General features: G+C 38.7%; 1 protein-coding gene and 1 long non-coding RNA gene across 5 annotated transcripts; both read left to right on the forward strand.

The window, feature by feature from the left end:
* Positions 1–13,829: 13,829 nt before the first annotated feature.
* Positions 13,830–19,929, forward strand: LOC130462714 (uncharacterized). 4 transcript variants are annotated; one of them, XR_008923415.1, is made up of 7 exons: positions 13,830–13,945; positions 15,945–16,024; positions 16,525–16,681; positions 17,349–17,412; positions 17,833–18,416; positions 18,854–18,919; positions 19,005–19,929. It is a non-coding gene; the product is annotated as an uncharacterized lncRNA (long non-coding RNA). The 4 variants fall into 4 exon arrangements; XR_008923413.1 differs by lacking the exon at positions 18,854–18,919 and having other exon boundaries at positions 17,833–18,113; positions 18,205–18,416; positions 19,005–19,926; XR_008923414.1 differs by having other exon boundaries at positions 18,854–19,929.
* A 48,292-nt stretch (positions 19,930–68,221) lies between these two features.
* Positions 68,222–71,432, forward strand: LOC130463185 (uncharacterized). Its single transcript, XM_056832240.1, has 10 exons — positions 68,222–68,233; positions 68,412–68,491; positions 69,670–69,727; positions 69,930–70,038; positions 70,128–70,260; positions 70,351–70,402; positions 70,494–70,640; positions 70,731–70,842; positions 70,922–71,048; positions 71,354–71,432. Exons 1-10 carry the CDS (start codon positions 68,222–68,224, stop codon positions 71,430–71,432), a joined length of 909 nt encoding a protein of 302 aa, XP_056688218.1.
* The last annotated feature ends 657 nt before the right edge of the window (positions 71,433–72,089 follow it).

Below are 72,089 nucleotides of genomic sequence, written 5' to 3' on the forward strand. Positions count from 1 at the left end.
TTTACAAATTTGGATTGAATTTGAAACTCGAATTTCGGACTAGAAAATCCGGCATTATGACGCCGTTGGATTTGAACTTTGACTTGAAAACTTGAGGTTTGGACTTGAAAATCCGGCATTGTGACGCCGTTGGATTGAATTTTGAATTTGGAACTTGGAATGTGGACTTGAAAACCCGGCATTATGACGCCGTTGGATTGAATTTTGAATTTGACATTTGGAATTTGGACTTGAAAATCCGGCATTATGACGCCGTTGGATTGAATTTTTGGATTTGGCATTTGTGCTTGAGGCGTGTTTAAGGGTTTTGAATCAAATGGAGTGACACTCCTAAAGACCCTAAAATCGGCGATTTAGATGCATGAGGTTTGAATGATGCTCCCAGGGGTTTGGCTTCCTAGTTGGAGGCTAATTGGTTTTGGCAAGCTAGAACTCGAGGTTAGCCATTCACGCGTGCAAAGACGCCCACACAATGCACAAGTAGCACGTTGTCACACTAGTCATGAATATGAATGCGACATGCAAAGTTCTCAACCTAAGGTCGGTCTAACTTTTGTATGATGCAAGTGGTCGGCTTTGGGTGTCAAAAGGTACTCGGCTAAGAGACGGATCCGGCAACAAGCTTTCACATCCGCCAAAGGGAAGAGTGTGTCGGTAGACGGCCTCCATACTTGACATTGGGAATGTCAAGTAAATGCCAAGCTTCGGTAGGCGCGGAAATGGTCACACACTTTGGTCGGGAACCGTATGGAGAGTCACCGGGGCTAGCCTGAATGTAGAACACATCCGTTTGGGCAAAGGTAGAAATTCATTTTGCACAATATGGTTTTCGAAAAATGCATGAAATGCCTAGAAATTGAAATTGAAATCGTACTTGAATTTGTATTTGTAAAACTCGTTTTTCGGCACTTGTTCACGAGGTTTGGGAGCGTCCTTCCAGATTCAAAAAATAGACTAACTCCCAACACGAAAATTTGAGCAAAAGTGGGCACCAAGCCACTGTGAGCCACTGTCCTGGATGCAGGCAGTGGCGTTGGGCGCAGGGGCTGCTCGTGGCTCCAGTGCTGGCATCCAGTACTTAAGCAAATCAGTGTCTTGTTGCTCGAAATCTGCCCGCATTTTCGAATTGAAATTAGTAGAGTCCCCAGCGGAGTCGCCAGAATTGTAGGGGGTTTTTTTTTTGTCAAAAAACTTGTTTCCCGTTCTACAAGAGGGGCGGTTCTTTAGAAAACCGTAGAATTTTTGTACCTCGAAGGAGTCGCCACCAAACATTGTTTAAAGTCTCGTTTGAAAAGACCGCAAGTGACTCTATTTTGGATAAAGCCTTGAATCCTTGAAAAGGATGGGTGAGATCCGGGCACGGGAACAAAAATGCTTATTCCGCGAGCTTTAGAAATATTCAAGTACGTTGGCACAACATTTTTTTGAAAATATACCCTAGATTAGACTGTGTGGGTTTGAATTTAGAGCAAATTGAATCTCTATTTGTATGGTGGTCACTTTGCTTTAAAGATTGATTTAAGGAACCTAAGGCCGGTTTGTCCAAAAATATCTTTGTTAAGGGTGATGTAACCTTTGCATTTTGTTGTATTTAGCATGTTGGTGATGAAAGCAATAAAGCAAATAAAGCAACATCACAATACTAAATAAAGTGCGGAATTAGTAAATACAAGACCCCCTAGAAAAGGACTATGGAGTAGGTCCACATTTCCTAGAAATGGACTAGGCAAGTAAAGATGCGGAATTGAAAGTGCGGTATTGAAATTGCGGTATTGAAATGCGGTATTGAAAGTGCGATATTGAAATTGCGGTATTGAAAGGTGCGATATTGAAATTGCAATATTGAAAGGTGCATAATTGAAATTTGTACTTGGGCACATGAGAATAGAACGCCAAGCGGCTCCTTAAAAATAAGTGAGCCCGACACGAATTCAAAGCCAAAAATCTCAACTTGGGAGAGGTTGATCAACCCAAATATCCTAGATTTTGCATGTTAAACTTGAACTTGAAAGCTTGAATATTGAAGTTTTGAACTTGAAATAATTGAAATTATTCAAGTTCAAATTTCAATCATTTCAAGTTCAGACATTTCAATATTCAAGCTTTCAATTTCAAGTTTAATATGCAAAATCTAGGATATTTGGGTTGAGCAACCTCTCCCAAGTTGAGATTTTTGGCTTTAAATTCGTGTCGGGCGCACTTTTTTTTAAGGAGCCGCTTGGCGTTCGAATCTCATGTGCCCAAGTATAAATTTCAATGATTCACCTTTCTATATTGCAATTTCAATATCGCACCTTTCAATATCGCACTTCAATATCGCACTTTCAATACCGCAATTTCAATTCCGCATCTTTACTTGCCTAGTCCATTTCTAGGCAATGTGGACCTACTCCCTAGTCCTTTTCTAGGGGGTCTTGTATTTACTAATTCCGCACTTTATTTAGTATTGTGATGTTGCTTTATGTGCTTTATCGCTTTCTTCACCAACATGCTAAATACAACAAAATACAAAGGTTACATCACGCTTAACGAAGATATTTTTGGACAAACCGGCCTTAGGTTCCTTAAATCAATTTTTAAAGCAAAGTGACCACCGTACAATTAGAAATTCTATTTTGCTCTAAAATTCAAACCCACATAGTCTAATCTAGGGTTTATTTTCGAACTAATGTTGTGCCAACGTACTTGAATATTTCTAAAGCTCGTCGAATAATCATTTTCGTTCCCGAGCCCGGATCTCACCCATCCGTTTCAAGGATTCAAGGCCTTATCCAAAAATAGAGTCATTTGTGGTCTTTCCAAACAAGACCTTAAATAAAGTTTGGTGGCGACTCCTTCGAGGTGCAAAAATTCAAACGGTTCTCTAAACGACCCGGCCGGCTTCCTAAAACCCCCCTTGTAGGAAACGGAAAAACAAAAAAAAAACCCTTGTAGGAAACGGAAAAACAAAAAAAAAACCCCCCTACAGACGCCTTACCATCTAAGTCAACTAATATAGCACATCGCTTTGGCATAAACCTACTACGTTAGAACCTTATATTTTTGTAAGTGCTTGATTTGGAAGGCAATTTTTAAACTCAATAATTCTTTGGACCTAGTTGTTTCTATATTGGTTCGATAATTTAGTGAACTAAATCTAATCGAGTCATACAAACAACCTATTCATGAATAATATACATTCATTCAAGACTAGTATATATGAAGTGCATAAATAATAGGTGAACTAGTATGGCCCAAAACATCTTGTCTTGAAGCATCCAATCTTCTTCATCATCTTGTTAGCTTGGCATCGTCTTGAATCTTCATTCAATGCTAACTTAAAGTTCTAAACTAGAGATACTTGAAAATAATAAAATTACATCAAAATTTCCATGGTTCGCATACCATATTTAAAACTTTACATTTAAAGATAGAACGGTTCTCAGACCGCATTTAACTATCCTAAAATGGCCATACTAGTCACTTGGAGTACCTGCATTACATAAAATATACATTCTATGCATTCACCCATTCGTACGCTAAAACGAATGGCCCATATAATTATGCAAGTATTTACGTGAATTAATTAAAATTCACGTTCACATAAACGCGTCCTAAAAGATTAATCAATTTCCAAATTATTAATCCTTAGACTTTATTCTAATTAAAATTGAATTTAATTAAAATAATGCGACCTACGAAAATAATTAAAATTATTATTTCATTTTTAATTTCATTTAGCGGCTCCCACTCAAACCAATAATTATTCCGGATAATTAATTATTTGAATATTAAATTAAACTCACTGCCCGGCCTAAGTAAAATCAAATAATTATTAATTATCCCGTTAGCCAATTTTAATGCAAACATAAATGTCAAGCCCAACGAAACAAATAAAAAATAAAAAAATGTTCAAGTGCAATGCGCGCTAGGCTTGCGCCCAGCCCAACAATGCACGTTGTGGCCTAGGAGGCACACGAGCAATAGCCCATGCCCCCGAAGCCAGTGCCCACGTACCCACAGCTCACACTGCCCCTATGTGACTGTTGTGCTCGACACTGCGCAAGGCAAGGTTGCCTTGCTTACTCGCAGCTCTCGCAAGCCAAGGCGGCCTGCCTTGCTTGCCCCTTCCTCGCCCAGTGCGCGCGCGGCACGCAACACGCTTGCTGCGGCTAGGCACAGGCGTGGCAGCCCGCATGGCTCGACGAGCCACACGTCCACCCCACCTTGAGTTCGTGCCTTTGGTTTGTGCCTACTGACCAACTAATTAAAAAAACAAAAAAATCACGAACATTTGCATTAAGTTATTTTTCATAAAAAAATACAATTTTTATTTTCGAACTATTTCAACTGAAAATTTGAACTTTTAAATAATCAAATCTAAAATTTAAATCGTTCTAAACATTTAAATTTCAGATTTTTAACGAATTTGGTTTAAGTGTCGATTAAAATTAACGAAACTATTCAAAATTTTAATCCAATTTTTTTTTAAAAAAAAATCGCCACTGACCATGAAATTATCTTCCCTTTCCCAATTAAACAAATTACTAGATCCCAATTATTTAAAAGATCAATTAGCGATCTAAAATTTACGAATTTGGGGAAAGCAGAATTAAGGTTTATACTTATCAAAAACGGCTGAAATTTTACCATAATTAAATAATATACCCAACAACATTGTGTCAAAATTTCAATCAATTCCGAGTTGTTTAGGTCGACCAATGAATTGAAAAACTTTCCAAATTTATTAATTTTAATTCGAAAATTAACAAAAATGCCCAAACACACATACTCTGTGGCCTATTTTTGCAATTCCGTTCACATGAATTGATCTTAGAAAATCATTTTCAATCAGATTAGGGTCAGGAAAGTCTAAAATACGAATATTTGTGAATTCAGAACCTATTACACAATTAATCCAATAATTCATAATAATTCCGAAAAATCAACAAAAATTCCAAAAATTTCGACAACAGCAAAAACAATTAAATCATGCTAAAAAATGCTTTGAATATATAAGGCTCATGATACCACTGTAGGGGAATACAGTTAAAAATACATAACATGTGCGGAACATCCCCAAAGCCAGAAAACATGTATAAAGCACAGTTTAAGCAAACATACATTCGAAGCGTGTTTTCCCGAGTATTGTATCAACGAATAGGAACAATGAACTCCACTTGTCGTTCCTCTATTTGGTTCACCGACACGTTTAGATCCGTCTTGATTATTGTAGCTTAGACAACGCACAAGATTTTTGCTATTTCGGGATGAACAGTTTTTCAGAGAGAAAAACTGAAGAACGTAATTTAGGAATTAGGTTTGGGTTTGATGGAAAACTGCATGTTGGAGTGTATGAAAAAATATAATAACCTAATTATTATATTAGTGTAACCGGCCAAGACTAAGGGCCTTGACCGGCCACACTTGCAAGCGGCCACACACCCGCGCCCAGCCACACGCTGCAGGCTGAAGCCCACAGTGCGCGCAGCCGAGCAGCTGGGTCGTGGGCCTTGCGTGCTCGCTGCTGCAATGTTGTGCGGTGTTGCCACGCCCCGGGCTGTCTTGCTTTCTTGCTCGCGATCTCGCAGGCTCGTTGGGCCTTGCGCGCTTGGCTGGACGGGCCGGCAGCTCCGATGTGGCTCGTATTCGCGACTAACGCCTTACGGCTATTATTTATCGTATCGTATACGACGAATCACCGTCGTACGATACGATTATTCGTTTTGCCCAGCTTACGAATATTCTCGATACGATACACGATTCCGACGCAAGGTCGTATCGTATAATACGTTTTCCAAACTAATTCCCGAAAAGCTATTAAATGAATTTCCGATTCATTTAATCCGGTGATCTATTACATGCCATTGGTGTGACCTTATAGGTCCAGTCAAGAGTAAGTTGTGAGCTTATTATCCATTAGAACTCACTGATCGGAAGCATTGCTCTAGCTAGCTGTTCCGATCACTTGATCATACTGAAATAGTTGTATGCAATTAATCTAAACCTTGGTATTAGACTTAATGCACCTTGGGTGAAGGACATATTTCCTTCAAGTACCGACTTTCATCAACCTGACAATCGGCATCAGTTTCATATCTCCAAACATATTGTCATTGTTAAAGAATAAATAACAGTTCAACAAATAGAAGCAAAAAGCCCTAACGCTACACTTTTGTTTTGTTATACTGACAGTAGAGATCATAAAATGTTTAATGAGCATATACAGATCGAAAGTATCTCCAATTTATATCTCATTTACCGCATTATCATCCAAGCCTAGGAATTTTCCTATAATCTTCCTTCCCTCATCAACAATATACTAGGGGTGTTGGAATGTGCATTAACAGGGTAACCTAAAATTGCAGCAAATTCTTCAGGTAATAGAACAATCTCGCTATTACGAAAAAACAAACACGTGATGGTCGGATCCCAAAAATTCAGGGCAGCATGAATAAAACTTAAGTAAATTTTTATTTGATGTACTCCTAAAAAGCATCTAAAGAATATTCTTTCAGCAATATCTTTTCAGTCGGGGCAAGCGAGCGAAGCCACTTCCTAACAACTGACTTCAGGGAAACAGGGAGAATAGGTGCTCTGTCCCAATTCGAATACTTTGACTTTCGCTTTCCTCACCGAACGCTCAGTCATAGTGGGGGCTTTTGTAGACACCAAATCTATGTCTCCCCTTTAGGGCCGATGAGGAAATCATTAGATTAGCGCCAAGATTGGTACAACTCCGAGTGGAAGTCCCAATTGCTAAATACTCTAAGTCCAAAAACCAAAAATCCACTACCCAAGTCTATTCCCATTCCGGAACTTGGTACCAAATTCAATTCCTAAATACAAATTCAAAATTCCAAGTACAAAATCTCAAAACGGACCTATCCATTGGTCTCCGAGCCATATTGCCAGTCAAAATGGCACTAAGCAATCCAAATTCGGACGTCGACCTATAAAACCGAGCATCCCGGGCACCGACCCATAAAACAGGATTCCAACTGTACAAATCAGCAAGAGGTTTGCGTCTAAAAACAAGAAATTTAACCTCATTAAGAAACCTCCCCATGAAAACCTCCCCCACTACAATAGAAAAGGTACAACGTACCCACCAAGACGCCCCTCAAAAGGACGACGTCATCGTCCTTTTTTTTGGCAGCGTCTGTAACACCCTGATAATTCCTTGCTTTTATAAAACCATTTTTCAACTTAAAATAAAGGAATTACCAAGATATTACCACCACCGTGATAACGATTAAGACTATTTCCCAGAATTATGCAGCGGAATATAACTAACTTTCAAACATATAAATAGTTAATGGCCTCCATACAATTCGGAACCATTACGGCCCAAACCAAAACATTTAAAAATCCATTAACTAATAATTAAATAGTTTATGTAGTCGTGAATATAAAAATAATAGAGTTTAATAATGCGGAAGAGAAAACATCTCTCAACTCAATCCCATGTTCGATAACTTCTCCCGCAAGTTATCTCTACAAACTTGTTATTAAAAATATACTCTCCAATAATGCAAATGCAATGATGGATTATCACAGGGTCATTAAGGCAAAGCCATGACCAAAGGAAGCATGAAGCAAGAAGTCAACGAAAGCTGAGTACGAACAAGCTAGAATGAAATCATAGTCTAACATGCTTTACTCAACAATATAATAATCCACATGCAAAAGCCATTTATTAAACAAGGAAACATGGAGACAAGACTTGACACTTGACACGACTCTTGACTCACAGATGAATTGAGAATTAGCTTCGCACGGGTAAAACAAAGTATCCATATATAAAAGGAAAGGTGTTGGGAGCCCACCAACCACCAAAATAATAAATAAATGTCGGGCCATACCGACTATCACGCCATACCAACAGAATTCCCGCTCTTAAACGAAAGAATGAAACAACGTCTTGTATCATTCAAAGCTTACATGTTTTCCGCCAAGACTCCCCCCATTGTGCATACTCAAGGTATATACGTTTCAAGAGTTTTGAAGCTCGTTCTGGTTACACTTTACGTTAATTAATATTTTATGTACAAGGTGAACTCAAGACACAACAACAAGACATAAATTAAATACAAGCAACCAAACAATGACACTTCATTTTAATCCTTTAAGACTTGTGATCAAACACAGGACTCAAGTGATATTACTCCTATTGTTCCTTCTCAATATACTATTGAGATAACCCGACATTTTCAGTTAACAAGCGGGGTGTGCATAAGGCACGAATAGTCCTTATTTCAATTCACATAAACTTCCCAAACATACCCTACAGATGGGGCAATATAAAATAGTGCACATCGCATGAATACTTGGCTCAAAGTATGCTAGACATTAAGTACGATAACATAAACATAATCCTTCCATGTGAAACACCCACACATGCATATAAACTTGAACAACATGTTTGACATAATCCAACGATTATTCATACTTATAACATGATTTTTCACATAGGATTCATAATTCAACAATATCCAATAACATTCTTATTTACCACCTTAAACATGAATCCAATAATAATCAAACATGAATCCGATTAAAATTCAAGTCACACGATTCACAATAATAAAGTATCCCATAGTCCTCATGTAAACGGTGGTCACCCTAGGCATGTACGTATCTCGAATATCTAAGTACAGGGGCCACTTTGCGAATCACGGCTCAAGGCTAGAAATCACCTCCTATAATTAAAATAATAAAACTTAGTCATTATCCATGCTTACTAAATTTCAAGAAACTTTTATAAATTCTAAAACCTTTGATTTAATTAGAAAAATAGGTTGCCTATAATTATAATAATAGTCTCACTTGAAAAATCAAAGTTCTAGTACGAAAATACTAATATTTAGCCTTTAAAATCATTAAAAATTACACTTTTAAACTTTGAATTAAATCTAAAAATTATATTTGATTTCCATAATTAAAATTAACATTCAATTATGTAAATCAATTAACCATGAAATTGAAATTAAAACCCTAACCCTAATTAATCATAAAAATCACTTTAAAACATTAAAAATCAACACTTTATTACTTTATTCAGTCTGAAAATTGTTGTTCTTTGATTTAAAACATTCCTTATGAATCCAGACACATAAAGCATTACAATACGGTGTTCACAACCATTCCGAACAGTTTAATAATCCAAAATCAATAATAATAATATAGTTTCAAAATACGGAATTGAAATAGAATAGGCAAGGAAGAATATTATACCAAACCGGCCTATAGCACGGTACAATCACGAATTGAATATGATTCGGAGCAAAAAGAATTAACAAAACAAGAACAATACACACAACACACACTTGATATGTGTGTGTTGCGTGTGGGGTACAGCGTCGAGCAAGGGCAGCATCAGTGCTCATGTGGGCACGAGCGACAAAGAGAGGAAGTGCGAGTGAGTGAGTGCGGCTGGGTGAGCAACAACACGAGCAACGGCGACAACACGCAACAGCACGCGGTGTGTTGCTGTGCTGAGGGCCAGCGAGAGGCGAAGCGAGAGAGTGTGGTGTGTGGGCTGTGCACGAGAGGCAGCAGCAACGTGTACAAAAAGGAGAAGGGTGAGCGATGTGCTGCGCGAGAGGCACGAGCATCACGCAAGGGGCGAGGCGAGGGCGAGTGTGATCGGGCACGAGGCATAGGGCAGCAGCAAGCGATGTGCTCGGTTGCGTGCGTGTGCGGGTCTAGTGGGACGGGTACAATAGAGGCACGAGAGAAAGAGAGCAAGAGGAGGAGAGAGAAATTTCTGAAAATATGTGGGGATCATTATTGCGAGGGGTTGAATTTATAGGTTCCTAATCTCTAATGTGCTTAGCTTTAAGGGTTTGACAATGGGCTTGCACAATTGGGTTTGGTTTAGAATTTTATGATTAAAATCTCTGTTGGGTTCACCAACTGATTGAATCAGGCTTGAAATTAATTTTATACTATTTAAACACGGCCCAATTAATAAAATTCCGGCTTAAATTAATAAATTCATTTAAAATATTCCGGGTTTAATAAAAATAATAATTATTTTATGTAAACAAAAATACATTTAAATCAATATTAAATGCAATTTTAATTTGTAAGTTTCATAAAAGTACTTTATAAATACACTAAATATATTTATAAATTCCGAAAAATACGAGGTATTACATTGTCTGCTGGCGTCAGATGCCAGCTTAGCACCAGCCTTTTGTTGGTTTTTAAACCGCATTTCTTTATCAACCCATATATATTTTTCAAAGCATTGCGGGGGGTGGGCTGAAAACCAAAAACTAAATATAAGGCCGTAACGCCGAAATCACTATACAATTAACAAATCCTCTCAAAATCCTCAAAATTTTAAAAACACAAACTTTCTTACTATTTTGCAATTGGGAAATCACCTTGGAGAAATCAATCATGCCTACTTAGGTAATTCGAGTCCCTTCTAATCTACTATTTTGCTAATCTCTAAAACCAAGGATGTTCATATGATGTTCATATTCATTTGAACTAGGTTATGTACTAAAGGGGTAATCTTTGAGGGGATTTCATACTTGAAACCCCCCTCAAATGATATTCCAACCCCTATTTCAAGTTCAAAATTCAATCTTTATGCTTCATTTCTATAAAACTTGGTTAATAAAGTGAGGTTTTCATGAATGAAAATACTCCTTCTAACAACCATGACTCAAGTTTTCAAAAAGCTTCAACCTTTATACAAGTTCCCTGATAGTTAAAGAAGGTCAACCCATTCTTTAAGTTAGAACACATGAATCATTCAATTTCATGTACAAATACAATTTTCAAAGTTCAAATATTCAATGATGTTTTAGTGGGAATCATTTCCCTTAAAACTAGAATCAAATACAAGTATGGAGCTTTCCAAAGGTGGAGCCTTTACCTAAAGTCTTGGCCTTTGAGATTAAAAACCTCATAATTTCTACATTCAAGTTCTATATTCAAGTTCAAGTTCAATATTCAAGTTCTATTTCAATATTCAATATACAATCGTTGATACTCTTTAACAAGCAACTCATTTTAAAGTGAGATTAATTATATCATTGGATTCGTGAGGAGCCAAATCACTAGCTTTTGAGCAAGTGTTCCTCAATCGAATTTTCAATACTCAAGTTATGCAATTTCTATTATTCAAGTTCTATGCTTTATTGCTTATTCAATTCTTATTTCAATTCCGCGCCTTTAAATATTGCACCTTTCAATTCCGCACTTACTATTTATGCAACTTTATTTCCCTAGTCGTTCTAGGCAATGTAGTTTACACCTAGTCCTTTTTCTAGGTGGTGATGTATAATCTTTACTAATTCTGCAATTTATTTTCTATTGTGATGACGCTTTACTTGTTTATGGCTTTCATCACCTAACATGCTAAATCAATAAAATACGGCACAAATATGTTTTTGAATGAGCTTTCAGTGAATGAGCACTAACAAATCTGGCACTCCAAAGTTATGCCCTAAAATATTTTAGCTCTCACATGGTCAGATCAATGCCACTTTTTTTTTCTGGCGCTGCCATTTGATTTTCATAAAAATTTGACCTCTTCAAATGTTTATCTTATTTTGACTTGTCACACTATAAACACGACCCTCTAAAATCCTAAAACGATCACCAATTACCACCAAATACCCTAAAGCTTGAGTGTTGACCAAAGCTTCACTCTGCCCCATATTCTCAACTGTCTGCCGTATTAGCACACTGATAAGCATACTCTGTCCTCATAATCGCTCAGCCAAGCCTATAATATACTACCGAAGTTATGACCGAATCCCAAGCCAAAACTAAGGAATTCAAAGAAAACTCTGGAAGAATCTCACAAAAAAGCCAGGCACTTACCAGAAAGTTCGAAGTAGAAAAGGAAGGCTAGTAGAGACAAGTGATTAGTGTTCCTGAGAACTGCAGTATAGCACCACTATAAATCTGTTCACATAACTTGTTGTATTAATCACCCCTAATAAGATAATTCTTGGACAAACCGGTAGTGTTAAGCACCTTTAATTCACTTAAATCACTATTTTGACGATTGTTAGTTAATTATTTGTGTATTAAAAGAAACTCATATTAGTAATATAGTCTAACGTGTGTCCCTTTCGTCGTTACATTGAACTAGTAAGGATCGCCGCATGGGCTAATGCTAGATTTGCTAGGCACTCGCCGTATTAGCAAACGTCCCCTGAACTCTCATTATGTACTCCACTGGATGTACATTGAGGGATATCCACTACAAGGATCACAAGGGAACCTATGACCGTTGTGATCAAATATGTTCGCCTTTCGGGCATATCACGATAACCGGGTTTTGTTAGTTTTCTTCATTGTAGTTGTGAAACTGAATGGCGATTCCTAAAGACTAGTAAAAGAGCCTAACGCCTACAGTTAGTTCTGTTTACTTAATATGATTGCCACATCCCGAGGGGAATGTCGTTCGAGCCATTTTCTTAGGAAAAGTTCCCTAAAAGTACGCTCGTCGGATTTTTCGACCCTTTCATAGAGGCGACTCCACTGGGGTTAATTCTGGAATAATTTGTGCATGTAGTGTTCGGTGAGGAAGCATTATAGCAGAAATCGAAAACTATGCCGCAATTATTTCCGTATTAAGTTGGGACGACCTGAAGTATTGAATGTGACGAACTATTTGCGACAGAACCTATACCAATCTTGGCTTCCTTGGCATGTTACATCTCAGAAGTTGGGAATAAGGACACCTATCATCCCCCCGGGGGGGGGGGGGGGTGCACGCGCTCCGGATGTTGTTAACTCGGCACGTTCGCGATGTAGCACATCCATCCAAATAAAATCACTTATCTCCTAGGTCCACTCTCGGTATATCCACTCCAGTGTGTACTTGATAGGCCTTAATAAAATTCGTTCCTGAACCCGACTACTTTGATCAATGCATGTTGAGGAATTGACGATAGATTTTTACACTTTTGACACCCTGTCTATCGCACTTTAGAGACTCGGCATAAAACTAAATGCGCATCCGTATCGGAATCCATGTTTATTGTTAGTTTCGTGTAGAAATTTTATTAGCTATATGAAACTAACTACCTAAACACATAGTTTAGAGTCAACAACATTACTAAAGTCAATAAAAAAAACGCTTAAAAACGTCGAAAAACGAATAAAAGCTACGAATCGTAAAAACGGAATTAAATATTCAACATCCCTGGAATATGTGCCAGAAAATAGAAGCGCACACCATGGCAGTGCTACAATTTTCCAGCGCGTCTGTACTGAGCACGAGAAAATTACAGCTCGCACTGCATGGGAATAACAAGCAAAATCTGACTGGCTAGTATACACGAGTTAGTACAAAAAAATTCAAAAAGAAAATTTTGATTTTTTTTTTAAAATGACGTCGCCAAGATTCCGCGCGCACACCAGTAAAGTTGCCATCAAAACTATCTTTTTTAACATTTCGATAAGGCAGTCCTATACAAAAATTGCCCTCTATTATATTACACACAATTTAATTCATTCATGAAACTGTAAAAGTCAAACTACTATAATCTCATTGTTATGTTATAATTCTATCGACATTCTAGATCATTTAATATAAATAAGAAAGTATGTACTTAGTATACCAAAACAATATTATTAACTTAAGTCAAACGGATCGGAACAAATTAAAACATATAAAATAGCTTTAATCTCAAGGTCACCGAATAATAACGGTTTTAGACATGATGAACAATGTAAACATTATGTCGATATGGTATTATAAAAACACAATTAGAATAAAAATATGTCGAAAATAAAAGAAATTACAATAATATTAGTTAGGTTCATAAAACTACTATAAATGGGGATCAACAACTAAGAGAATTCTTAAGCAAAAAACATTGTATACATCACGTTTACAAATTAAGTGGAAATAGAAATTTGAGAAGTTTTCCTAACCAAAAAAACTATCAGAAAATCAAGTTAGCATGTTCGTTCCTTCTTGTAGCAGGTATAAAATATTGTCTCACAACTTTTTATTGTTTAAACATACCTTTGTTTCTTAAAATTATTACACGAGCCTATGTCAAAAAAAAAAGTTAAATTTACACGGGTTCTAAACTTCTAATGTAATATTTAACCACTTATTATATCTAACCCGGTATGTGACATTAAAAATATTATAAAATGTTGATATTCTGATTACATATCAAAACCAATCTAACAAGATATTCTATGATAATGTTTTGATATATATAATAGTGAGAATTTACAGTTAAGTTTTCATACTCTAAACACATATTACAAGGCAGGCTAAAATTATTACTGTATTGTCTTTACTTTGCATTTCTCTTTGTAGTTGGTTTATGCTCTGAATTCCTTTTTTTTTTTTGTACTACAGTATTTAAACATAAATAAATGTAGGCTAAAATTACTATTTTTTCGTCAAAATATAACAAATAGTCTATTCAATTTATGCACATCTGAAATGTCTAATCTATATTATTAAAGCAGAATGGTGAGAAAGGTGAGGGCTCCAAAACCCTAATCTTCAACTCTCATGCTTCTTATTCAAGAAAGTTTAGGAAATTAAAAAATCAATAAAATTAATTGAATTCGGAAAAGTCTCATGCATCAATTATTTAAGGAAATAATTCTCACTCTATAATTTACTAGGTGCACTATTTAAGTCACTATTGCTAAATAAAAAAAATATTTTCAAAAAGGAAATTTAAATAACAAAAATATAATGATTGACTATCGTCAAACTATTATTCAAACTGCTAAAATAAACGGGAAAAATTTAAAGGTTAAGAAATTCATAATTTATTATTGTACAGTTAACTAACAGTATAATGTTTTTATTTTTACAATAAAAAGCATCAGACAAATGATTAAACCACAACATATACAGAGTAATAAGAAATTAAACTAGGATAAAAAAAAAACATCCAAAACCCCCCTCCCCACCCAAACAAATAAAGAAGATAATGGTGTACGTTACAATGTTTTTTTTTGATGAAAAGGGTACGTTACATTAATTATTACAACCACAACAAATAATATCAATTACATAATAAAATAAAAAACACTTTGTCGACCATTTATTTATTCCATATGAAAAAAAATATATTATATTATACTATATGTGAAAATCTGAAAAATGTTGGAAATATAATTTTATTTTTACTGCTTGATAAATATCAATCATAATTATATTCGATACGTTTCTAATATTAAATTAGAATTTAGGGTTGTATCATTCGCAAGGTACAATTATATACTATACATGGACATCTTAGCATAACAAGGTAGTTAATTTTTGAAGTTAATATGGAGGTATTAAATATTATGGAGTACATCATTTCTCTATAATCATCATTTTTAAATAAATTATTAAATTCTAGAGTCAATAAACTAAAAACAGGTGCCTAAATGGAATACGAAAAAAATAGACGGGACGGGGTAGTAACATCAAAATATAGCTACGGAAATTTAATCTTAAACAATAAATTGATACATAAATAAATGATCAAGTATTACCAAGAAAATATTACTTTTGTAAAAATCAACTAACACCCATGTAGTCATACAAAAACCAATTAATACAATCATTTCGATAAGTGTATTTACAGCTAGCTAAATATCTTCTCTATTATATAAGCCAGCTCCTGAGGGCGTTTTAGTAACTTAACTTTTCGTGTCCACTTGCTAAAAGACGAAAATACCCTTGGTTTTGATGTTTACGGGTGCTTCACTGTTTGCTGAGTCCCTCACTTTCGTTTCTAGGGTTAGAGTTCCTAGCTTCTTCACTCTCACCTCCCTTCACTCTCGCCTCCCTTCACTCAATCCCTCATCTTCCATCTCTCATACAATCAATTCCTTTTCTTTTTTTAATCAAATGTGTTTCGTTACTTCTCGGCAAATGCGATTCTACTTAGAGATTATTTTGTACAAAAATTACGACAAATGTAGGAGTTGATGAATTTGGGGTTGCATTTGAATTCCAGGTTTTCAAAATGCATTTGAATCGACAAATTGATTTCGCTGGTAATCGGTCCACAATGACGCGATCCTCATTGAAAATCAGGTTGTTTTCCTCTTTCCTCTTGATTTTCCTTTGCTTAATTTCTCATAATATCTGATGAAATGTATGTTATATATTCATTGAAATTCTGGAATTTTTCGAAATGATTTTATTTCTCATCAATGGTAAGCAAATTTTCGAAATGATTTTACTTCTAGGGTTTGTCGGCTATCATCTATTGTTAACTGATTTGCTTTAGAAAGATTCGATTGGTATGAATTCGATTAAACCAAAGTCGAAGTCGATTGGTATGAATCAGCAACTGTACCAGGGCAATCCACATTTGGGGATTTATCAGCGTTTTAGAGATAACTTTTATTCAATCAAAAACCCAAATTCAATTTTTTGGTAATCCGCGGCTCGGTTGTACACTTACTTACTTTACTCTATTCCCTATGTATTTATCTTTCATTTATGATTACTGCGTCTCCCATTCTATCTCCTTCATTTTTGAATTGAATTTTAACTGAAATTTTGTTTCTTTTCTTTTGAAAATTTGACAGTCCGAAGCCATTAGAAGTCACATAATCGGTTTGTCGTTGATGAAGTCGTCGTGGCCCGTCAGTGATGACAAATTGACAATGTAATTGCAATTGTTGTTATGTATTTGATACAATGGAAAAACTTAAGCTCTTTCGCAGCAATAATTTTATAATCAAGGTATAATTTTTAGCATTGATCTGTGTTTATTTGGTTATATTGTTATAATTTCTGTTGTTTCTATTGTTGGGTTCCAAGTTTGTTATGATTCTGAGAATTTTATGTCTATTAAAGGTATGCTGGTAATATGGGTTGTTTATAACTTTATTATATGGTTATTGAGATTTTGTTAGGACTGTTTGTGATTTTGGTTGTTGGGACTCAGAAGTTTCCCCTTTATTGAAGGATTTGGAGGAATTTTACTAAAAACGTTATTTAATTTACATTTCAATTACTGAGAAGAACACAATTGTTTTGGGTCTCCAATGGTGCATCATTATGTGTCACTGTTTGGCGTTAAGCTGTGAAACAAATGGAAAATGAAAAGGAGTCTATAGGCAGGACCCCTGGCTTCTCTTGCGGTTATCGAAAAATATATTGCGGTTCATTAATTTAATCTTAGGCTCCTAACTGGTAAGATCTAAAGTGAAAAAGATGGGTAAGGTAAAGACATGAAAATTGCAGAGGAGGGTTTATTGAGATTCTTTTTTCATTTTGATCCACTATCTGCTGTTTTCTGATGGTTTCGTTGTTGAGGCATGTTTGTTTTTATTTTCCCCTTAATTTTTAGTTTTAGTTTTAAATTTGAGGAATTAATTTGATTTTAATTGATCATTTTATTATGCAGTAATACTTCAGAGATTAAAGATTTGAAAGCTGGGGCGGAGCTGCTTGATATTATTCTTTCAAAGGTTAATTCTTTTATGATAATCTTTATTTATTTCATTTATTTTCCGTGTGATTATTTTTAAAATATTGATAATTATTAAAATATCAGGCTTTACTATGATTATTATTGAAATTGTATGATCTGATTCAATGCAATCTTGCGTAAGTTGTTTTTCCTTCACTATTTACTTCATTTTGATGACTGATTACGGTTTTTGATGCCATAGTATCACGTTAATTATGTTTGTGGAAAGTCCTCGATTTTGGGTTTGTGATATGGAGTTTAATTGAATTGGTTTGTGAACGAAATTTCTAGAAACAGATTGATTTGGGTTTCTCTTGAAATGGCTGCTTTAATTGACCTGAAAATTCAAAAGGGTTTTAGTCTTCTGATGTTGAATTTGGTAACAAATCACTAATGCAAGTGTTTTCCTCTATGATAGTCCCAGAGAATGGGCATGGAGCCTCAAAGAGCTGCAGTGGGGAAGTAGAACCACTGTCAGGTTCAATATACCCAGCAGGCTCACCTCGAGCAGCAGACACAGTGAGGAGAATAATCGGCACAATGAAGAAACCAGCAGGCTTACCTGCTTAGATTTTTCGATTTCAAAATTTTAAATCTTTCGACGAAATCGAGTTCAGATTTGACGATGCATTCAAGCGAGATCCAAATGCTGCTGAGGTAGAAACAATATTTGATACTCCCTTGGAAATGTTCATCAAGGTTTGCTCTTTGGTTTAAGATCTTCCTTCAAGATACATGTTTTTGCGTGCTTTCTTTCTTTTGACATATTCTGTTGGAATCTTATCTCAAGATGAAAATCACAGAGCAGAGGAAAGAGAATGGATGTGATTCAAGTACTTGATTCATTAGTTTGATTATGAAACAGTTAACAAAGAGTATGGGATATGGGGTCTAACTGCTGGGATCTTGATTCAAGTTGCATCAGTTGTTTATCAAAGACCACCACCAATTGTGGAGCAGAATCCCAAATTTAAGGTTCCTGCAAACCAGTTTGATGATTAGGTATTTATTACGCTATGAATTTTGATCTGGGTGTCGTTCTTTGAGTTTGGTGTTTTGCATCTGGAATTCTAAGTTAATCGAATTTTGGAGAAATTTGATGCTTGATTTCGCCAATTTTTTTTTAAAATTAGCAGCTTCCACCGTTTAATCGGATTTCATTTTCTATTGATTTTTTAAATTTGTGGTCTTTGGATGCTGGTGATTATGTCTCAAATTTATGTACTAATATCATCAAACTTTGCCGAGTTTAACATTACTGATTTGATTCTGATGTTATTAGGTTCAAGTGGTAATTTGGATTGTAATTTTGATTTGAATTTGGATTTTAGAAGTTTTCATCTGGGTTTGTTTGATTGGTTCTGATTTTGATGAACAAATTTTCTTTTTGGAAGAAAAGCAGACTAATATATGTATGATGAACAAATTTGCTTTTGAAGATTATTCCACAACATGCTATTATTCCACAATCTAATAAAGTTGGACCAAGATTAAAACGAACCTGGGTAATTTCCCCACTCATTAAGTCAATGGAGGTGTTATTTTTATGTTGAGATGTTCCTTGGTCCTGACATTTTAGTCTTCTTCCAGACAACGTTCCCGGTTATACTATGGGCTCTGCAAGGATTTTTGGCGTACATCAAGAATGTTTACAACAATCCTCCTCAAGAATGAAAATGGTTCTGAACTTGACTAATGTCATCAATCTTAAATGAAGAACAACTATTACTACCACTTCTGATTTTGTTGCTGATTGTCAACTATTGCTTCCCTATTTTGCTTCATTTTGTCTATGGTGGTTCTCTTAAGGATATGTATCATGGCTTTAACAATCGGTCTAATATCTCTATAATATAGCTTGGATATGGTGGATAGTGACTATGGCTTGATGGAATGGGTTGAAGCCTTTGCAAAGAGCGGTCCTGGGAAACATTTATGATGTTCACTTGGCAAAACTGGAATGAACGTAACACATGGGTGTTTGAGAAGAAGAGGACTGATTTGCACATTCTCTGCACGAGAACAATGGCCTACCTGGGCGAATTCGATGCTGCAATAAAACGTGATGCTGACCCGCAATAGCCTCCCCCCCAAGTAACTCATACCCGGTTACCGCCTCAAACAGTGATTGATAAACTCAATACGGACGCAGCTGTGAGGAATGACGGTAGAGTTGGTTTGGGCATGATCCTAAGGAATAGTGTGGGGGATATGTCTCATGGCAGCAGGCAGGAACCTTGAGAGTGAAATGGATGCACAACAGGCTGAAGCTGGCATACGAAGCAGCCTCACTTTGGTCAACCTCTTCCAAGCAAAATGAAGTGAAAGCTCCACTACTCAAGTAATAGTGAATGATATTAACAATTTTGTTACTTGCTTTGATTTATGTAGCTTTAATTTCGCAAACAGGAATTGTAGCAAGGAAAAATTACCTAATGTTGTATATCATGCATTCTAAAAATTCACTTGCTTTGATACTATGTTACGATAATAAATGTTAATTTCTTAATGTTGTATTTCATGCATTCTAAAAATTCACGCGCGCATCGCGTGCATAAAATACTAGTATAACATATTAGGCGTACTCGGGTGCACCGTGCACCCTCTCACATTTTCCACTTCATGTGAGGAAAAAACGTGAGAGAGACCAGAAATGGACATTAAAATACCCTTGGGTACACGGTGCACGTGGGTATACCTAATAATTTTCAAGCTAAATAGGCTAAAAATTAAATTAAAATGAAATACCAAGCTAAGTCAATATGAACATTTTATCTTAATTTAAGCCTCAACAAGCGTTTTAATTATCTAACATTATTTAAAATATTAATTATCAGTAGCATAAATGTATATAAATTGATTTATAAATTTCATAACATAACTAGTCCAAATTATATTATTATTATTATTATTATTGTCAACGAGCATAATGTTTATTATTATTGGAGGAAAGTTGAATCAATATTTTTTTTCTTTATGGTATGCTTTTATTTATGTATTATTATAACTTTTTAATCTGATAATAAATTTAAATAATATTGATGAATAGACTTCTAATGTTAGTCCATTTCTAATGTTAATATATTAAATGGTAAGTACGAATGTTAATTAAAATAATAATACATGGTAAATAGACTAATTAATATTAGAAGTCCATTTAAAAAAATTATACTCAATTCAAACTATGATGCATTTGACTCTCATTTATGTTCTGCTATTTTCGAAAATCAGTCTTGGGTCAATCATTTCGGGTTTTGTTAACTTTAATAGACCGGTATACAAGTACACAACTATAGTCCTTAACTTCATACTGTAATATGCAAATTTAGTTCATTTGAATATGTTTTTATACACAACTTTGAATTTATATTTTTTTCTTATATCCTTTTTAATTCCAAATTTTCCTAATATCATAAGTCTTTTACTTGGTTACTATTGAAATAACTTATTTTAGTAGTAACCTTGCATTAAACCAGACCTGATCTAGTATGATAATAATAATAGAAACTTTGGTCTTTCATTTTTAATATTTTCTTCTTAGTGTTGCTGCAAATCCTTGCGATGAAAGTGGAAGCGGGGTGTTCAGGTGCAGTGTGTCCACCTGCGTGTCCTTCACCATGTGTTTGTGGATTTACCGATGGCTCACTAAAAAGGTGTTGCAACGTCTATGACGCTCCATGTAATCCTGGCCTTTACGAATGTTGTGAAGATTCTGGTCTTTCATGTGTTTCGATGGGTGGTGATACATACAACTGCGTTTAAGTGTGAAGTCAACACAATTGCCATTTTTCATACACCTCATCAACCCATGAAAATGGATATGGCCTACGTAACTTTTAATTCGATGTTCTTTTATGTGTTTTTTTTTGTTAATGACGTGTGCTTTGTGTGATTTCCTTCACTTTTTATTTTCACAGTTTGTGGTTGGATTGGAAAACTTTGTAACTTCTAATTGTGTTATCAATACTTAACATTTACTAGATCTGCGGACTGCGGACTAGAAATAGTTGAGTTGTATTTTAAAACGTGTGCATAATAAAAACTTTCATTTTAATTTGTTGCAAGTCACAATTAAACAATTCCGATTTTTTAATATAGCTAATTTTTTTTGACATACGGAATGTTGATATTTGTAGGTAAAAAAATTTCGCAAGAGAGTTATAATTTGTAAATAGTTATGATATTATATGAAATCTATTGTCGACTGACGACTCCACGTGGAGATAAATAAACATATACTTGTATTTCAAATCAATTACTCAATAAATGAACAAGCAGAATGTATTTAAGTTTGTGCCGGAAATTTCAGAAACTTTACGTAGAAATAAATACGACATAAAGCTTATAATTTTTTGATACCTTTTTATCCACGGAAATGAATGACACTTAATAATTTTAACATCGTTTTGTTTCAAGATTTCTTTTAGATTTCCTCATGCATATTATTAGACGTTTCGGCTCCCTGATATACTAGACTGGATAATATTTGCATGCAAACCATATGAAGAGAACATTTCGATATTTGGATTCTGGATAATACTTTCTGTTTTTTTTTTAAATGCTTCACTTGCATGGACACCTAGATTTATAGTTGTCCAAGTGATGATTTGTAAGTGCTAATTTGATGGCACAGACGCTCAAACAAAGGGCTTAGATTAGTAAAATTAAAGCTACAAGAAAGTTTGACTGACGAAAAAGCCAAATGCACGAACAAGCCACAAAAGGACTTGCAAGCGCTTGAAATTACCAGCGCACAACAAGCATGCGCTAGAAAATTCTGGCGCTACTCATCCCACCGCTAGAAATTTGTTGGCGCCTCCTGGTTCAGTTCCTGTAAATAACTTCTAAATATTCGTGACTTAAAAAAATGGATTCGTAAAGTAGTTATTGTTCCTCTAATAACACTTATGTTTGGCATAGCACCATTCAGGCTGAAATAATTTCGACGTTCACCTAAGCTAAGTTTTCGAAAATCGCTTTTACAAGAATCATTTCGAGTCTAGACCAAAATTTTGTCCAGAGTAAAATCCGTTATCCTGAAATAGATGTCTTATACATAGGGTCAGTTCCGCTGCTTGGCTTCGGGTTAAAGGTCCAAGATTAACGCGTCTTGAGTCTTCCACCCTAATTGCTAGTCCGATTGCAGAAATAGTAACTCCTGTCTCCACCCGTCATTCTACTTTTCTAGGGTATCTAATATTTCAGCCTAAGTTCTCTCCTGCACCAACCAACAACATGTCGCTCGAAGATCTCCACGCAGAGCTCAAATAAATGGCTATCGTTATGGAGCAACTCCGCATAGGAAACCAAAATCTAGAAGCTACTCAGGTCCAAAATGAGCTCGATAATGAAATGAAGATCGAGAAAATGGTCCTTTAGCAGGCTTTGGGAAACAAATACTTCTCGCTCGATCCTAAACCTCTTTATTGAAAACTACAAGAAAAGTTCAATTCGTCTGATCTTCCCATGTTAAGGAGACTGATAACCCCAGGAACCACATGTTAGGGGCACCGGAAATAAGCTCATCATCTGCCGAAGTACCCGCTCCCCTAGGAACCATGCTTGACCCCTAAGATCGCGATACAGGATCTGACATCAACTCTGACGACGAGTCTCCTCCAGCTCCTCGATGTCGCCTAACTGTACCTAGGGGTACCAAGTCACATGTTCTCAAAAGAAACAATAAGCACGAACAGATCAAAAAACTTGCATAAAACGAGATAGTATATGTAGGGGGTTTTTTTTTGTGTCAAAAAACTTGTTTCCCGTTCAACAAGATGGGCGGTTCTTTAGAAAACCGTAGAATTTTTGTGCCTCGAAGGAGTCGCCACCAAACATTGTTTAAAGTCTCGTTTGGAAAGACCGCAAGTGACTCTATTTTGGATAAGGCCTTGAATCCTTGAAACGGATGGGTGAGATCCGGGCACGGGAACAAAAATGCTTATTCCGCGAGCTTCAGAAATATTCAAGTACGTTGGCACAACATTTTTTCGAAAATATACCCTAGATTAGACTATGTGGGTTTGAATTTAGAGCAAATTGAATCTCTAATTGTATGGTGGTCACTTTTCTTTAAAGATTGATTTAAGGAACCTAAGGCCGGTTTGTCCAAAAATATCTTTGTTAAGCGTGATATAACCTTTGCATTTTGTTGTATTTAGCATGTTGGTGATGAAAGCAATAAAGCAAATAAAGCAACATCACAATACTAAATAAAGTGCGGAATTAGTAAATACAAGACCCCCTAGAAAAGGACTAGGGAGTAGGTCCACATTGCCTAGAAATGGACTAGGCAAGTAAAGAAGCAGAATTGAAAGTGCGGTATTGAAATTGCGGTATTGAAAATGCGGTATTGAAAGTGCAGTATTGAAATTGCGGTATTGAAAGGTGCGATATTGAAATTGCAATATTAAAAGGTGCATAATTGAAATTTGTACTTGGGCACATGAGATTCGAACGCCAAGCGGCTCCTTAAAAATAAGTGCGCCCGACACGAATTCAAAGCCAAAAATCTCAACTTGGGAGTTGTTCCTCAACCCAAATATCCTAGATTTTGCATGTTAAACTTGAACTTGAAAGCTTGAATGTTGAAGTTTTGAACTTGAAATAATTGAAATTTGAACTTGAAATAATTGAATTTTGAACTTGAAGTAATCCTAGTTTAGGGAAATAACCATGAACAACCCTAAACATGGTGGGATTTTGAAAATTGAAAACTTGAACTTGCATATTGAAAATGGAGTTTTGAATCTCAAAAGACTAAACCTTTAAATGTTAAAAGGTGTCATATTTGATTACCCCATGTTTGAAGGTGATTCTAGTCCAAGAGGTAATTGTAATCAACTTGGACATCCTCGAATCTTGAAAATTTGTATTTTGTATTTTGAAAAAGTTTGTATTTTTGGAAAACATGTATGATTGTTGCAAGTGGTGTTTTTTTATGATTAAAAACACCAACTTGCTAATCATTTATAAATCAAAGCAACATAGTTGATTAGAATGGGATTCGGATTTACCTAGTTAGGTTTAGGCAAGAGCTCCCAATTGCTTTTGAATTTAGGAATTTTGTATGTGTTTTTGAGGAGTTTTTGAGTTATATTTTGAGGCGTAATGTCGAAATTACGATGTGGTTTTGTTGTTCTCCTCCTCATTATGCTGAAAATTAGGGGTATTTATAGAAGAAATGGGTGCAAGGCGCCAGCACACGTCAGCGCAGGGCGCTGGATCATCGCTGGGCGCTGGTGACGTGGCTTGAATGCCGCCAAACCAAGGACGGGGAATCCGTCCTTGTTTCGTCTTGTAGTGTTGTACCTGTTGTACGAATAGTACTAGGTTTGGCGTTTTTTATTTGCTTGGAGGTTAAGGCATCATTTAGCGTCTAAAAACAAGCCTTTCTCGGGTTTTGAATTCCGTTTTTACGGGACGGGGCCTGGCATGCTCGGTTTTGTGGGTCGGCGCCCAAATTTGACTTGCCTTATATGATTTTGAGTGGAAAAGGCCTAGTAAAACCAATGGGATGGTCTACTAGATGAGATTGTACTTGAATTTTGAAATTGGATTTGGAAAGTTGTATTTTGTACCGAGAATCCGAAAGGGGAACGGTCTCGGGGGTTGGATTTTGGATCTTGAATTTTGGAAGCATTCTTAGCAATTGGGATTTTTGCCTGGCGTTATTCCAATCACCTAATAAGGATAATGGTATCGTCATCATCCCAAAGGGGAGATACAAATTAGGTTTCTACAGAAGCCCCCACTTTGACTGAGCGTTCGATTAGGAAAGCGCAAGTCAAAGTATTTCGAAAGGGACGGAGAATGATCAAGATGTTCTACAATCGAGACCACTCTTTGTACGCTGGTACCTGCATAAAACAGGCGTTAGAAAAAAGGATAGAGTCTACCTCGATGCGGTTGGTGATGACTCCGGTTTGTACTTGTATTTTTCCGCATTCAGTTCAGGACGGAGCTTGGCATCGAAAATTTTGAATCTTGAATTTTTGAATACCCGGAGTTAATCCGTTGGGGATGTGCTTTGCTGGGGATAAGAGCTTTTCGCTGGCCCTTAAAATTTGGAATTTCGACTGACTTTCCCGGAGCTTGGGTCCGTTGGGAGTTGAACGCCTGAGTCGTTGTATTTTTTGGACTTTGTATTCTTGAAATATGTATCTGTTTGTACTTGGAGATACAGGTGTATACCCGTATTTTCGATGGATGGCTTGATGCGATGTTTGATGCTTGGTGCGGAAGACCGTAGCAACAAAGGACGTGCAATCAGCACGGGAGACCGCACGCTGAAGATTCGCGCATGCAGGGGGGGCAGCGCTGGGCGTTGGGGCTGCGTGTGGCACGGGGCTGCACTATATATGTGCCCCTTTCCGTGCCATTTTGAGGAACAACATCTTGCTTCCTTGCTCTCTTTCTCTCTCAAAGGTGGAATTGTCTTCCCTGGGTCTTGTTCTTGCCTTATCCATGTAAGTATTTCATACTTTTGCTTATGAAATAACTCTAGGATTGCATGTAGTTTTGATTTTCTCGTACTTTGATATGATGCTTGTATGCTTAAGCTTTTTGAATTTTGTAGAAGACTGTTTGGTAGCCACTTGAACTTGAACTGTTGAAACTTGTAGTTTTGAATTTTTGAAAGTTTTCTTGAATGTAAATTTTTGTATCGGCTTCGGCATGGATAGCCTAGGCGTTGTTGTGGAATTTCCATACGTGCTTTGGCATGGATAGCCTAGGCGTTGGTGTTTGAACTTGTATACCTGCTTTGGCATGGGTAGCCTAGGCGTTGGTGTTGAACTTGTATACCTACTTTGGCATGGGTAGCCTAGGCGCTGGTGTTGAACTTGTACCTTGAACTAGAGGTCCATTGGGATTCGTCTTGAATTTTTTGACTTCGTTTAGGCTAGTATAGGATAGCCCCCAGTTTAGAATTTTGATACCTTGTACTCCACTTGATTTAGTATGCCTCGTCACACTCGGAGGAAGCTCGCCGAATCGTCAGTAGTTCGAGCCGCTGAGGAGGACGCTTCGGATGATGAAGCGGCTGCAATAAACGCGCCCAACGGGTGTATGGTTCCCCGGGATGCGCCTACCTTTAGTGGTATTGGTTGGAGTCCTTCCGACCTGGTGTTTCGGCCGGAGTGGCACTTGTCTCAGCGGCCTCGCGCTGGCATGGTGAGTCTTGTATTTTGCTTTGAATTTGTATCTTGTATTTGTGTGGTTATGATACATATGACAATTCATAAATCATGCGGAAAAACCATTTAGCCAGGAATACATATTATTTACACATATTCATTTAGCATAGTTTAGATGCATACTCTTTGTTGCGTGCCTTCCCTAGCTGCGCCCGAACCGAACAAGAACAAGTCTTTAGGACTCCAAGTGTCGTCCCTCCGTAGATAGTCCACAGCACGTCCGGATCCGCCTTAAGATTGACCAACTAGAATCGCCCCTAAGGTACTATAAATTTTCGGCACTTTTGAGCAAGATGTGTGACTGAATTTTTCTCTCAAAAACTCACTTTGAATACTTGAATAACTCGTTATAAATTGTGAACCCAGGCCACATATTTATAGGGGTATGGAAAGAGAATTGGAATCCTATTAGGATACGAATTAATTAAATTAGAATTATAATAAAACTCTTATTTAATTAATTTATCAAATAGAATTAGGAATTTAATCATTAAACGAATCCTGTACGTTTTAGGTTTCGTATGTGAACACAAACACCCACGCACGCACAGCAGCCCACGAGGGGCGCCATGCGCGCGCGCGTACAGCCCGAGCATCGCAGCCCACGACTGCCGCAGCCTTGGGCGCGCGCTGGGCCTGCCTTGCGGTGGGCCTGGCGCAGCCTTGGGCTGGCGTGTTGTGGCACGCGTTTCCCTTGCTGGACGTGGGCCTGGCTTCGTGCTGGGCCTTCGTCTAGCAAGCTCGTCCGATGCTAATTCGTACGACGCGCTTCCGATTAATTTTCCGATTCCGGAATTCATTTCCGATACGAACAATATTTAACATTTCCGATTCCGGAATTAATTTCCGTTTCGAACAAATGTTTAATATTTCCGTTTCCGGAATTATTTTCCGATTCCGATAATATTTCCGATTCAGACAATATTTCCGTTTCCGGCAATATTTCCGATTCCGGCAATATTTCTATTTCCGATAATATTTTCCGATACGTACCATGTTTCCGTTTCCGGCAACATCTACGACTTGGATAATATTTATATTTCCGATACGATCCATATTTCCGTTTCCGGCAATATCATCGTTTCCGGAGTATTCTTTTCTTGCCTGTGACGATCTCAGCTCCCACTGAAACCAATATCCGTCGATTCCGAATATCCATAGATGGAGTATTTAATGCCATTAAATACTTGATCCGTTTACGTACTATTTGTGTGACCCTACGGGTTCAGTCAAGAGTAAGCTGTGGATTAATATCATTAATTCCACCTGAACTGAAGCGGCCTCTAGCTAGGCATTCAGCTCACTTGATCTCACTGAATTATTAACTTGTTAATTAATACTGAACCGCATTTATTAGACTCACCATTGAATGCATACTTGGACCAAGGGCATTATTTCCTTCAGTCTCCCACTTGTCCTTAGGGACAAGTGTGCATTTCCTAATTCCTTTGTCGCTCGATGCTTGCTCTTGAACATAAGGTAAGAGTTGTCATCCTTATTATGTCCAGAGGTGTTCCTCGGTTTCAGAGTTCAACTGATCAAATAAACAGATAATCATAGCCTATGATTCATCCGAGCACGACCATGCATTTCACAGTTTCTAGCTCTCCGAGTGGCCTTGTACAACTTTTAAGCATCTCATCCCGATTTATGGGAGGACAATCCCAATCTTGCGATCTTGAGATTAGACTTCGTTTGATAGGTGATTACCTGAGCGTTGCCTTTATAGCCTCCTTTTACGGTGCGACGGTTGGTTAACGTCAAAGCAACCAGTTCTCAAACAAGTAATCTCAAATCACTCAGGTATTGAGGATTTAGTGTCTAATAATTTTAATGAAATTTACTTATGACAGATTTTCATCTCTTACAGTAAAGTTTCATAGGTCTTGTCCGATACTAGTCTTCCCAAAGTAAGTATCTATGCAAATGATTATGACATTGCCATGTCCACATAGTTCAAGAAACAGAACTACTAGTCATCTTGCATTCTAATCGTCTAACGTTTTCTATGCGTCCAATTTTATAGAAAACTCCGACTAGGGACCATTTTTAACCTTTGACATTCAAGTTCACTTGATAGACATTTCTTAGTCACAGGACTGGTCCTGACAGTCTATCTTGAATATATCGTCAAATTGGAGGGACTCATCATTTAATACTAAACCAAGATTAAATGGAATATGAAAATTCATTTCATATATGATAAATGTTCAACCCCAATGTTTTACAACCATGGGCCTCGAACCCATCTTTAAAACATTTCATGTAATTCAAAGCTATGCTTGATTTCCAGTGCTACAATGTGAGTGTTGCTTTCTCACTTGTTGCATAGGTTTAGTTATCATGCTTTGCCAATCTTAATATCTTTTTAATCGAATGATATTCGAGATAGGATGATAAGATCTTTTGAGTTTGTTTATTATGTGATCTAGTCTTTCTTACTTCGATAGTGGTTCTACGCATTTTGCAATGAAGAGCCATCAAGTTAGCATACATGTGATCCACCAAAGTTCAATGAAGAACTCATTAATATAAACAACTCTATTTTATTGCTTCTTAGGCAATAAGTACTTTTACTTCAACTGTTTAGGTTGCTAGTGATGCTTTGTTTGGATTTACTTATCCAAGCAGTTCACAGACATGTGGAAGGCTTTCCAGCTGTATCTTAGAACATAGAAATTAATATTTTAATTTCCCACGCAACAACTCATGGTCTCCAATCCATGTTGCCATTTCAAAACACGGTGCTCTATAGCTCGTCCTTATCAATGGTTAACTCTAAAGGGTCTTGCTTGATCCTTTGCTAGTGTTTATGCGTGTAGCATCAATATTTAGCATATCTTTATTTCCTTGAATCAAGAACTATTCTTATGTACCTTTTCAAGTACCATAAGTATTCTTGATCTCAATCTAGTTGATCTTTACTTAGATCAATAGAGATTGGTATATGTTCGTCTTGCCTAAAGTCATACGATACGTTTTTGGCGATCCTCATATTATATCATACATGATAAATTCTTTTGCAGAATAATTCCCAATTGAATTCTATTCATGTAACTTTAGCTCATTCAATTTCAGCAGATACTGAATCCAGCTAAATTCTTTGACATATAATATAGGTTTAAGAATCTCATTTAGACTCTTTGATGTTTAACTTAGTAAATGCTTATACATAGTTCAAACATCCTTTACTTAGATTTATTCATATGGGTCGAATATCTCCAATGGAGTCTTTCGTGTTTGATTTAGTAAATTCCATTACTTAATCTAAAACAATATTATTAGATCTTAATACCCAGTATGTACTAAGTTTCGCCTTGGTCCATCATTGATAAATAATTTCAAACCTAATTTATTAGCATTTGAATGTTATTTCACAATAGAGAGATATGTGTGTGATACACATAGGACCAATTAAGTTTTATGTACTCCCACTAAACTTCTTATATATCTATAAGAATCATGTATATTTTATGAAACTAAAATGCTTATTAGCTTCACTAAAATACAGTTCCAATTCCCAATTGCTTGCTTAAATCTGTACTTAGATTTCATAAGTTAGCATTCCTTTTCAAGCATTTATTTGGATCCACAAATCCTATGACATGCCATGCACATAGTTTTCTTCCAACATTTGATTGAGGAATACGTTTTGTCATCCAATTGCTATATGTACCAATATGCAATCATTTATAGACTTGAGCATCACGATTATGCATGAGGTTTCAACACAATCCACACCGTGAATTTGCTTGTAACCTTTTAGTAACTAATCTAGCTTTGTGTTGTGAACACAATTTCATGTTTGATGGTTTTTATCCTTAAAACAAACTTGCAACCAATAGGTGTGAAACTATTCTTGCAAATGAACAAAATTTCAATTTTGTCATCAAAACATTGAGTATGTTTTATGGCCTCTAACCATTTAAAACATTTGAGTCTATATATGGCCTCTAACCATTTTAGGGAATCTGGGTTTCGTCATAGCTTTCTTAGAGGTCACAAACTCATTAATCTACATGATAATAGTTTGACTGTAAGTTGTAGGTTTCTTCACTATCTAATAGAAGAATTGCATAGTTTCAGTGACCTGAACTCCATGTTTCTTCACTATCTAATAGAAGAATTTTATAGTTTCAGTGATTTGAATTCTATGCCTACTTGGGTATAGAACATCAAACAATAGAATATCAATAGCCACTTGAAAGTCCTTTGAATATTCTGTTCTCCTTGGAGCACTTGTAAAGTCTTCTAAGAGAAGTCTATTCTTTAAAGCCACTTCTAAAGTCCTTAAAGAATAAGTTCGGGTTTTCTGAAGCACTTCGAAAAGCCTCCGGAATGTCCGTTTATGTTTGTTGTTCGCCTCGAAGACTTTCGAGGTCTATTTTCTCCCACTTGTCATTTTGGAAACGAATCTCCAAAAGGACATCATTTCGAGCAAACAAACATTATGTTCTCAAAAATTCGTGGTAGAAACAATACCCTTGTGTCTCATTTGAATAAATCACAATGAAACGTATATCTATACTTGGGCCTTAGTTTGTTGAATAACAAACACTAAGCTCCCAGTGAGTTTAGCAACTCTCTAGATATATTTTATGAAAAGTTATTCTGAAATTACTTTTCAATAGCTTTGACGAATTTGGTTTAGTTTGGTGGTAGTTGAGCATTTTGTTTTAGAAATTATAGGAAAAGTCTTTATGATTCATCATTGATCGAATCAAGTACTAATTGACTTCGATTATTCCAACGTAGATATGCCATATCTTATGGAGCTAGATTGTGAAATTACAACACACAATCATTGATGATCATATTTGGTCTCAAGTAATCATCAACATGATCTAAGCTAGATCTTTATGATTTCTTGCCAAGTGGATTTTATACTTCTGAATCTTTGAACTAGCCAAAAAGATTCAACTTATATCACATTTGAGTAAATAAACCTATATTCACTCAAATCCATGTGAAATAATAAAGTCATAAAATCTTTCTTTAGCTTTAAACTCTATTGTCTAGGCGTTCTAACAATAGTTCTTATCTTTTGTTACTTTCAACAAGTAAGACTAGTTGCTTTAAATTGGTTTATAAATCAATCAACTTTCAAAAGTCCATCAAAATAGAGCTTATGAATGTTAACTTATTGATATGGTCTAAGCAACAATGCCAAAGATGAGTGGAACTCAAATCAAGGGGTTGATTTGAACCTAGTAAAGTTTTTATTGTTAAAGAGTTGTTTGTTTTAATCAAGCATATTGACTCAACCCGTAATTGACCATTTCACTCAAATAAACAAACAAACATTGTTTTTGTTTTTCTTGAATGTGAGTCTTTTTGTGTTTGAAACAGAAATTTAGGTATGCTGATTATGGAACAAAATAGCCATTAAGTTCCAGCCTTTGAAAGGACTTAAAACAAACTAGATGACCCTACAACTAATGTAGCATTGCCATGCTTTATTTCCCACTTGTAGGTCATTAGTGTATCCTAGCTTCCATTGTTTGAGTCATTACCGAAGTAAGAACCTCAAGCGGTATATGATACCAAGGAAGTTTGATTGCTAGGTCACTTATCTTTAAACATAAACTTATAGGTAGAAACGGATTCGTAAATTCCTTTCATATGTTCCTTTGTTTTCCTATTTCTTGTACCCTTTCTTATAGTCTTAAGAATTGAATTCTTTAGTGTTGACTTTTATACTTTGTTAGACATGTCCAATGTCACCAACAAGGTTCTTTACCATTTTAATTTATGTTGAATATTTTGTTTCAACTAGATGATCTTACCAGAAGCTTCTAAAGTTCTCTAAGTATCGATCTATTCGAATGTCTAGGGACTAGACTCATTCAAGAATTAAATGGACAAAGATATTAGGTTGTTAACCATTGGTAAAGCTGAGCGTATTAAACTCAATGCTTTATGATCTCAAAACTACAGTGTATTTTGAATTCAAAAGCACCAATTGGTTTGCCATTCGACTTTGATGTTCGAAAACAACCATAAAAGTCGCTATAAGAAACGTACATTTTAAATTGCTCACTTCCTCTCATTTCCGTGAATCGTTCTTGGATTCACTACCAATCGAGGAAATTTACTGTTACCTTTATAAAAGGATTTACTGCAGTGCAAGATATTTAATTATAAACAATAATTAAAACATACATTGAAGCATGCAAAGTCTAAACATTTATCATGAATAATAACTTGAAAATGAAAGCAATCATGCAATTTAAACAAGTCATTAGCATTTTATTCGAATTATGTGTTCCGGCAGGTGTGAATAAAATGATTCCAAGATCCTAAAATCATTGAAGAACTAAGCACAGTTTGTCGACTTAATCCTAAAACATCTTAGGTAAGCAAAAGCCTTTTGCTAATAGTCTAGAAACTATTCTTGGTTGATAGGTACGTCTAAGAACTTATTAGGTAAACCTATCGATTTTGCCACGACATAAAAGGACTCCTTACTTATATCGTTGAGTTTCACCAAAAATAACATGTACTCACAATTATTTGTGTACCTTGCCCCTTTAGGACCAATAAGTAACACCTCGCTGAGCGAAAACTATTACTAGATTGATGTAAAGGATATCCAAGCAAGTGTATATTTTGGCATGGCACCTTATAACTCAATTTTTAAGTTTGGAACTTAAGGCTCTTACTATGTTGGTTAGATTTTAAGTGAACTAAAATCCTTAATCATGCAACATAATCAAGCTTTTGATCTCATGCATTTTAAGACATATTTAAAAGCAATAAATAACTTAAAACATGCATAAGATAAATGTGATCTAGTATGGCTCGACTTCATCTTGAAGCTTTAACTTCAAAGTCCGTCTTGAAAATCTCCGTGGGAGGCACCATTTTCTTCAAATAGGATAAGCTATAATTAAAACTAATTACAACTATTTGATGGTACGCAGACCATATTTGAATTGAAAAACAACTTTGGTACTTTAGACCAATTACATTCAAATTAATGTTACGCATACCATATTTTCTATCCTATTTGGGCCATACTAGTCACTTCATAACCTGCAAAACAGTACATATACAATATATACCATTCACCCATTCATTATCATGAATGGCCCACATAGCTGGTTAGTAAAACACATTATGCATCACGTAAACATTTGCAGCAATTAATCAAGGGCACCAATAATATACCAATTATTCAGTCCTTATTAATTCTAATCAAGTTGTTTTAACCTTAAGGATTTGTTGACCTAATCAAGAGTTTATGACTAAAAAGGGCTCCCACTCAAACCAATAAATTCATATGCTTTACTAATTTTAAACATAAAAATGTATTTCTAGTCTAACCGGAAACATACAAATTTAATTAAAATTTAAAGCTCATATAAATTTATAATTGAATCCAAAAGTTTAATTTAATTTCAGTCGTATTTAAATTAATTCATGATTTTAATTTTAGTAAAATAATTAGAATAAATAAAATTTATTATAATTACAATATTCAAAATTAAAGTCCAAGAAAATAATTTAAATTATTAATTTTAAAATTAATTAAAATTACGTAAACTGAAAATTTCAAATTAAACATTCAAAACGATCTAATCGCAACGCAAACACCCTACGCATCGCACGCCCATGGGCCACACGCACACAGCCATCGCTGGCCATGTGCGCGCAGCCCATGCGCTCGTCGCATAGCTGCTGCATCTACCCATCGCAAGCCATCGCACAAGTTGGTGCTCGCTGCGCGTGCGCCAGCGCTCGATGCACGCGAGCCATCGCTCGCTGTGCGCGCTCGCCAGCGCTTGCTGCGCGCGCTCCAGCGCTCGATGCACGCGAGCCATCGCTCGTTGTGCGCGAGCAATTGCTCGCTGCGCGCGATCGACGCTGGGCGCAGCGCTCGTGGCACGCGAGCTTGCGCTCGCTGCGCGCGAGGCTGCGCGCGCTTGCGCGAGGCAGTGCGCGTTGTGGCGCAGCTCGCTTGCTGCCCACACGCGACTGCCGTGCTTTGCCTTCGCCCATGCCCATTCGTCCATAGCTCGTGGCCCACGACACAAGACAGGGCTGCTGCCTTGTGCTCGTGCACCATGCCCTTGCTCATTGCATTCGTGCCGCACGGGCGACGAGCTCCCTTGCTCGTCGTCGCATGCCCGCACTATAGAACACCCCTTAAGGGTAACACGAAGCGTCCATTGCTTTGTGCGTGCAAGTTATATGAACGAATCGCATAAAAATTTAAAATTTATATTTAAAATTAATGACAAATTAATAAATTAATATTAATTTCATAATTTTAGGGCGAAAAATCGAAAATTTATTATTCAATTGATTTCCGATTATCATGGATTCAAGCCTAGGTCATAAAAATTTAAATTTATCATAAATTTACAATTTTTATGGTGGTTTTTAATCATAGGTTTCTAATTAAATTATAATTAATTATGAAAATCAAATTAATTCTAAATTATTCTAATTTTCAACAAATTAATCATAATTACAAATTAGATTGCATAATTAACAAGGCTAGGCATTCAAACTTGTTAAACATATACACCAGGTCAATCAAAAATTCAAGATTTATCAACAAGAATCGCAAATATTTAATTTAACATCTTAAATTTACGAAATTTTGCATTCGAAAAACTAAAACCTTGGAAAAGTCATAGTTAGGTTTCGAATTTGAGAATTCTGGGTTCGGCCGAAAAATACTAATTTTGTCAAAATTTTAGAATGCCTTTTACATGCGGAATTGACACAAAAATCACTCGATTTGGATGAGTAACGAAGAAACTGCCGAAAAACTGCGTACGTATAATTAAATAAACGCAATTTGCAATTAATTAACAATTACGAAAATTAATCACCCCTTTTAATTATTGCAAATTTGTAATATTTAACCATGTTCATGCAATTTAGATTATGAAAATAATAAGAGGCTCGTGATACCACTGTGTGGTTATGATACATATGACAATTCATAAATCATGCGGAAAAACCATTTAGCCAGGAATACATATTATTTACACATAATCATTTAGCATAGTTTAGATGCATACTCTTTGTTGCGTGCCTTCCCTAGCTGCGCCCGAACCGAACAAGAACAAGTCTTTAGGACTCCAAGTGTCGTCCCTCCGTAGATAGTCCACAGCACGTCCGGATCCGCCTTAAGATTGACCAACTAGAATCGCCCCTAAGGTACTATAAATTTTCGGCACTTTTGAGCAAGATGTGTGACTGAATTTTTCTCTCAAAAACTCACTTTGAATACTTGAATAACTCGTTATAAATTGGGAACCCAGGCCACATATTTATAGGGGTATGGAAAGAGAATTGGAATCCTATTAGGATACGAATTAATTAAATTAGAATTATAATAAAACTCTTATTTAATTAATTTATCAAATAGAATTAGGAATTTAATCATTAAACGAATCCTGTACGTTTTAGGTTTCGTATGTGAACACAAACACCCACGCACGCACAGCAGCCCACGACGGGCGCCATGCGCGCGCGCGCACAGCCCGAGCATCGCAGCCCACGACTGCCGCAGCCTTGGGCGCGCGCTGGGCCTGTCTTGCGGTGGGCCTGGCGCAGCCTTGGGCTGGCGTGTTGTGGCGCGCGTTTCCCTTGCTGGACGTGGGCCTGGCTTCGTGCTGGGCCTTCGTCTAGCAAGCTCGTCCGTTGCTAATTCGTACGACGCGCTTCCGATTAATTTTCCGATTCCGGAATTCATTTCCGATACGAACAATATTTAACATTTCCGATTCCGGAATTAATTTCCGTTTCGAACAAATATTTAATATTTCCGTTTCCGGAATTATTTTCCGATTCCGATAATATTTCCGATTCAGACAATATTTCCGTTTCCGGCAATATGTCCGATTCCGGCAATATTTCTATTTCCGATAATATTTTCCGATACGTACCATGTTTCCGTTTCCGGCAACATCTACGACTTGGATAATATTTATATTTCCGATACGATCCATATTTCCGTTTCCGGCAATATCATCGTTTCCGGAGTATTCTTTTCTTGCCTGTGACGATCTCAGCTCCCACTGAAACCAAGATCCGTCGATTCCGAATATCCATATATGGAGTATTTAATGCCATTAAATACTTGATCCGTTTACGTACTTTTTGTGTGACCCTTCGGGTTCAGTCAAGAGTAAGCTGTGGATTAATATCATTAATTCCACCTGAACTGAAGCGGCCTCTAGCTAGGCATTCAGCTCACTTGATCTCACTGAATTATTAACTTGTTAATTAATACTGAACCGCATTTATTAGACTCACCATTGAATGCATACTTGGTCCAAGGGCATTATTTCCTTCAGTATTTGTATAGGTTTGGAGTTCACTCGTTCAGCTGTAGGCCGATGGAAAGCCGTTTCGTACTTTCTGGTCCTTGGTGGAGGTTCAGAGGGATTTTAAAGTTCTTCGTGCTGATGAGGAGGCCATGGAGATTTGGTCGCAGACGGGCCTGGCCGATTTCTGGCGTACCATGGGAGGCTCTTCGAGGAGAACGGGGATCAAGCCCCGACCGTGGGCTTTGTTGGAGCGGTGGTGGGATACCACCAACACTTTCCACATTGCATGGGGAGAGATCACCATTACCCCCTTTGAGTTTGCTATGATCACGGGTCTTCCTTTTTTGAGAGAAACATGATCTTTGATCCGGAGCTGACGTGGCTCTTTGCCGCTGCCAGGGACTTGCTTGGCCCTGTTGTTGACTTGTCAGATGACGATGCCCATGCTTCTGTGACGGTGATCGTGGAGGCTATCTGCGGTGTGGGTGTGTCCGCGGAGCAGAGGGTTAGGCTCTTCCTCCTAGCCTTGGTGAGCAGGGTGATGGTCCCGAGTAGGAATAGTCGGGTGCACATCCGGTTCCTGTCCGTTCTGGGGGACTTGAGAGCTGTTTCGAGCTATAACTGCGGTGGCTTGGCATATAGCCACCTTTTTTATGTGATGAAGAGGGCTTCCCGGACTGCGGTGGGGAGTGACCCGAGCATGGCTGCTCTGTGGAGTGTGCTGGAGGTATTTAAGACTCCTTGTACCTTGTACTTTGTACTTGTATACTTGTATTTGAACTTGACTGATGTTTTGCTTGCTTCTTCAAAGATTTGGATATATGAGCACTTTCCGACTTTGGCGCCGGATCGTACTAGAGATGCGGCTTAACCGTATGCTGCCTCTTGGATAGGAGCGGTGCGCAGCAGTGTGCCTCTGGCGGCCTCTCGCAAAGCTTGGAGAGTCCTACCTGCTGACGAGGTAATTTTCTTGTACTGTTGTGCCCTCTTTGTATTTGTATTTTTGTTGTTGCCTGAGGTGTTTGCTGTTTACCGCTCTTGGAGGGATTTTCTACACAGGGAGGGGAGCTATGACGACTGCCTGAGGAGGCTGGCTCCACCAGTACGCTTCGTATTGCCGGTGAGCTTTGAACCTTGTATTCTTGTATTGATTGGACGAATGTATGATTGTATGATTGTATGATTGTATATAAGAGGAGGAGGTTGATCCTGAGGATATTCCCCATGCTGATAGGATCCTCCGTTATGAGAACTCGGACGGGAAAGAGGTGGTGGAGACCATCCCTTTTGCTTCTCCTCCGCACCAGAAATCACATGATGTTGTACCTGAGCATTATACCGCTGTAAGTACTGTTGCATTTTTTTTGAAACTGGGGAATTGATCTTGGATTTTGTATGCGGGCGCCTCGGGCGAGAGTGCTTCGCTGGATGCTCTTGCTGGATTCTTGGAAGAGGCATTGTGCCAAGCTAACCCGGAAGCTTTCTGGCCGGGACGGAGAGGTGCCTTTCTTGATCTTGAAATTTGTATTCTGGAAATTTGAACTTGGATGTTAATTCTTGAAAATGTATTTTGTATAGGAGCATCGTCGAGACCGTAGAGGATCCGTTGACAGAGAACCCCAGGCGGAGACGTCCTTGAGGCAGGAGGGGCCGAGCTTGGATCTAGGACAGGGGTCCGGTACTGGTGCTCATCAGAGGCATTCTGATGCTGAGCGGGGAGCTTCCCCTTTTGTACATGTTGATCCCACCAGGCATTCGTTTGGAGGTGCAGGTGGTTCATGGCCCTTTGTTTCTTCTCCTCCTGTTTACTATTTCGGAGGAAGTGGTCCTCAGCCCTGGGGTGCAGATTCCTGGGCTTACTATGCAGAGATGGAGAGGATGCGTCAGGCTTAGATGTTTGGGTCGTACCAGTATATGCCGATGCCGCCGCCGTATCAGTATTCCTCTCCTCAGCAGGGAGTTCATCCTACCACTGGCACACTTCGTATCTCGGAGCAGGATCGTAGTACCCCTGGGACGGAGCTGGATCAGGAGTTGGAGCGCCTCAGGAGGCGGAGCAGGGGCAAGGCACCTGTGGTTGATATCACTGCTGGTGACGACTCGAACTGACCCTGCATGGTAGCGAGTTCCAGCTTGCTTGGGTTGATTTTGTATAGGTTATATTGTATTGTATTTGTATGGATTGAAACTTGAATTTTTGTATGGTTTGTATGGCTTTGAACTTGAATTGGTTTGCAAAATTTGAAAATTGGTTTTTTGTATGCTTGAATGTTTGGAATTGTATGCGCTGTGTGTGCCTTGAAATTTGTGGCTAGATGCATGCATGAGAAATTTGCCAAGAAATTTTGAAAAAAAATTTGCCCCATTTTTTCGGGTGTATATACCCACTATAAGCCCCCACTTTGACTGAGGTTTTTTGGTTGGGAAAAGCGCAAGTCAAAGTATATTCAACTTTTTCTATGCATATGCAAACTCGACTTAGGACGCCGATCTAGGACTAGGATGCTTGAATTTTTAAATGACCCGAAACCTGCCCGAAGCGTTGATCTGGACTACTTGAAGTTGCGCGATTTGCGGCTTTGGAATCTTGAATAATGGAGGTTGTACTCTACTGTCCGAAACATTAAAGAGTGTGTACTCGGAGTCATAAGAGAGGACGGTGGCCTTTTCCTTAGATGCAGGCCCCTGCGCCTGGCGCAGGCTTGGCGCCTGGCGCTCGTTGGCTGTCGTGCAAGCCGACTCTTGTATAAATAGGGAGCTTGTTGGATCATTTCTTGCATCAATACTTCCCTGCTATCATTGCATACTTCTTCCTCTCGAAAAGAAAAGAAAATATGGCTGTGTCCTTTGAGAGTGCCTTGAACTCGTGGCTTGGTTCGCTAGGCAAATTGGAGAAAAGGGAGCTTGATGGCATGCATCTTGGGGTGCTCGTCTCTTTCCGGTTTGTAAAATTGGATTTGCACTTCATTCTTGCTGCTCTGGGGGCTTGGGATCCGAATCATCATGTCTTCCGTTTTGGAAATAATGAGGTATGTCCCCTCCCTGAGGAATTTAGTGCTATATTGGGGTGGCCCATCATGCTGGAGCCATGCATGCCTAGTGTTGAAGAACACTTTTTCTTGAGTTTTGAAAGGTATTTGGGCTTGAAGCCCCCACTTTTGAGTGCTGTTGTATATGGCAGAGGGGTGGATTTGTCCCTCTTTGTCACCTACTTTGTTGGGCTTGATGTTCCCAAAGTATTCCGCTTGAGAGCCTTTAGTTTTTGTATATTCGCCCGCTTTCTCTTTTCGAAACAGGGGTTTGGCAATGGTGACGCCTCCCTAATTGAAATTGTAGAGCGGTTTGCTAATGGTCGGGACCCAATGCCGCTTGTGATTGGCGAAACATTGACGGGCCTTGATATGCTGAAGTCGGACCCCTCTTCCTTGCCATCGGGAAGTCTGGTGTTACTCCAAGTAAGGATCTGGAGCTCTCTTGTATGTTGAATTTGTACTTGTATTTGAATTTTGAATGTTGAATTTTGAAATGCGCTTCTTGTATACTCCCCAAGGTTTGGCTTATGGAGAGGCTCATGTTGGTGGCACCACCGGAGAACATGGCGAGCTATAATAGAAAGGGATTCACTGTGCGACCCATGATGTATGGCCGACTTTCCTTGGATGAGTGGCGGTGTGCACTCTCTGAGATTGAATCTTGTATAAGGCGGGTAGTTCCTTGGTGGGAATTGCTGCTATGAGACACGCCCCAGGTTCTACTGCTTTGAGGGTGCCAAGCCTTACAATGCTGGTCTTCTACTCGCCTGCTAGAGGGATGAGACAGTATGGCTTGAAACAGAAAATCCCGGACTGTGCTGAAGAGAACCCGAAACCTGTTGTGCTGAATGCGAGTCGGCTTGAAGTTTGGAGGCGGTATTGGGTTGCCAAACCATTCTTGAGTATCCAGTTCCCACCTGAGTCAGTTACTCTGTCTGCGGGGTATATTGTATGGATGAGAGGCCTAAGCCAGAGGACATTTCTTTCTCCGAACCAGCTAGAGTCCGAAGTTCCAGAGCTAGACGTCCTGCATCAACTGACTATAAGGAAGGTGACGGGAGTGTGGCCTATCCGGTGCTTGACCGTTCGGAATCCAAAGGAGGTTGGTCGTCCTCCCGTCTTGGAAGGCTTGCAAGTTCCTTCTCCCGCCGCTTGGGCAAAGGGAAGATTGATGATTGATTGTGGGAGGAGCCAGGGGATAGTACTCAAGGTGCCAAGACTCGAGAGCATAGTCGCCCGACCCTAGATCTTTGTAGGCTAAATGTGTTTGGAATGAATTGTGTTTGGAATGTTTTTGGAAGATGTGTTTAGGAAGTGAAAAGGCTTTTGAACTTTGCTTCACTTGATCTTGACTTTGTATTTGAATTACCTTTGAAGGCCTTAGGGCCAGGTATAGAGTTATTGTGTTAAATCCCGCTTGAACATGCTTTGCTTTGAATTGGCACATTTGGAATAAAAACAACAACAATTTTGAATTTTGAATTTGATTTGATTTGATTTTTAGGATGCCCTTAATTGAGGAAATTTTGAATTTTTTTGTATTAAAGTGGCCGGGCCTCGAAATGAGGTTGCCTACGTGTCCCGTTAGGGAATCAGGCCGAACGTAGTTCTGACTACCTTACAGGACTTGAATTAGGATTCTTGAATTTGAACATGGAACTTAGACATAGAACTTCTTGAGTTGATCGAGGTTGGTAAGAGATCTGAATTTTGTTCCGTCGACGTCTGTTAGTTCTACTGCTCCCCCGGAGAGGATTTTCTTGACAATGTATGGGCCTGCCTAGTTGGGTTTGAATTTTCCCCTTGGGTCCATGGTGCTTTTGCGAAGGGCTTTCAGGACAAGCTCGCCTTCCTTGATGTTTCGGGTTCTGACCCTTTTGTTGAAATGCCTGGCCACTCGGCGTTGATAGACTTGTACATGGTGAGCGGCTTGAAGCCATCGCTCATCGAGTATGACTAGTTCGTCATATCTGGCTTGTACCCATGCAGCTTCTGGGATTTTGCTTTAGAGGACTATCCTTAGAGAAGGTATCTCTAGCTCGATAGGTTGTACTGCTTCCATTCCATAGACCAATGAGAACGGAGTTGCACCAGTTGAAGTGCGAATTGAAGTTCGATATCCCCACAATGCGAAATGCAGCTTCTGGGGCTAGTCCTTGTAATTGGTAGTCATTTTCATGATGATGGTCTTGACATTCTTGTTGGCTGCTTCGACTGCCCCATTGGTTTTTGGGCGATAAGGTGAAGAGCGATGATGTTGAATCTCGTACTCGGTGAATAGATCTTCACACTCTCCTTGAAAATGGGTTCCCTGATCACTGATGAACTCGTGAGGAACGCCGTATCTGCATATGATGTTTTCTTGTATGAACTGGGCCACTTGCATGGAACCCAATACATTGAATGATCTGGCCTCGACCCATTTGGTGAAATAGTCGATGGCGACCAGTATGAACTCATGACCCCCGGTGCCTGTTGGAGTGACTTTGCCGATGACGTCGATACCCCAGGCTGAGAACGGCCACGGTGATGATTGAGAGTATAGTAGTGATGGAGGAATGTGCTTCAGATTCGCACACTTCTGACATGTAGGACATTTCTTGACAAAGAAGTAACAGTCCCGTTCGAGGGTAGTCCAAAAGTATCGTGCCCTGATGATCTTGAGGGCTAGCATTTTCCCATTCATGTGGGTGCCACAGACTTCAGCATGTATGTCTTCCATGACTCTTTGAGCTTCGTGCTTGTCAACACATCGGAGGTTAGGACCGCCAAGGGACCTTTTGTATAGAATGCCGCCTTCCATGACGAAGTTGGCTGATTGTAGTCGTAGAGCCCTTTGATTTTTGCTTGAAAAGTGCGGGGGATACTCTGAATTTTGTAGATCCCTTTGAATGCCTGTAAACCAAGGCTCATCTTCGTCTTGCTCGACGTTGTCAATAGCATGGACATATGCTGCTTCTTGACGTATTTCAATTGTAAGTGGCATTTCAGCCATGCTGCTTGGAATGTTGATCATTGAAGCCAATTTTGCCCGTGCATCGGGGAATTGATTTTCCTCTCTCAGGAGGTATGTATAACGAAGCTTTTCTATTTGTTCAGACATCTGTTCGAGATATGACTGGTATGGAGCTAAGCTCTCGCTTCTTACTTTCCATTTGCCAGAAATTTGATTCATGATTAGAGAGGAATCCCCGTTTACTCGAAGTTTCTAGACGTCCAGTGCTAAGGCGGCTTCCAGGCCCATGATGCATGCTTCATATTCTGCCGCATTTTTTGTGACGTTGAATTGTAATTTTGCTGATATCAGAATGTGTGTGCCGTCTGGAGCTACTAATATTACTCGAACACCACATGCGTTCTGGTTGGAAGAACCGTCAAAATGCATTGACCAACTGTCATCACTGGTCATTAAGATTTGCTCGTCGGGTAAGTCGTAATTTTCCTCTTCTGCCTCGACAGGATAGTCAGCTAGGGAATTTGAGACTGCTGAACCCTTGATAGACTTCTGTGGAATGTATTTGAGGTCGAATTCTGATAGCATGCCCAACCATCTAGACAACCACCCGTTGAGTGCTGGTTTTTCGAATAGATACTTGAGGGGATCCGCTTTATTGTATGGGAGAGCATGTAGTGCCGTAGTTTCTTTGTGGCCCAAACCAAGGCGATGCTGAGTTTCCCGAGTTGAGTGTATTTGGTCTCGTACTCGATCAGCTTTTTGCTTATGTAGTATACGGCGTTCTCCTTGCCTTCAATTTCTTGGGCAAGCATAGCCCCCACTGCTGAATCGGTTGTTGTGAGGTAGAGCCTGAGGGGAATCCCTGGCATGGCTGGCTTTAGTACTGGTGGGTTGGAAAGGTAGCTCTTGATTGTTTCGAATGCATGCTGACAATTGTCATCCCACACCTTGGGCTCGCTTTTTCGGAGCTTTCGAAATACTGGTTCACAGATCATTGTGAGTCTTGAAATGAACCTGCGGATATATTGTAGTCTGCCGAGAAAACCCCGAATTTCCTTTTCATTCTTTGGTGATTGCATCTCGAGAATTGCTTTGATTTTTGAAGGGTCAGCCTCTATGCCTCGACAGCTGATAACATATCCGAGTAACTTGCCTGACGTCACCCCGAATGCACACTTTTGAGGATTGAGCCTCATGTTGTATTGTCTGATCCTGTTGAAAAACTTTCGAAGTACCGAGGTATGCTCGTGCCGTTCTTTGGATTTGACAATCATGTCGTCGACATATACCTCGATTTCCCTGTGAATCATATCTCTCATGATGGCCGTGGCTGTTCTTTGATAAGTTGCTCCTGCGTTCTTTAGTCCGAACGGCATAACTGTATAGCAATATGTACCCCACTGAGTGATGAAGGTTGTCTTCTCCATGTCTTCCTCTGCCATGGGAATCTGATTGTAGCCTGCATACCCGTCCATAAAAGAGAGTAAGGCGTGATTTGCGGTGTTGTCGACCAAGATGTCGATGTGAGGCAATGGAAAACCGTCTTTAGGGCTGGCCCTGTTAAGATCCCTGTAGTCCCACACACATTCGTACTTTGCCATCTTTCTTTAGAACTGGGACGACATTTGCGATCCATTCTGGATATTTTGCTTCTCGAATAAACCCGACCTCTAGCTGCTTGGAGACCTGTTCTTGAATTTTGAGGGAAACATCCGGATTCTTACGACGGAGTTTCTGCTTGATGGGTTTTGAACCTGGAATAAGGGGAATTGTATGCTGACCGATCCTTGGATCAACCCCTGGCATATCATGATAGGACCATGCCAACACGTCTACATACTTTGAAAGTAGCTTGATAAGATCGTCCCGCTCTGCTTGAGAAAGAGTTAAACCAATCTGAACTAGTTTTGAGTCACCGTTGTTAGAAAGGTTGATTTTTTCTATTTCCTCAATTATGGGCGTCCTGTTTTCATGATTTTCGATAGCTTTTAGAAATTCAAAGTCAGTTTCTTGTAAAGCAAAGTTGTTTGGATTAGGATTGTGTTTTGAATTAGGACTCGAAGAGTAAGTAAAAATTGAAGTGTTATTGAAATCAACAATCATTACATCGACTGTTTTGACTTGAAGCTCGGCCTTTAGAGGCTCTTGATTGATGCAAGACTCTAGTTCTAGACACTTAGACTCATTGCTAGACTCAGATCCAGACTCATCCTCAGACTCAGACTCGCTCATCATAGATCATTCGCCCACAGTAATTTTGAACATTTTGCTATTCTCCAGGTTGGTATTGAGGTTGGCTACGGCGGCCATGAGCTGAGTGATTTGATCGACAGTGGCCATTTGAATTGATTCTGAAAGGGACTCGAAGCTTGATTTGTAGAAGGTGAACTGGTTGCTCGTTCGATGCCGTCTATGAGGGAAGCTAGGGCTGGTGGGTTTCTTTTCAACCTTTCTCCTCTTCGGCGAACCCACAAGATCTTTGGACTCCTTAGAACATACCAGACGATTTTAGAACTTGGACTTCCCGACACATGATATGATATGCATGCAATGAATGAGACCTAGACTTGACCCTAAGTGCCACTCCGAAGATTCGGGATTTTGGATTTTGTACTTGTATTCGGGATTTGCAACCCGTTGGAAATGTTTGAGAGAAGCATTCATTCTTTTGTGAAAGTTGACTCTTTGTACTAGAACTTGGAATGTCGAAAAAGAATATTTCGACCTTTTGGAAATTGGACTTATTTAAAGGGGATTTCAACCCGCTCGAGAATTTGGAAATTGGATTTTACTAGAAAATTGAATTTTGTATTATTTCAAGGGAATTTCAACCCGTCAATATTTTAGGGGGATTTCAACCCATTGGACTTGGAGTATTTGAAGGGAGTTTCAACCCGATTGAAAAGGGAATTGACTTTGTATTATTTCAAGGGAATTTCAACCCGTCAATATTTTAGGGGAGTTTCAACCCATTGGACTTGGAATATTTAAAGGGAATTTCAACCCGCTCGAGGATTGGAATTTGTATTATTTTAGGGGATTTTCAACCCGTTGGAAGATTGGACTTGTATTATTTTAGGGGAGTTTCAACCCGTGGACAGAATTTGAACTTGTATTATTTCAGGAGACTTTCAACCCGTTGAATGGAATCTCGAACTTGTATTATTTCTTGGGAGTTTCAACCCGTCAATGGAATCTTGAACTTGTATTATGTCTGGGGAGTTTCAACCCGTCAATGGAATCTTGAACTTGTATTATTTCTGGGGAGCTTCAACCCGATGAAAATGTTTTGAATTTTGTATTGGGGAGCAATGGAAAGCAAGATTTCTTTGTAGCTTGAAGATGAATTTGGAATTTGAATTTGGCTTGAATTTTGAAATTTGACATGGAAAGGACGCACTTTTGTACGAGGCTTAGTATTTGGAAAATCCGGCATTACGCCGCCGAGGATTTGAAACATTGAATTTAGGAACTTGAAAGTCCGACATTATGCCGCCGTGGACATGGAACCTTGAAGTATAGGACTTTGAGGTTTGAAATGTAGAATAGAAAAGTCGGCATTACGACGGCATGAGTTTGGAATTTGACCCTTGAAGCTTGAAATTTTGAAGGTCGAGTTGGAAAGTTGGTATCATGCCGGTATGGGCTCGGATATTTGAACTTGAGACTTTGAGATTGGAATTGGAAAATTTAGTTTGAGGTTTGAAGACTTGAATGTTTGAAATAGGAAATCTGGCATGACGCCGTTGAATTTGGGTTTTGAACTTGCAACCTGAAACTCGAAATTTGAGCTAGAAAATTCGGCATTATGGCGCCGTTGGATTTGAGGTTTAAGTTTGGAAATGGAAATTTTGAGTAGAAGATCCGGCATTATGGTGTCGTTGGATTGAGTCTTGACTTGAAACTTGAAACTCGAAATTTGAATTTGAACTTGGAACTCGAAATTTGGACTAGAAAATCCGGCATTATGACGCCGTTGGATTGGAATTTTGACAATAGAGGTTTGGATTTGCAAATTTGGATTGAATTTGAAACTCGAATTTCGGACAAAAAAATCCGGCATTATGACGCCGTTGGATTTGAACTTTGAATTGAAAGCTTGAGGTTTGGACTTGAAAATCCGGCATTATGACGCCGTTGGATTGAATTTTGAATTTGGAACTTGGAATTTGGACATGAAAACCCGGCATTATGACGCCGTTGGATTGAATTTTGAATTTGACATTTGGAATTTGGACTTGAAAATCCGGCATTATGACGCCGTTGGATTGAATTTTTGGATTTGGCATTTGTGCTTGAGGCGTGTTTAAGGGTTTTGAATCAAATGGAGTGACACTCCTAAAGACCCTAAAATCGGCGATTTAGATGCATGAGGTTTGAATGATGCTCCTAGGGGTTTGGCTTCCTAGTTGGAGGCTAATTGGTTTTGGCAAGCTAGAACTCGAGGTTAGCCATTCACGCGTGCAAAGACGCCCACACAATGCACAAGTAGCACGTTGTCACACTAGTCATGAATATGAATGCGACATGCAAAGTTCTCAATCTAAGTTTTGTATGATGCAAGTGGTCGGCTTTGGGTGTCAAAAGGTACTCGGCTAAGAGACGGATCCGGCGACACGCTTTCACATCCGCCAAAGGGAAGTGTGTGTCGGAAGACGGCCTCCATACTTGACATCGGGAATGTCAAGTAAATGCCAAGCTTCGGTAGGCGCGGAAATGGTCACACACTTTGGTCGGGAACCGTATGGAGAGTCACCATTTCGTTGCCCCCGAGGCTAGCCCGAATGTAGAACACATCCGTTTGGGCAAAGGTAGAAATTCATTTTGCACAATATAGTTTTCGGAAAATGCATGAAATGCCTAGAAATTGAAATTGAAATCGTACTTGAATTTGTATTTGTAAAACTCGTTTTTCAGCACTTGTTCACGAGGTTTGGGAGCGTCCTTCCAGATTCAAAAAATAGACTAACTCCCAACATGAAAAGGTGAGCAAAAGTGGGCACCAAGCCACTGTGAGCCACAGTCCTGGATGCAGGCGGTGGCGTTGGGCGTAGGGGCTGTGCCTGGCGCCAGTGCTGGCATCCAGTACTTAAGCAGATTAGTGGCTTGTTGCTCGAAATCTGCCCGCATTTTCGAATTGAAATTAGTAGAGTCCCCAGCGGAGTCGCCAGAATTGTAGGGGTTTTTTCTTGTGTCAAAAAACTTGTTTCCCGTTCTACAAGAGGGGCGGTTCTTTAGAAACCCGTAGATTTTTGTACCTCGAAGGAGTCGCCACCAAACATTGTTTAAAGTCTCGTTTGGAAAGACCGCAAGTGACTCTATTTTGGATAAGGCCTTGAATCCTTGAAACGGATGGGTGAGATCCGGGCACGGGAACAAAAGTGCTTATTCCGCGAGCTTCAGAAATATTCAAATACGTTGGCACAACATTTTTTCGAAAATATACCCTAGATTAGACTATGTGGGTTTGAATTTAGAGCAAATTGAATCTCTAATTGTATGGTGGTCACTTTGCTTTAAAGATTGATTTAAGGAACCTAAGGCCGGTTTGTCCAAAAATATCTTTGTTAAGCGTGATGTAACCTATGCATTTTGTTGTATTTAGCATGTTGGTGATGAAAGCAATAAAGCAAATAAAGCAACATCACAATACTAAATAAAGTGCGGAATTAGTAAATACAAGACCCCCTAGAAAAGGACTAGGGAGTAGGTCCACATTGCCTAGAAATGGACTAGGCAAGTAAAGATGCGGAATTGAAAGTGCGGTATTGAAATTGCGGTATTGAAAATGCGGTATTGAAAGTGCGATATTGAAATTGTGGTATTGAAAGGTGCGATATTGAAATTGCAATATTGAAAGGTGCATAATAGAAATTTGTACTTGGGCACACGAGATTCGAACGCCAAGCGGCTCCTTAAAAGTAAGTGCGCCCGACACGAATTCAAAGCAAAAAATCTCAACTTGGGAGAGGTTGCTCAACCCAAATATCCTAGATTTTGCATGTTAAACTTGAACTTAAAAGCTTGAATATTGATGTTTTGAACTTGAAATAATTGAAATTTGAACTTGAAGTAATCCTAGTTTAGGGAAATAACCATGAACAACCCTAAACATGGTGGGATTTTGAAAATTGAAAACTTGAACTTGTATATTGAAAATGGAGTTTTGAATCTCAAAAGACTAAACCTTTAAATGTTAAAAGGTATCATATTTGATTACCCCCATGTTTGAAGGTGATTCTAGTCTAAGAGGTAATTGTAAACAACTTGGACATCCTCGAATCACGAAAATTTGTATTTTGTATTTTGAAAAAGTTTGTATTTTTGGAAAACATGTATGATTGCTGCAAGTGGTGTTTTTTTATGATTAAAAACACCAACGTGCTAATCATTTAGAAATCAAAGAAACATAGTTGATTAGAATGGGATTCAGATTTACCTAGTTAGGTTTAGGCAAGAGCTCCCAATTGCTTTTGAATTTAGGAATTTTGTATGTGTTTTTGAGGAGTTTTTGAGTTGTATTTTGAGGCGTAATGTCGAAATTACGACGTTGTATTGTTGTTCTCCTCCTCATTATGCTGAAAATGAGGGGTATTTATAGAAGGAATGGGTGCAAGGCGCCAGCACACGTCAGCGCAGGGCGCTGGTAACGTGGCTTGAATGCCGCCAAAGCAAGGACGGGGAATCCGTCCTTGTTTCGTCATGTAGTGTTGTACCTGTTGTACGAATAGTACTAGGTTTGGCGTTTTGTATTTTCTTCGAGGTTAAGGCATCATTTAGCGTCTAAAAACAAGCCTTTCTCGGGTTTTGAATTCCGGTTTTACAGGACGGGGCCCGGCATGCTCGGTTTTGTGGGTCGGCGCCCTAATTTGACTTGCCTTATATGATTTTGAGTGGAAAAGGCCTAGTAAAACCAATGGGATGGTCTACTAGATGAGATTGTACTTGGATTTTGGAATTGTATTTGGAAAGTTGTATTTTGTACCGAGAATCCGAAAGGGGAACGGACTCGGGGGTTGGATTTTGGATCTTGAATTTTGGAAGCATTCTTAGCAATTGGGATTTCCGCCTGGAGTTATTCCAATCACCTAATAAGGATAATGGTATCGTCATCATCCCAATGGGGAGACACAAATTAGGTGTCTACAGTATAAAAGAAAGTCGATCAACCATACTTACCACATGGAGATGCGTGATCATAATCATATTCCTGAACCTCGATAAGCTAGGCCGTTTCTTCAAGGCCCATAACATCAAAGCACGTAGCAGCAAGTAAGATTGGAACAAACTCTTCTACCTATTTAGTATTCCTAAAATTAAAGAAGCACATACCTCGATAATTCGTGGCAGAGTACACATAGAAATAGGTATCATCCTCGTATCAGAACCATCAAGAACTCTCACAGTTGCACCCATGTGGCTGATCAAGTTCGCATTAGCTGGCTCACCCCAGAAATACGAACCTATCACACAGAGATCCCTCATTAACGAGATTAGCCAGCGATCAACCCTCTAGGAACGGTTTGACAAAATAGTCGAACTCAAGAATAGCAAGTAGAATATACGGGCACACAAGTCCGTAGAAGCACCGGAGGGACGCCCATCCGTCAAAGCTATCACCAACAAGGAATAATGCATCCCATTCCCCTTGTATATCTTCACTTCGCCACCCCAATCCTCCCCAATGCACGCGACGACCACATCCTCCGATGGCGACTTACCCTCCAGACGAGAAAAATCAAGTGCCAGTAAAAGACAGACCTGTAATGGAAGTGTAGTCCTTAGGGGTGATAGTCATATCGTCCCATAGAAAGTGGAAAGTGTTGGTGGTATCCCGCCACCACTCCAGAATCAGCCGCAAACACCGTCGAGATGCATTGGGATGCACCAACTCCCTCATGAAGAGCACGGTCTGATACAAAAGGCAGGCTTGCACTGTTGTCCGTGTCCTCGCGTCCATCTCATTGAGACGAGCCGCGAACACAGACCTTCCATAGCGCCGACAAGTTGTATCTGAAGCGTCCCCACAGGCCCAGACTCGAGACACCACATGGTTCCCCATATCATAATGCAGATCAAGGGGACCCAACCAATTAGGCTCCTCCTCAGAATCTGACTCATCCTCGTAGGCAGTAGGTGCCCGGGAAGTAGAAGGGTTGAAGTAGATGGACTACCGGCGGCTCTTCAAGAAGTCTGGGTAGCCCGACGCCTAGTCTCACGCCTCATCGGGCGTAAAGTCCGTACCCAAGACTCTACAATGAAACCGGAGGCATCCACCTCCTTCGAAGAAGAAGTATGCTCATCCGACAAACTAATTTTGCAAAAAACACGAAAAAAACGTAAGGTTCATTCCTTAACCAAATAAATAGCACATACTATTCTAAATTTTCGACCACAAAGATTCATAACGAACTAGTTTCAGTGAGATCAAAAAATTTTGTTCCCTAAGCATGAACATGCTACTAAGGTAAAAAAAATAGTAGTAAACTCATACATGTAAAATTAATCATAAAAACACCGAATAAAAGTTCATGCATTCTCTATCACTCATAGGCCATGTAGACCTTAAGAAATAAATCAAGAATACCTACATTTGTGCCCCAACATCAATTAGTAAGCACACTTGGGGGCTAATTTTGAGCAAGCTCAAAATCACCCAAAATCAATATACTTGCAAAATTTAACATGTTAGAACACTTATACATAAATATCACATGCAAACAATTAATTGCAAGAAATTGGACCAAAATCAAAAGGCCCCAATTCAATTTGAGTATAAAATGTTATATGAATTTTACACAAATCAAACCAAAGCTCAACTAAAATCCGAAATTACTTACATATTTTAGAACAATTTTGGTGGAGTAAAAAACTGAATCCGGGGCTAGAATGATGAAGAACCGTAGAGAGAATCGACGAAAAATGCCACTGCAGCAACGCGGAAATGGCCAAACTGCTGTTGCAAACCCGTATATAAAGAAACACAGTGCTCTAGCGCTTGAGGAACACGCGCTAGAAAATTCTAGCGCTCCCATCTCACGCGCCAAAAAAATCTGGCGCAATAATATTCTCCTGCATAAAATTATTGGGCCATTTCTCCCTTTGTATACCGCGAAAAACCATTAAGTTTACTCTATTTCCTTCCCATAGAAAGAATAATTAACTATATTTCAAAATATTATTTTCAAAAAATAATAATTTATTTCGTTAGTCCACCGACAGACAGCGACATTTCGGGAAATAACCGTAACCCATACAGGTGACGGTTTTCAAACCTCATTTTCGTATTATTTTTTATTTTCAAAAAATAAAATTAAGTTCCACGTTACTTCAAAAAATCAATCCAATTAAGTCTAATTTTCCGTTTCCTAAAAAAGGAGAGTGCGCGAGTTTTTTCCATTTCCTATAAAAAAATGCTAATAGAGTTCCGTGACCGTATTCCTATTCGCTAAAATACATGTGTTAGCCCATAGAGTTCAGTGACCGTATTCCTCTTCGCTAATGACCGTATTCCTCTTCGCCAAAATACATGTGTTAGCCCATAGAGTTCAGTGACCGTCTTCCTCTTCGCCAAAAGACGTGTGTTATCCCATAGAGTTCTGTGACCGTCTTCCTCTTCGGAAAAAGATCTTTGTTAGACCATAGAATTCCGTGACCGAATTTCTCTTCACCAAAAGACGTGTGCTTGCAAAAAAGAGTTCCTCTTCCCAAAGATGTGTGGTTGTCAAAAAGAGTTATGTGACCGAATTTCTCTTCCTAAAAGACATGTGTTAGTTAAGAAAAAGAGTTCAGTGACCGTTTTTCTCTTCCCAAAAGACGTTTGTTAGTTAAGCAAAAGATTTCTGTGACCGTTTTCTCTCTCGAAAAAAAACGTGTGTTAGTTTCCAATTTTCTAGTCATATCCTAGAGTTAAGTTTATCGTTTACATTTTCGAAAAACTCCATTCTCCATCTGAACATCTTTAATGACTCCTTGAAAAGTATCAATTCAGGTTAGTGCGTTCCCATTGATTCGCGGGGGAAACTATTGACATTCTTAGTGATGACCCTTAAATAAAATGTTGTCACTCGGGGCTCGTGAGGCCCTCGCCTAAATTTCGTCTTATTCAGACAAAGTTTTCAGACGCACTCCATTTACCAATACTTCGATTATCGTCTTAACCAGACTCAATCAAAGTGGGGGCTAACTGTAGACGCCTACATTTGTCCCTAGGCCCGAAGCGTTGTGTTCTATGATGAAACCAAACCCTGCTTGCCTACGCTTTTCTAAGTATGCGACAACCTGTGACTTACTAACGTAATCCTAAAACCCATATGTCTATTTTTAGTAACTACTACTTATGGTAACTGCCATGGTTAACCGCTACCCAAATTGTAACTGTACAAGATAGATTTTCAAGTGATTACGTTGCATTACATTTAATCCATGAGGAAAATATAAGATTTGCACTCCAACTAGTATCATCAAAGAGATAAAACCATAAATGAGATACATATTCAGAATAAAATAGAAAAATTTGGAATCGCGCGGAAAGAAAACACCAGCGCTACAAATTTCTAGCGCATGGCATACACGAGCCGCAATATTCCAACGCACAAACACCAGCGCCATAAAATTATAGCGCTACAGTTTGGTTCTCATCCAAATACGGCACATATAGGTTTGTGAATGAGATGTCAGTGACTCAGCAAAAACAAATATGGCGCTACGAAGTTATGCGCTAAAATATTTTAGCGCTCACATGGTCAGCGCCACTATTTTCTGGCGCTGCCATTTTATTTTCATAAAAACTCAAACTCTTCAAACGTCTATCTTATTTAGACCGATTACAAAATAAATACGACCCTCTAAAATCCGGAAACGATCGCCAATTACCACCAAATACCCTAAAGCTTGAATATTGACCGAAGCATCACCCTGCCCCGTATTCGCAACCGTCTTCCATATTAACACACTAGCAGACTCTGTCCGCATAATTTCTCATCCCAGCCTAAATACTATCGAAAATTTGACTGAATCCTAAGCCTAAACTAAGGAATTCAAAGGAAACTCTGGAAGAATCTCACCAAACAGTCAGTCAGTTACCAGAGAGTTCGAAGCAGAGAAGGAAGGCTAGTAGAGACAAGTGGCTAGTGTTCCTGATTACCGCAGTATAGCCTAAGCTATATTGTAACCTGAAATGTACTTCTTTATCGCTTTTATCACCATTATAAATCTGTTCACATAACCTGTTGTATTAATCAAGCCTAATAAGATAATTCTTGGACAAACCAATATTGTTAAGCACCTTTAATTAACTTAAATTACTATTACGATCTTCAGTTAATTATTTGTGCATTAAAAGCAACTCATGTTATTAATGTCGTCTAACGCATGTCCCTTTCGTCGTTACATTGAACTAGCTAGTAAGGATCGTCGCATAGGCTAATGTTGGGCACTCCTTGTATTAGTAAATATCCCCCGAACTATCAATATCTACTCCTCTTGATTTACGTTGAGAATTCTCCATAACAGGGATCACAAGGGAACCTATGGCCGTTGTGATCAAATATGTTCTCATGTCAGGCATATCACGATAACCAGGTTTTGTCAGTGTTCTTCGTCGTAGTTGTAAAAATGAATGGTGACTCCTAAAGACTAGTAAAAAGAGGCTAACACCCACAGTTAGTTCCGTTTTACATAATATGATTGCACATCCCGAGGGGAAAGTCGTTCGAGCCACTTTCTTAGGAAAACTACGCTCGTCCTTCGACTCCCTCACACTTGGGTATTTGATACTGGTTGTGGCTCACACTAATATTCCAATTCACATGGACTAAGGAGAAGTAGAAAGATGGATAAAGGGGAGATGGATCTATTCGTGGGAAATGGAGCACGGATTGTTGCATTAGCAGTAGAATCTTATTTTATATCTTTGCTTAGTGGTTTTGTTTTGGAACTAGAAAATTGTTACTATGTTTCTAGTATCACAAGAAACATAATTTTCATTTTAAGTTTGGATTCTAAAGGTTTTAGTTTTTGTTTTGAGAACAATAATTGTTCATTTTACTTGAATGGAATGTTTTATGGTTCTGTACAACAAGAAAATGGTCTATATGTGCTTGATACGAGCAAACAAATCTATAACATAAATACCAAAAAGGCTAAAACTGGTGGTTTAAATCTCACCTATATGTGGCATTGTTGATTTGGCCATATATACATAACGCGCATAAAATAACTTCAAAAGAAGGGACTTCTAGAATCATTCGACTTAGAGAAGATTAGTCAATGAAAATCTTGTTTACTTGTCTAAATGACGAAGAAACCTTTATCAAAGTTGGGAGAAAGAGCAAGCGAACTACTAGGACTAGTACATACGGACGTATGTGGGCCTATGAGTGTGAAAGATAGAGATGATTTTGTTAGGTTATGATTCATATGACACATCATAAATCATGCGGAAAAACCATAAAACCAGGAAACATATTATTTACACATAATCATTTAGCATAGTTTAGATGCATACTCTTTGTTGCGTGCCTTCCCTAGCTGCGCCCGAACCGAACAAGAACAAGTCTTTAGGACTCCAAGTGTCGTCCCTCCGTAGATAGTCCACAGCACGTCCGGATCCGCCTTAAGATTGACCAACTAGAATCGCCCTTAAGGTTCTAATATTTTCGGTTAGGTAGGCAAGAATATTGGCTGATTTTTCTGCTTAAAATTTTAGTTTTGAATACTTAAAACTTGTGTATAAATAATGACCCCTAGGCCTTTATTTATAGAGTTATGGAAAAGGAATCGTAATCCTAGTAGGATACGAATTAATTGAATTTAGAATCCTACATGAATTCTATTTAATTAATTTATCCAATTAGGAATAGAAATTTAATCATACACTAACTCTTGTAGATTTAGGAATCACGCATGAGCACAAACTCACACACACACGGCAGCCACAAGGGCTGCCCATGCGCGTGCGAGCAGCAGCCCACGCAGCGCGGCCCACGCATCCGTGGCCTTGGCGTGCGCTGGGCCTGCCTTGCGGTAGGCCTGGGCGCTGCCTTGGCTGGGCTTGTGGCGCGCGTGCTTGCTGGGCGATGGCCCGGCTTCGTGCTGGGCCTTCGTCCGGCAGGCCTCGTCCGATGCTAATTCGTACGATACGCTTCCGATTAAATTTCCAGTTCCGGAATTTATTTCCGATACAAACAATATTTAATATTTCCGATTCCGGAATTAATTTCCGTTTCGAACAAATATTTAATATTTCCGTTTCCGGAATTATTTTCCGATTCCGGTAATATTTCCGATTCTGACAATATTTCCGTTTCCGGCAATATTTCCGATTCTGGTAATATTTCCATTTCCAATAATATTTTCCGATACGTACCATGTTTCCGTTTCCGGCAACATCTACGACTTGGATAATATTCATATTTCCGATACGATCCATATTTCCGTTTCCGGCAATATCATCGTTTCCGGAGTATTCATTTCTTGCCTGTGACGATCTTAGCTCCCACTGAAACCAAGATCCGTCGGTTCCGAATATTCATAGATGGAGTATTTAATGCCATTAAATACTTGATCCGTTTACGTACTATTTGTGTGACCCTACGGGTTCAGTCAAGAGTAAGCTGTGGATTAATATCATTAATTCCACTTGAACTGAAGCGGCCTCTAGCTAGGCATTCAGCTCACTTGATCTCACTGAATTATTAACTTGTTAATTAATACTGAACCGCATTTATTAGACTTAACATAGAATGCATACTTGGACCAAGGGCATTATTTCCTTCAGTCTCCCACTTGTCCTTAGGGACAAGTGTGCATTTCCTAATTCCTTTGTCGCTCGATGCTTGCTCTTGAACATAAGGTAAGAGTTGTCATCCTTATTATGTCCAGAGGTGTTCCTCGGTTTCAGAGTTCAACTGATCAAATAAACAGATAATCATAGCCTATGATTCATCCGAGCACGGCCATGCATTTCACAGTTTCTAGCTCTCCGAGTGGCCTTGTACAACTTTTAAGCATCTCTTCCCGATTTATGGGAGGACAATCCCAATCTTGCGATCTTGAGATTAGACTTCGTTTGATAGGTGATTACCTGAGCGTTGCCTTTATAGCCTCCTTTTACGGTGCGACGGTTGGTCAACGTCAAAGCAACCAGTTCTCAAACAAGTAATCTCAAATCACTCAGGTATTGAGGATTTAGTGTCTAATAATTTAATGAAATTTACTTATGACAGACTTTCATCTCTTACAGTAAAGTTTCATAGGTCTTGTCCGATACTAGTCTTCCCAAAGTAAGTATCTATGCAAATGATTATGACATTGCCATGTCCACATAGTTCAAGAAACAGAACTACTAGTCATCTTGCATTCTAATCGTCTAACGTTTTCTATGCGTCCAATTTTATAGAAAACTCCGATTAGGGACCATTTTCAACCTTTGACATTCAAGTTCACTTGATAGACATTTCTTAGTCACAGGACTGGTCCTGACAGTCTATCTTGAATATATCGTCAAGTTGAAGGGACTCATCATTTAATAAACCACAAATTAAATGGAAAAATGAATTCCTTTCATTTATTGTGAATGATTAACCAATAATGTTTTACAAAGATTTAAACTCTAAAACTTTAAAACATTAAACAGAGACATCAAAGCCATTCTCCAATATGCTTGATTCCCATAGCTGCAGTGTGCGAGTTGTGCTTCGCTTGCGGCAGAGGTTTAGTTAATGGATCTGATATGTTGTCATCAGTTCCAATTTTGCTTATCTCGACTTCTTTTCTTTCAACGAACTCTCGTAGAAGGTGAAATCTACGAAGTACATGCTTGACTCTCTGGTGGTGTCTAGGCTCTTTTGCCTGTGCAATAGCTCCGTTATTATCACAATACAGGGCTATTGGTCCTTTAATGGAGGGGACTACACCAAGTTCTCCTATGAACTTCCTTAGCCATATAGCTTCCTTTGCTGCTTCATGTGCAGCAATGTACTCCGCTTCAGTTGTAGAATCCGCAATGGTGCTTTGCTTAGCACTTTTCCAGCTTACTGCTCCTCCGTTGAGGCAGAAGACAAACCCAGACTGTGATCTGAAATCATCTTTGTCGGTTTGGAAACTTGCGTCCGTATAGCCTTTAACAATTAATTCATCATCTCCACCATAGACCAGGAAGTCATCTTTGTGCCTTTTCAGGTACTTCAGAATGTTCTTGGCAGCAGTCCAATGCGCCTCTCCTGGGTCTGACTGGTATCTGCTCGTAGCACTGAGTGCGTACGCAACATCCGGGCGTGTACATATCATAGCATACATTATTGAACCAATCAATGATGCATATGGAATCCCATTCATTCGTCTACGCTCATCAAGTGTTTTTGGGCACTGAGTCTTGCTTAGAGTCATTCCATGAGACATGGGTAGGTAGCCTCGCTTGGAGTCCGCCATCTTGAACCTATCAAGCACCTTATTGATATAAGTGCTTTGACTAAGTCCAATCATCTTTTTAGATCTATCTCTGTAAATCTTGATGCCCAATATGTACTGTGCTTCTCCTAGATCCTTCATCGAAAAACATTTCCCAAGCCAAATCTTGACAGAGTTCAACATAGGAATGTCATTTCTGATAAGCAATATGTCGTCGACATATAATACTAGGAAAGCAATTTTGCTCCCACTGACCTTCTTGTATACACAAGATTCGTCCGCGTTCTTGATGAAACCAAAGTCACTGACTGCTTTATCAAAACGCATATTCCAGCTCCTGGATGCCTGCTTCAATCCGTAGATTGACTTCTTTAGCTTGCATACCTTTTTAGCATTCTTTGGATCCTCAAAACCTTCAGGCTGTGTCATAAACACAGTTTCTGTTAAAACGCCGTTTAAGAAAGCAGTTTTGACATCCATCTGCCATATTTCGTAATCGTAATATGCAGCGATTGCTAACATTATTCGAATAGACTTTAGCATTGCAACTGGTGAAAAGGTTTCATCGTAATCCACACCGTGGACTTGCCTGTAACCTTTTGCAACCAATCTAGCTTTGAAAACTTCAAGTTTCCCATCCTTGTCCTTTTTCAGTTTGAAAACCCATTTGCTTCCAATGGCTTGATAGCCATCTGGCAAATCGACCAAATCCCATACTTGGTTTTCAGACATGGAGTCTAATTCAGATTGCATGGCTTCTTGCCATTGCTTGGAGCTAGGGCTCGTCATAGCTTGCTTGTAAGTCGCAGGTTCATCACTTTCAAGTAATAGAACGTCATAGCTCTCGTTCGTCAAAATACCTAAGTACCTTTCCGGTTGAGATCTATATCTTTGCGATCTACGCGGGGTAACATTTCTAGATTGACCATGATTCTCACCAGATTCTTCTAAAGATCTCTGAGTTTCATCCTGAATGTCATCTTGAGCATTCTCTAGAGTTTGTTGTTCGACTCGAATTTCTTCGAGGTCTACTTTTCTCCCACTTGTCATTTTGGAAATGTGATCCTTCTCCAAAAAGACACCATCTCGAGCAACAAACACTTTGTTCTCAGATGTATTGTAGAAGTAATACCCCTTTGTTTCCTTTGGATAGCCCACAAGGATACATTTGTCAGATTTTGGATGAAGTTTGTCTGAAATTAATCGTTTGACGTATACTTCACATCCCCAAATCTTAAGAAAAGACACATTTGGAGGCTTTCCAAACCATAATTCGTATGGAGTCTTTTCGACAGCTTTAGACGGAGCTCTATTTATAGTGAGTGCAGCTGTATTTAGTGCATGTCCCCAAAATTCTAATGGAAGTTCGGCCTGACCCATCATTGACCTGACCATGTCTAGCAAGGTTCTGTTCCTCCGTTCTGACACACCGTTCCATTGTGGTGTTCCAGGAGGAGTCAATTCTGATAGAATTCCACATTCTTTCAGATGGTCATCAAATTCATAGCTCAGATATTCACCGCCTCTATCAGACCGCAGTGCCTTGATCTTCTTGCCTAATTGATTCTCTACTTCACTCTGAAATTCCTTGAATTTGTCAAAGGATTCAGACTTATGCTTCATTAGGTAGACATAACCATACCTACTGAAGTCATCAGTTAAAGTGATAAAGTAGCTGAAACCACCTCTAGCGTTTGTACTCATTGGTCCACATACATCTGTATGGATTAAACCCAATAGTTCATTTGCTCTTTCTCCAACTTTAGAGAAAGGTTGCTTTGTCATTTTGCCAAGTAAACATGATTCGCATTTACCATAATCCTCTAAGTCAAATGGTTCTAGAATTCCTTCCCTTTGAAGTCTTTCTAAGCGTTTCAAGTTTATATGGCCTAATCGACAATGCCACAGATAGGTGAGATCTGAATCATCCTTTTTGGCCTTTTTGGTATTTATGTTATATACTTGTTTGTCGTGATCTAATAAATAAAGTCCATTGACTAATCTAGCAGATCCATAAAACATCTCTTTAAAATAAAACGAACAACTATTGTCTTTTATTATAAAGGAAAATCCCTTAGCATCTAAGCAAGAAACTGAAATGATGTTTTTAGTAAGACTTGGAACATGGAAACATTCTTCCAGTTCCAAAACTAGCCCGGAGGGCAACGACAAATAGTAAGTTCCTACAGCTAATGCAGCAATCCGTGCTCCATTTCCCACTCGTAGGTCGACTTCACCCTTGCTTAACTTTCTACTTCTTCTTAGTCCCTGTGGATTGGAACATAAGTGTGAGCCACAACCTGTATCTAATACCCAAGAAGTTGAATTAGCAAGTATACAGTCTATAACGAAAATACCTGAAGATGGAACGACTGTTCCGTTCTTCTGATCTTCCTTTAGCTTCAAGCAATCTCTTTTCCAATGCCCCTTCTTCTTGTAGTAGAAGCATTCGGATTCAGAAGTGGGTTGACTGACCTTTCTCTTTGCAGATTTGGCGCCAGTTTGCTTAGTTGGGCTGGCCTTGTTGCCACCTTTCTTAGCATTCCTCTTCTTTCCAGATTTCTTGAACTTGCCCCCACGCACCATAAGCACATCCTGCTTATCACTTTTGAGCGTCTTTTCAGCGGTTTTCAGCATACCGTGAAGCTCAGTGAGCGTTTTGTCCAGACTATTCATACTGTAGTTCAGTTTGAACTGATCATACCCGCTATGAAGAGAATGGAGGATGGTGTCTATAGCCATTTCCTGAGAAAATTGCTGATCCAGCCGACTCATATTCTCAATGAGTCCAATCATTTTGAGAACATGTGGACTTACGGGCTCGCCTTTCTTAAGTTTGGTCTCAAGAATTTGCCTATGAGTCTCGAATCTTTCGACTCGAGCCAGATCTTGGAACATGTTCTTCAACTCACTGATGATTGTGAAAGCATCTGAGTTGATGAACGTTTTCTGCAGATCCGCACTCATGGTGGCGAGCATTAGACATTTCACATCCTTGTTGGCATCAATCCAACGATTGAGGGCTGCCTGAGTGACCCCGTCGCCTGGAGCTTCGGGCATCGCCTCATCTAGGACATACTCCTTTTCTTCCTGCATAAGAACTATTTGCAAGTTCCTTTGCCAGTCAAGGAAGTTTTTCCCGTTCAACTTCTCCTTTTCGAGAATTGATCGAATGTTGAATGAATTGTTGTTTGCCATATTAAAAACTACAATTGAAAAGAATAAACAAATAAATAACCATTCACAGTTTCTCTTAATAAACTTAAATTCTAGCATTCATGCATAATTCAATGTTTATTAAGCATTTTATTCAAGTTAAGTGTTCCGGCAGGTGTGAATAAAATGATTCCAAGATCCTAAAATCATTGAAGAACTAAGCACAGTTTGTCGACTTAATCCTAGAACATCTTAGGTAAGCAAAAGCCTTTTGCTAATAGTCTAGAAACTATTCTTGGTTGATAGGTACGTCTAAGAACTTATTAGGTAAACCTATCGAATTTGCCACGACATAAAAGGACTCCTTACTTATATCGTTGAGTTTCACCAAAACTAACATGTACTCACAATTATTTGTGTACCTTGCCCCTTTAGGACCAATAAGTAACACCTCGCTGAGCGAAAACTATTACTAGATTGATGTAAAGGATATCCAAGCAAGTGTATATTTTGGCATGGCACCTTTTAACTCAATTTTTAAGTTTGGAACTTAAGGCTCTTACTATGTTGGTTAGATTTTAAGTGAACTAAAATCCTTAATCATGCAACATAATCAAGCTTTTGATCTCATGCATTTTAAGACATATTTAAAACAATAAATAACTTAAAACATGCATAAGATATTTGTGATCTAGTATGGCCCGACTTCATCTTGAAGCTTTGACTTCAAAGTCCGTCTTGAAAATCTCCGTGGGAGGCACCATTTTCTTCAAATAGGATAAGCTATAACTAATTACAACTATTTGATGGTTCGCAGACCATATTTGAATTGAAAAATAACTTTGGTACTTTAGACCAATTACATTCAAATTAATGGTACGCAGACCATATTTTCTATCCTATTTGGGCCATACTAGTCACTTCATAACCTGCAAAACAGTACATATACAATATATACCATTCACCCATTCATTATCATGAATGGCCCACATAGCTGGTTAGTAAAACACATTATGCATCACGTAAACATTTGCAGCAATTAATCAAGGGCACCAATAATCTACCAATTATTCAGTCCTTATTAATTCTAATCAAGTTGTTTTAACCTTAAGGATTTGTAGACCTAATCAAGAGTTTATGACTAAAAAGCGCTCCCACTTAAACCAATAAATTCATATGCTTTACCAATTTTAAACATAAAAATGTATTTCTAGTCTAACCGGAAACATACAAATTTAATTAAAATTTAAAGCTCATATCAATTTATAATTGAATCCAAAAATTTAATTTAATTTCAGTCGTATTTAAATTAATTCATGATTTTAATTTTAGTAAAATAATTAGAATAAATAACATTTATTATAATTATAATATTCAAAATTAAAATCCAAGAAAATAATTCAAATTATTAATTTTAAAATTAATTAAAATTACGTGAACTGAAATTTTCAAATTAAACATTCAAAACGATCTAATCGTAACGCAAACACCCTACGCGTTGCACGCCCATGGACCGTACGCACACAGCCATTGCTGGCCATGTGCGCGCAGCCCATGCGCTCGTCGCATAGCTGCTGCTTCCCTATCGCAAGCCTCCGCACGCACTGATGCTCGCTGCGCGCGCCAGCGCTCATCGCACGCGAGCTATCGCTTGCAGTGCGCGCGCGCGACATCGCTCGCTGGGCGCGCGACATCGCTCGCTGGGCGCGCGAGCCATCGCTCGCTGGGCGCGCGACATCGCTCGCTGGGCGCGCGAGCCATCGCTCGCTGGGCGCGCGACATCGCTCGCTGGGCGGGCGACATCGCGCGCTGTGCGCGCGAGTAATTCTGGGCGCAGCGCTCGTGGCACGCGAGCTTGCGCTCGCTGCGCGCGAGGCTGCGCGCTCTTGTGCGAGGCAGCGCGCGTTGTGGCGCAGCTCGCTTGCTGCCCACACGCCACTGCCTTGGCTCGCCCTTCGCCCATGCCCATTCGTTCATTGCTCGTGGCACACGACACAAGGCAGGGCTGCTGCCTTGTGCTCGTGCACTACGCCCTTGCTCATTGCATTCGTGCCGCACGGGCGACGAGCTCCCTTGCTCGTCGTCGCATGCCCGCATTATACAACACCCCTTAAGGGTAACACGAAGCGTCCATTGCTTCGTGCGTGCAAGTTTTATGAACGAATCGCATAAAAATTTAAAATTTATATTTAAAATTAATGACAAATTAATAAATAATATTAATTTCATAATTTTAGGGCGAAAAAATCGAAAATTTATTATCCAATTGATTTCCGATTGTTATGGATTCAAGTCTAGGTCATAAAAATTTAAAATTTATCGTAAATTTACAATTTTTATGGTGGTTTTTAATCATAGGTTTCTAATTAAATTACAATTAATTATGAAAATCAAATTAATTCTAAATTATTCTAATTTTCAACAAATTAATCATAATTACAAATTAGATTGCATAATTAACAAGACTAGGCATTCAAACTTGTTAAACATATGCAATAGGTCAATCAAAAATTCAAGATTTATCAACAAGAATCGCAAATATTTAATTTAACATCTTAAATTTACGAAATTTTGCATTCGAAAAACTAAAACCTTCGAAAAGTCATAGTTAGGCTTCGAATTTGAGAATTCTGGGTTCGGCAGAAAAATATTATTTTTGTCAAAATTTTAGAATGCCTTTTACATGCGAAATTGACACAAAAATCACTCAATTCGGATGAGTAACGAAGAAACTGCCGAAAAACTGCGTACGTATAATTAAATAAACGCAATTTGCAATTAATTAACAATTACGAAAATTAATCACCCCTTTTAATTCTTGCAAATTTGTAATATTTAACCATGTTCATGCAATTTAGATTATGAAAATAATAAGGGGCTCGTGATACCACTGTTAGGTTATGATTCATATGACAGTTCATAAATCATGCGGAAAAACCATAAAGCCAGGAAACATATTATTTACACATAATCATTTAGCATAGTTTAGATGCATACTCTTTGTTGCGTGCCTTCCCTAGCTGCGCCCGAACCGAACAAGAACAAGTCTTTAGGACTCCAAGTGTCGTCCCTCCGTAGATAGTCCACAGCACGTCCGGATCCGCCTTAAGATTGACCAACTAGAATCGCCCTTAAGGTTCTAATATTTTCGGTTAGGTAGGCAAGAATATTGGCTGATTTTTCTGCTTAAAATTTTAGTTTTGAATACTTAAAACTTGTGTATAAATAATGACCCCTAGGCCTTTATTTATAGAGTTATGGAAAAGGAATCGTAATCCTAGTAGGATACGAATTAATTTAATTTAGAATCCTACATGAATTCTATTTAATTAATTTATCCAATTAGGAATAGAAATTTAATCATACACTAACTCTTGTAGATTTAGGAATCACGCATGAGCACAAACTCACACACACACGGCAGCCACAAGGGCTGCCCATGCGCGTGCGAGCAGCAGCCCACGCAGCGCGGCCCACGCATCCGTGGCCTTGGCGCGCGCTGGGCCTGCCTTGCGGTAGGCCTGGGCGCTGCCTTGGCTGGGCTTGTGGCGCGCGTGCTTGCTGGGCGATGGCCCGGCTTCGTGCTGGGCCTTCGTCCGGCAGGCCTCGTCCGATGCTAATTCGTACGATACGCTTCCGATTAAATTTCCAGTTCCGGAATTTATTTCCGATACAAACAATATTTAATATTTCCGATTCCGGAATTAATTTCCGTTTCGAACAAATATTTAATATTTCCGTTTCCGGAATTATTTTCCGATTCCGGTAATATTTCCGATTCTGACAATATTTCCGTTTCCGGCAATATTTCCGATTCTGGTAATATTTCCATTTCCAATAATATTTTCCGATACGTACCATGTTTCCGTTTCCGGCAACATCTACGACTTGGATAATATTCATATTTCCGATACGATCCATATTTCCGTTTCCGGCAATATCATCGTTTCCGGAGTATTCATTTCTTGCCTGTGACGATCTTAGCTCCCACTGAAACCAAGATCCGTCGGTTTCGAATATTCATAGATGGAGTATTTAATGCCATTAAATACTTGATCCGTTTACGTACTATTTGTGTGACCCTACGGGTTCAGTCAAGAGTAAGCTGTGGATTAATATCATTAATTCCACTAGAACTGAAGCGGCCTCTAGCTAGGCATTCAGCTCACTTGATCTCACTGAATTATTAACTTGTTAATTAATACTGAACCGCATTTATTAGACTTAACATAGAATGCATACTTGGACCAAGGGCATTATTTCCTTCAGATTTTACCTACTTCATAACGTTTATGGATGATTTCAGTAAATATGGTTGTATTTACTTAATGAAACACAAGTCTGAATCATTTGAGAAAGTCAAAAAATTTCAGAATGAAGTAAAGAATCAACGTAAGAAAATCAAAGCTCTAAGATCGGATCAAGGAGGTGAATATCTTAGCCACGAGTTTGATGACCATCTTAAAGGATGCGGTATTTTTTCTGAATTGACTGCTCGGGGACACACCAATGGAATGGTGTGTCAAAACAAAGAAACAGAGCCTTACTAGATATGGTAAGGTGAATGATGGGATAGGGAATAGAAGGAAAATATCCTTTAACCCATTCCCACCAACCCTTTATTTTTATTTCCTTTAAAAAAACATGGAACTTTGAGGACTTGGGATTAAAACTACAATTCCCACCTTCAAACTCCCACAAAACAAACACCGCCTAGTTTTTTGTTTTATTTTTTTAGGGGGAAAAATGAAAAAAATTAGCATAGTAGTTTAGCTTGAGCAACAACTGCTGATTTTTTTTTACATCTGGATTGCAAAGGGATATTCACCTCCTGTCCAATGCAAAAGGAGTGCAACTATAAACCCCATTCGTAAGCTCCTTCCATTTCTTCCAAGTGACGTGATGCTACAACAACTACAAGTGATGAATCCAATTCATCCGACAGAAGTACACAAAATGGGACATATGTCATTAATCTTTTAAGTACAGACTGAAAGAAGTCAAGAGAGTAGGTTAATAAATCAAAAGTTAAACTAATTTCGAGAAGATATAAGTCTACCATAAATTAGAAAATAAGAAGAAATCTAAAAAAGTAATTTCATATTCTGCAAAAATAAGAAGAGAACAAATTGTTCATGTCATATATCTTAGGTTATGACAAATATAAATCATATATTTCATGCGAAAAAACCATAAAGCCAGGATTCCAAATTAATTGCCATATAGTCAATTAGCATAATTTAGGATACATACATGTGATGCGTGCCTTCCCTAGCTGCTCCCGGACCGAACAAGAACAAATTTAGGACTCCAAATGTCACCCCTCCGTAGATAGTCCACAACACGTTCGGATCCGCCTTAGATTCAACCAACTAGGATATTCTCTAAGGTATTATGTTTATTCGGAAAGGTTAATTATTAATTTAGACAAATTATTAAATTCCCATTTGAACTTAATCTATATGAATACTTATTGAATTGTTGTATATAAATTGTGATCATGAACCACGTAGTTATAGGGTGGAAATAACGGACTTAAATTTCTACTAGGACTCAAATAATTATATCCATTAGGATTCTAGTTAACTTAATCTATTAGAATTTAATGTTTAATCAAACACCTAAGTGTTTCAGATTTAACAAAACATTCAAATCGAGTAGAATTAGGGAAAACGATTTAAGCAAGAAATCCTAAACGACCAAGGACTCAGTCGTACATAGCATCGCATTCAAGCAGCCCACAAGGGGCACTGGTGCGCGGCTAGGCCCAAGGCTGGGCGCTGGCAGCACGCGGCCCATCGTGGGCGCTGCTCGCTTGCGTTGGGCCTGCCTTGCTCGCTTGCGCGCTGGGCCTGCCTCGCCGCTTGCGCGCTGGGCCTGTCTTGCTGCTTGCTTGTGCGCGCGGGCTACGCTAGGCGCGGGCCTTGCTTCGTGATGGGTCTTGCGTCTAGCAAGATCGTCCCACGATCGTTTCGTACGTCGCGCTTCCGATTCGTTTTTCGATTCGAACAATATTTAATATTTCCGATTTCGGAATTTATTTCCGATTCGAACAAATATTTAATATTTCCGATTCCGAAATTTATTTCCGATTCCGACAATATTTCCGATTCCGGTAATATTTCCGTTTCCGGCAATATTTCCGATTCCGGCAATGTTTCTATTTCCGATAATATTTTCTGATACGTACCATGTTTCCGTTTCCGGCAACATGTACGACTTTGATAATATTTATATTTTCCGTTACGATCCATATTTCCGTTTCCGGCAATATCATCATTTCCGGAGTATTCATATTTTTCCTTTTGACGGTTTTAGCTTCCACTGGAACTGAGATCCGCCGTTTCCGAATATTCATAAATAGAATAATATATTCACTTAAATACTTGATCCGTTCACGTACTATTTGTATGACCCTACGGGTTCAGTCAAGAGTAAGCTGTGGATTAATATTATTAATTCCACTTGAACTGAAGCGGGCCTCTAGCTAGGCATTCAGCTCACTTGATCTCACTGAATTATTAACTTTTTTAATTAATTAATACTGAACCGCATTTAATAGACTTAGCATTGAATGCATATTTGGACCAAGGGCATTATTTCCTTCAATATAAAGAAGATCTTAGGTCAGGAGCAAGTCAGAATGACCGAGTAGCAAAGCAAGGGGAGAAGTTTGGGTTATTATGACGCTGAAACTAAGAGAAAATGAAAATTCAACAATTTTAATAAACCTTGTCAAAATCTTTACGTAAAACTGTTGAATCCTATGGAGTTGAAGGTATCTGCTTTGAGTACCATGGCGGGTTGTTCCACCTTCTCAATCCACCAGCAATACGTTCAATTTAATGGCATCTAAGTCCTTAAATGCCTAGTCTTTAAGTTAAAACCATGTCTTAGCCAGATAGTCTATGAATTAGATAGTAGCATACCTTGTTTGCTTGAATTTATATGTCTAGGAGGAAAGGATGAACCGTCCACAATCATCACTTAACGCTTTCATATCTGAAGCAAACCGAGTGGACTCTGCAAAGATAGTGTATTTACTGTGTAATATATGCATAGCACACATTTTTTAATTAAATTAATAAAGAAAGATTACTAAACCCGAAACAGTTGTTGAATTCGACTCTCTTAAGAGAAAAAGAAAATATAGGATAGCATGTTTAAGCATGCCCAAAAATGTGTTACGGTGAACTACTTCATTTCAAAGCAAATCCATTTGTACCCTATTGTACAAAAGATTAATCTCCTGTAATACATCTTCTATCTTCTATCTTCTGACCCGTGTTTGACTAGCCAAGCAAAAAAACGACCTTGCATATCATACTGCTTATAAATCACTGAATATAATCATAGACTCACAGTCCCTCGCCTCGCCTAAGGTCCTAAACTGATTCCACTCAAATCATAGGAGTTAGCTATGGAGAATTTCATATACATAACCGCAACCCTCTGGCCATCATGACAACACACTAGTGGAAAAAACCCCTGTTGTAGCCCCCTTGTTGAGGGGGGCATACATAAGCGCGCCTCAATAGCTACTTAGTCAACGCGGGTCAAATATTTTACTATTCTATTGAGGCGGGCTTTTGTGGTGTTCGCTTCTACAGAAGCTGTTGAAGGGGGCTTTCCTTGCCCGCCTCAATAGAAAGAAGCTGTTGAAGGGGGCTTTTAATTGCCCGCCTCAATAGGGTCTTTCTGTTGAAGGGGGCTTTTAATTGCCCGCCTCAATAGGCTACATTAAATTTAAATCAATTACAACCACCGCCAAACAGATAAGCTAGATCTCTTCACATCTCGTCGTACTTCACATCTCTTCCAACGCATACCTATCCTCACCGCGCGACTCCACCACCACCATAACCACCACCACCACCTTCCTCACCGCGCGGCTCCACCACCACCATCTGAAGGAGAGTTTCCCCACCGTCGTCTTTCCTACCTTCGCGCGACTCCATCTGTTTCACACAATCGATTTGTGAAGCTAGGTTAGTTTTTATTTGCAATTATTTGGGTAATAATCCTCTTTTTTCTCGTGCATTTTCCACTTCATTTCATTTTTGTTTGATTTCCCTTGTTCATCGACCTAATTGCCCCTGTTTGTTGTTTGAATTCCTGCTCGACCTAACTCCATCTGTTTTTTGTTTGAATTCCTGCTTGAATTTCATTTTTGTTTGAATTTCTCGTGCTAGGTTAGTTTTCTTGGCGAACTAGGTGCGCTGTGCTCGGTGCCGGCTTTGCTGGCTTGTCCGTGGCGTGGCATTTGCTATTCGTACGCATCTCTCTCTTCTCAACTCTCAACCTTTCTCTTTCAATTATAATTATACCATGCATTTCAGTTTTTAAATTGGGTATTTCAATTATACTTGCATTTCAGTTTTCACAAATTAGGGTATTTCAATTATACTTGCATTTCAGTTTTCATAAACCAGGGTATTCAATTTTAAGATACGATAGTTTGTTTGTTTTGGCAGCACAGCCCCAAAGAATTGAAAGTAAAAGTTGACATTTTTGATGATGTTGGCATTGCTGGCGGCGCTTCTGGTGTTGCTGGAGGCCTCGTTCACCCCTATTCCCCTAAAGGTTACTGTTTTTTTTATGTGAATAATTCATGTTGTCCATATTTACTATTTTGGATTCTTTTCTCATTAAGTCATCATATATTATATCAGTGAAGCTTCTATGGAGGGGTGAAGAATGCTGGACTGAGTTTTTGAATCTTCTAAATGTTGCAGAAGCTGCTGCCACGGCAGCTTCTAGTCCTCACTTTCCACTCAACACTACTGATTTCATTGTTCGAAGAACGTTAGTCTTTTTTCTTGAATTTATCTCATAAAGCCAATGCTTATAATATAATTCTTAGTGAAATATCTCATGGTGTAAGCTTCACTTCAGGGGCATATTGAGACCAGCTGTTAGTGAAAAGATTTTGGATGTCATGCATCAAGTAATTTATCTTCACCTAATTTGCAGAATGTGGGATGTAAATAAGAATATGTCTCCAAAATGGATAAACTCGGGTTGATTGTTATATGCAGAATGCTCAAAATTGTCTAGCAAGTTGTCCAATACAGGCCGTTGATGAAGTTGCTGCAAGAGAGCTTATACCAAATTTATCTACGCCTTTGAACAGAGCCTTCTTTATGCCTAAAGCTGTGAATGTTAATCCCCACCACTATCTTAAGGTGTGAGGATCATCTCACTAATTGTATTATCATATTATGTGCTGAGCATATGTATGTGGTATATGTATTTGATTGATTTTTTTATGCCAGGCACTTTTTCTTGCAAGTGAACATTTGGCCAAGAGGTTGTCATCAACAGGTTTCCCTGGCAAGGAAATAGCTTTGCACAAGAAAGTTGTCACTTCACTAACTGAAGTGGGAGGTTATTTCTCATTCTGTCTTTAAACGAGCGATAGAGTGTGCCTTCCATTGAGCTGACTGGCTGCAGTTTGTTCATCCAGATGAATATGATGTTGTGATAGTTTGTCTTGGGGCTAGAGTTGACATGCTAGCTGACCTGTCTGGAATGCTTCCTTTAAGGACATGCAGAGGCATTGTTGCACACCTGCAGTTGAATGATCCCTTGTGGTAAGAATTTAACAAGTTTTAGTTTCAAGCACCATTTAACATTATTATACAGGTTGCTGTGATATGAATCAACGAGGGAAATAATAACTTATGACTTGTGAAGATATGACTGTTAGTGCGGCTGGAGGCCATGATCTATGCAATAGTTACCCTTGATCAAAAGAAGGATAAAAGGCGTTTTCAAAAGAGCTTTTTTTTCTGGTGAAGTTTCTGGATTCTGGAATGTTATAGCAGTTAGTAGCTATAGTAAAAGTAGAGATACTGTCATTAAAATCTCTAAACACTCATACCTTGATATTAACCAGGCTGATACTGTTAACATCTATTGAAAGGTTGGGATCAGAGGCTATACTGACTACGATTTTGCCGAGAGTGATTTTGTGATGCTCTTTTCTAGGCTTTACTGTTAGCTTATATTGCTAATATGCATGTATGCTCTTGCATTGAGGTGCATTGAGAGCATTTACTTTTTTGGGAGAGGTAAGTTCAGAAATACGGAGTATTACAATAGGTTGGGGAAAGTTCAAATAATTTATACCTGGATTATGCATGAAGACACAAGTGCTTATTGAACATTCATCGTTCATCTCCTCTTTTTTCTTTATATATATATATATATATATATATATATATATATATATATATATATATATATATATATATATATATTTATTTATTTATATATAGGGGAGGAATCCGGTGAGAACACCTCCTTATGTAAGAACACTTCTTATGGTGAGAACACTTTTACACTCTCTATGTTCTATATTGATTAATATGACATTTCCGCTCCCAACTTTGAACTAAAGAACCTAAGGACTCATTTGATTCTTATTACATGATTAATATGCATAGTTTTAACTTTCTAAAACTCATTCGAATCTATTTATGCACATTTAAGGCTCATTAGGTCGTTATAGGTCATGTTTAGAGCTAAAATGACATTTCCGCTCCCAACTTTGAACTAAAGAACCTAAGGACTCATTTGATTCTTATTACATGATTAATATGCATAGTTTTAACCTTCTAAAACTCATTCCA

This window comes from Spinacia oleracea, chromosome 6, assembly GCF_020520425.1.
Source record: "Spinacia oleracea cultivar Varoflay chromosome 6, BTI_SOV_V1, whole genome shotgun sequence".
Lineage (NCBI taxonomy): Eukaryota > Viridiplantae > Streptophyta > Magnoliopsida > Caryophyllales > Amaranthaceae > Spinacia > Spinacia oleracea.

Bases quoted from the DNA above. Each gene is read 5' to 3' on its own strand.
- LOC130463185 (XM_056832240.1), top strand. The intron at 70,039-70,127 runs GTTACTGTTTTT...ATATTATATCAG, and splicing joins TCACCCCTATTCCCCTAAAG to TGAAGCTTCTATGGAGGGGT. The intron at 70,843-70,921 runs GTTATTTCTCAT...TTGTTCATCCAG, and splicing joins TTCACTAACTGAAGTGGGAG to ATGAATATGATGTTGTGATA.